We start from the raw sequence: 72,089 nt of genomic DNA, 5'->3' as shown, positions 1-72,089 counted from the left end.
CTCAAGAGTTCTTGCTGTGGCAATGAGAGGCCTGCAAATGATTTTGCAAGCCGATTTTGCATTTGTGCTCTTGTTTCTTTTTTTATTGAATAATTTATCTATGCACTTTCAGGTTGAGTTGACTGGAAGTCTTGATGGGCCACTTGTACCGTTGGCATTTAAGTTGGAGGAAGGGCGGTTTGGCCAGTTGACATATTTAAGGTAATATAACTTCAAACTCTTTTTCAACATATATATGGCAGTATCAAGTTAGAGAAGTTGGCTGTTATGAGAGTGAGAGCAATTCTTGGCTGCATCATCGTACATGAATGGTTGACGTACTTTAGAGCTCACATGATTACATAAAGAAGTCACATCTCGTATGACTGTATGTAACAACTGGTACCAATTGTAGGTAGAAAAGAGATCAAACAGTACAGAAACTGAAGGAAATGGGTAAAATCCAATGTGGCTTTACCCTTCCCCAGGTCATATGTGTTCTTTACTGAGAAAGGAAAAAACAATGTGTGACAAATGGCAGGCTTTTGAGAGACCTGACCCTCTCCTAGTCTGATTCTAATCCCAACAATCTGAATGCCCTCCTCAGCATTTTGTCACCTCCCAATATACTCCCCAACTCTCTTTTCTAACAAAATTATTTCACTACCCTTCCCCACCAGTCTTGCCGCCCAGAGTTACCAGTTCCTCGGGCCCATATTGCGCTCCCCTCCTCCCCGTCCTGAGCATTTTGTTTTCCCACAACCGAGATTTACTCATTTCATTCTCACCATTAACCATTTTATCACTTTCCCTGCGTGTGTTTGTCTGCATATATTTTGTTTTGAATGTGTTAACTTTGTAAATTACACAAAATTATTGGATTGTTTTCTCAATTTTCCTTCCCCCCGGCTTTGGGTGTTGAAGAATTTACGAGGGTGTGATCCACAAGGGCGAGTTTATTATTAATGTAAACACCGGCAAGAAGATCAAGGTAAAATCTAAGGCTTTTTGTGATTGTGTTATTCATGGGCATATGTGCAACTGAATCCTGGAATTTTTTTTGGCTAATGCTATGCTATAAATCATAGGTGTAACTCTCAAGATTTTTCCAAACACAACTTTGCAGTAGTGTTTTGTTGAAATCTTCAGCTTTTTATTATTTCCTTTAGATTTCATCTTGGGAAGAGTAATAAATTACATGACATAAGATTATAGCAATTATTCAATTTTAATCTACCCTGGGTTCATGAATTTCTTTAAAACTATGCACCAAAATTTTGTTGTTGTGCTACCAGTGATGTAATATTTTCACTAGTTAGATCATTAGGTCTGTGCTTTCATGTATTGCATTTCAAAATTAGAATGAATTTTTGGCTAAATGTTTTTCTTAATGGATGCAGGTTCCTCGCTTAGTTAGGATGCATTCTGATGAGATGGAGGTTAGGTTTTGGATTTACAGTATTACTGGCGGATTTTCATGTTGTTGGTATTTTTTTCTCATTATTTTTTTATGGTAAAGAGGAACTCTTATCCCCTTGTCCTACCCAGTTTGTTTAGTTTTCTCTTCATATTAAAAAAAGTCTTCTTTTATCAAGAAAAAACAAAAAAGAAAAGAAAAGAAAAGAAAAAGAAACTTTTGTTGGGTAGGTTATAGGCTATTGTTTTTGCTATAGAGTAACTTGGTAGGGGTACCTTTCCCTGCTTGATTTGTTACGAAGACTGTTTAATATATTTCAATAATTAAATATATTTAATATTCAATTAGGATTTTATCCAAATTGCAGGACATTCAAGAGGCTCATGCAGGGCAAATATTGATTTCTGGAATCCTATATTGTACCTTTATTTATTCAAGATTTAATTAAGGGTCTTGTTAACAAGTGTTAAGGCACTTACTAAGAATACTATAAGAACAAGTAAATGTTAATTTTTTTTTTTTATTTTTCTGTGCACTTAATGCAAACCAAAACTTTTCTATTTTCTCTCTTAACCAATGCCCATAGGAAACTCTCAAGTTAAATCTTTTAAATTAATTTGTAAGGCTCTAATTGTATAGTTTAATCAATTTTTTAGGCTTAATTACTGTCAATCCTTCTCAACAGCTGTTAAACATTCTGAATTTCTGATAATTGAGTCTTTTGTTGTTAGCAGTCTCTGCCTATTGATGTAGAGAATGAATTGCACTCAATTTTGAACTTAATCTTGTAGTAATATGTTGCCTAAGTTAGTTTATATTGGCCTTAATACATGATTACTTGTCTAGCTTTTTTCCATCCATTGGTTATTAGGAGATACTTTTACCGATGTATCAGTTAAATACACAATGACTTCCATGAATGTTCCTGAACCTGTAATGTCATTAGCTGTACAGCCAGTTTCAAAAGATTCTGGAGGGCAAGTAAGTAGTTTCTTTATGTAACACACTGACCACCCTGTCCCAGCTTATCATGTATTTGATTTTCTTGGTATATCACTTGCAGTTTTCAAAAGCTTTGAATCGCTTCTAGAAAGAGGATCCTACATTCCGTGTTGGTTTAGACCCAGAGAGTGGGCAGGTAATGTTCTATTCTATTTATCTAGATCATAAAAGTGGCAAATTTGTTGTACTTGCAATGACATAGTTTACCTTTGTTGTTAGACTATCATTTCTGGAATGGGAGAACTACATTTAGATATTTATGTTGAACGTATTTGGAGAGAGTATAAGGTACCTATTCCTTTCCCATGCATTAATGTTGTTAATCCTTGCTGATACTGGTTTTATATTTCCTGCTTCTGGAGTTTCATTATTATGTTCCTACTTGTTAAGGTTGATGCAACTGTTGGAAAGCCCCATGTAAACTTCAGAGAAACTGTTACACAACGTGCTGATTTTGATTATTTACACAAGAAGCAATCTGGAGGGCAAGGTCAATATGGACGGGTAATCGGGTATGTATCGGTAATTTTTATATTAGTTACCATAAGATTTTTTTTTATTAAAATCAGATAGACATGTGGATTGCCCGAGAGTGGCACTTTGCACTATGATCGTCATATGCTCTAATTATTATTATTATTTGTATCCCACTAATTTACATCTCACATTTACAATATCAATAATCAAGATTTGGATTTGTTTCTCATGAAAGTGTTAGATATAAAATCGTGTCGCTGACCAACAATTTAAGTTCATGGGAAAGATGGTTCATATCATGGTATATTACTGTACCAGAACCTATTCTATGGTTGTTTTGGGTCACCCCAAAATGTCTAGTCAACCAAATAGCAAGTCTTTGTCCAGTCTTGAGCATGAGAAGGTATATTATAGTTCCACATGTCCTAAGGATAAGGTGTGGTAGAAGCCTTTACAAGTCTAGGGCAACCCTCTCCCTTGAGCTATTTTTTAAAGTTTAATTAGAGTGACTGAGTTTCAATAATGGTGTAAGAGCTTCTATGACTAGACAGAGGGTTCAATCCTTGTTGTCTCAATTATTCTTAATAAAAGCTGCATCCCAAGATAGGATGGACCTGTGCATTGTCCATTCTTCAAACTCAAAAAGAATAAGCGACATTCGTGTGAAGGGGCATGTTCGATATTAAACCATTCTTTTGAGTTTTACCTTTATCCAATTACAATAATTACAACTTTAGGAGAGATACTTACTGACAAACTGTTAGCATCAAAGATATAACTCCAAATAAAGTTTAATTGCAATTACAATTACAATTTTCAATACCCTATGGTTGGAGCATAGAAATCATGTGAACCAACCTTGCAAGAAATATAATGACTGTGACTTAGTCGTGATTAACTTTCTCTCAAACAACCGCATGTCTAAATATGCATAGACCTTGCATGCAAGGCAAGATTAGGGAGTAGGCACTGTTTGAAGAACTGTTTGATCATTACAAGATTGATTAATTATTTTTCCCCAAGTTTTAACTTACTGAATATTACAAGATAAATATGTCGTTGTAGTGTGTAAATTATATATTTTTTATATTAGGCTCAATAAGTACTTTCTAAAGGATAAAAAAAAGTAACTTATATTAATCTTACAGCAAATTGTTTATTCAGAAATTACTTTTTGAGAAGTTCCTTTTAATATAAGCGCTTGACAAAAGAGGCATTTTTGTCCATGTTAGTTTTTAAACAAATTTGTCTCAATTTATATTCTTTTCTGTGTGGTTAGAAATAAAATTAAGTTGATGCGTTATTAAAAAAATTAAAGTTAGTCAAAAAAGTTTTATTAAATAAAAGGTGTTGTGAATTAATAAATGAAGAAAGTATACATCGTGATTTTCAAACAATGTCATCCAAACTAAATGCATGTCTCTTGGGAACAGAAAATTGCTGGTATTCAAGGGCAATCAAATTTTAGATAGGGATTTTCATTTACTTCCAGACTTCTCCATGTGTATAAATATCCTTTTTCTTTTCTCAATAAAAGTGTAATAATCCTTAGATTTAAAACAAATTGGATAAAGCCTTCTTCTCTTTGCTGTGGTTCTGGTTCTGGGCTAATGGCTTCCGTATAAAGTATATCTTACTTTATGATAGCAGCTGATTGTGAATTTGTGATGTTCCAACTCATCCCTAATCACCTTTTGTTTCTTGATGCTTAGTGAATTCACTATGTTCTATGTTTGCAGGTATATTGAACCACTTCGGGCAGGATCACCAACTAAATTCGAATTTGAAAACCTCCTTGTTGGGCAAGCTATTCCATCAGGTTTTATCCCTGCAATTGAAAAAGGTTTTAAGGAAGCCGCCAACTCGTGAGTGAAATTTTCATCATTGCTTATTTGTGATTTCTACTTTAAGTCTAATTGTTGTTCAACATATATTATCTTATTCCCCATGAATGTAATAAAGACCACCGAAAAATGTAATGATGGAATAAGTGAGCATTCAAAAGTAATTTATGGGGACTAAGAATGTAATATTGAGGAAGCCAAAGTTCATTCATAGGCATATTTACGAAACATCAATTTTATTATGCGATTCAGCCATGATAGTATTACAATACTCATTTTATGGTAACGTAATGTTGCTTTCATACAGGGGGGCTTTAATTGGACATCCTGTTGAAAATCTTAGAGTTGTCTTGACAGATGGTGCTACTCATGCCGTTGATTCTAGTGAACTTGCATTTAAGTTGGCTTCTATCTATGCTTTCAGACAGGTTCTTTACAATTCCGCATCCATATTCATAACATTGCACATATCATCCTGATAATATTGTCCATAGTTTTGTTCTCATAGTAATGACCATATTCTTTGATATTTGTATCAGTGCTATACAGCTTCCAGGCCATTTATATTAGAACTTGTTATGCTTGTTGAGCTGAAAGTACCAACAGAATTCCAAGGAGCTGTTGCTGGTGACATTAACAAGTGGGGTTCTTATTTTATTCTATCCTTGTTTCTCTTTTCAAATGGTTTATTTATGATATTGGTTTATTTATGATATTTTTATCTATGGTATTGGTTTATGATACTGGTTTATTTTATTCTATCTTTGATATTGGTTTATTTATGATATTTTTATCTATGGTATACGATGTCAGATTTTTTTTTTATTAAATTTTAATTTAGGTTAAGAGTTTTTAAGTCATCTTAATTAGTGGCTAGAAAAACTGACAGAATGCTTTTTGAAAAAACTGACAAAACCTATGCTTTGCCTCTGATACCACTTTTAGACGGTGATTATAATGTGAAAAAGGTTAATGAACTCCTCAATTTTTAGATTTATATACACTAATTAATTATTACTCATAATTATAATATATAATAAAGAAGAACATGATGAGTCTTAATTGATCTTAATTAATTCTAGTATATCCTACTCGATACATAAATACACTTTAATATAATATTAATCATAGTTATCAGAACCAAATGACCAGGTGACCCGATTACTGAATCAACTGGTGGGTTACTGGTTTATCCGGTTGATCTGGTCATAATTTAAAAAATATAAATTATATAAATAAAATTAAAATTACATACTAAAACTTAAAATGTAAGTCTTTACAAATATAATAATAATCAAATGTTAATTTTTAGACAACTAATGATGCAAAAAAAGATAATAAATTAATTTTTAATACAAAATATTTTTTCTATTTAAATAAACAAGAACAAGCAAAAGATAACATAATTGATAATCAAGTCCAAGTGATCTTAAAATCGAAATTTATATCTTCATAGGATAAATTTGGAGCTTGATCAACATTTTTCTCATTTTGATTTGCATCTATATCTTTCATAAGAAACACTGTATTATGATGCAGAACATCAGAATAAGAGAAAGAAGAGTTTGAAGAGAGAGATACAAGAAACTAGTTGCATTGTATGATAACTATGATAACTTTCAGGGAGCAACAAAAATATAAACTATGATAACTTTCAGGCAGCAACAAAAAAAAAAACAAGAAAATTGAAACAGAAAGAACAGGGGGAATTCATTAACAAATTCAAGGTTCATGATAATCAGTAACAAATTTCAGCAACACATTCGGTTTTCAGCAACAAAATTAAAACAGAAAGAACAGGGGGAACTCACCAAATCGGGTTGCACAAAGGAATCTGACGGCGAAGGAGAAGCTGATGGCAAGGGAGAAGCTAACGGCAAGGCTCGAAGCAAGAAGACGACAACGAAGACCAGTCCACCGGGACCTGTTGCCTCTATTACCGGGGACGAAGAGCGCAGGGAAGGGAGAGATCGAGACCAGGTGCGAGACAGAGACCGTGAGAAGCAAGAAGATGACCACCACCACTACCCGAGGGACCAGATGCGGTTCCGTCTGCTTCTGCCGCCAACGAAGCGAACACCGGGGCACGGGACCGCGACGACGACCAAGGTGAGTGGACGAGGTGAGAGACTGAGAGAGCGACGAGGTGAGGCCGTGAGAGACTGAGAGTGACGACTGTCGAGGTGAGGGGAGAGACGAGAAAGGGACTACTGAGTATTGAGTTCCGACTGCCGAGCTAGAGATGGAGAGATCACAGAGACTGGCTGGATTAGGGGGGTTTTACTTAGACTCTCAGAGTCAAGAGTCTCAGATTTGGCATTTAAGCATAGGGTTTCATCTAAAGGGAAAGGTTAGGAGGGGGGTTATGAAAGGACGCCGTTTCAAGTATTAGGAAGAAAAAAAAATAAGAACGACCCGAATCGGGTTAAATTAACCGGCCGGGTCATTGGATTTCACGAAAACCCGTTTGGTCGAACCGGGTTCGACCGGGTCTGTTGCACAACCAGTTCAACGAGTGGCTTGGCCCGACCAAGTAACGAAGTGACCGAATTTTCGGTCGAACCGGCCAGGTCAAGCCGGATTTGATAACTATGTCTACAATAGACCACAAATAGAGATACAAATATCCTACACAATATAATTTGCAACATCCATGTACAGGTCTCCAACATTCATTAAAAGTTTTCAACTATCGTCATTTTGATCTACATTATTACTTAATAGACCAAAAATTACAACAGGTGGATAGCTTTTTGTCATCTCCCAAAGCAATCACTCGATATTTCCTCACAACATCCTTCATTATTTTTCCTCCATCTTATGTTATATGTCCATTCCCTTTGTAGCATTTAGTAACATGATACATATATAGAGATATCTTTTAGTCATCACAATATGTTTTTAGATGCCCTTTATATCAATGCATATCTCAACTTTGCTTTCTTCCTTCTTTCTTTCTCTTTTTATTTCTTTCTCTCTTTTTGCTTAACTCATTTTCTTCCTTGACATCTTTTGATTGTAAATTATTAATTTTTTTTAATCCAAAATGGGACAAAGTGATCCCAGAGATTGTGTTTCTTGAACTTCTCAACTTTTTTAATGAATAATAACATTCTGTGTGATCTGATATATTTCAATTAACAAATTAACATAGACAATAATAAAAGACAGAAATATGGTTGGTCTAACAAGCAGTCATCAATTGCATAACCAAAAAAGAGTCGCATTCCGTGAATAAAGGATAAATTGAGAATCGCAAACAATCATATGCAAGACACTTATTAAATTGTATTTAATGAAGATCGATTAGTGAACCTAAATGGTAAGCAAAACAGAAGCAAACTAAGGCCTTCATTCTTCCATTTGTCTTTAATTAAATTCAAATGACAAGCAAATTAAGTCCCTAAAATGTTAACTAGTTCATTCTTTTATAAAGCAGCAAGGTTTAATCATACACAAGCAAATTAAGCCTCTATTTGGGAAGAACACATCACAAATATTAAAAAGCTCTAACTAAATTGAATAAAGTTTAATCACACTGTATTTTCATCTCATAAAGAGGCAACCCAGAACCAACCTAATAAAAAAGATAGATGAACAAAGAAATTTAAAAATTGAACTAATCCATATTCTTAACTAATCAAGTCATCAATATTCAATAATCAATTAATCAAAAATCAAGAGATGCACAGAAAAGTAGAAGAAAAAATACGTCATCAATGTCCATTTTATTAAGCAAATTCTAGTGCCAAAGCTCTATCATTCGAGAAAATGACACAAAACAATCATACAAAATACCATAGTTTAAAAATAAATAAATTCAATTCACAGAGCAAGAGGAAAAAATATTTAGATAAAATCAAACAAGAGACACAAATTTAGGTTCCAAATTGAGAAATGACAACAAATAGAAGATAAAGAAGGAGAACGCATACCTAATTTTCTGAAGGAAGGAGACGTTCGTTGCAGTGCTGGTAGCAGAGTTTGCAGGCGGCGGCGGAGCCTGCTAGTGGATAGAATAGCGGCGGTGTGCGTAGAGAAAGCAAAAGGTAAGGTTAGAGAGGGAGTACAGAGTAGAGAGCACAGCAGCAGCGAAGAGAGGAGAAGTGAGCAGATCGGCATCGAGCTCAAAGGTTGCAGCCTCAACAGCAATAGTAACAGTGTACAATGAAGAAATCAGAGGGATGCTGGAGAAAGAAGTGGCTGCCGTTCTGGTCTACGACAGGGTGGGAGACTGAGGGGCTATGGAAGAAGAATATTGGAGATTCGAAAGTAGTGGGTATTGTTGGGTAAGCAAAGAGAAAATGGAATGTCATAGTTGTTGGGGTATTTTTTGGAGTGTTTGTCACTCATGTATTAATTTGAAATCTTTAGATTTTTTATTTTTGTTAATAGTTTATTAGTTTAACGATATTTCTTTATATTTAAAGATCAAATTAAAATTATGATTAAAAATTAAATATTTCAAATTTAAACAATAAAATTTAAGAGGCTAAATTGGAATAAATTAAAATAGTTTGAATACCTTACGAATAAACTATGTCAAAATATGACAAATTAGAGGATTGGAAATTAAGTGTGACTAACTTACATCCTATATATGTATATATTATAAAAATATGTTATAGGTGTGTATTAAACCAAAGATCTCTCACTTAGTGCAAAACCCTAAAAAATACCCTAAAAAATCCTAGAAAACTCCTAAAAACTCCTAAAAAAAATTCTAAAGAATTCTGGAAAACCCTAGAAAACCCTAAAAAACCCTAGAAAACTCTAGATAACCCTAGAAAACTTTAGAAAAACCCTAAAAAATCCTAAAAAAATCTAAGTACCCTAACAAACCCTAGAAAATCCTAGAAAATCCAAGAAAAACCCCTAAAAAATCCTAGAAAATTTTAGAAAATCCTACAAACCCTAGAAAATCCTAAAAATTCTAAAAAAACACTTGAAAAATCCTAGAAAACCCTACAAAACCCTAGAAATTCCTAGATAACCCTAGAAAACTTTAGAAAAACCCTTGAAAACCCTAGAAAACAATAGAAAAATCCTAGAAAACCTTAGAAAAATCTAGAAAATCCTAGAAAAACCCTAAAAATCCTAAAAACCATAAAAAATATAAAAAAAAACACTAAAAATCCTAGAAAATTTTAGAAAACCCTTGAAAACAACCTAGAAAACTTTAGAAAACCCTAGAAAACCCTAGAAAAATCCTAGAAAACCCTAAATAACACTAGAAAATCTTTGAAAACCCTAGAAAACCCTAGATAACCCTAAAAATCATAAAAAATCCTAGAAAAAACCATAAAAAATCCTAGAAAAACCATAAAAATCCTAGAAAACCCTAAAACCATAAAAAAATCCAAGAAAATCCTACAAAAAAACTTAGAAAACCCTAGAAGATCCTAGAAAATCGTAGAAAAACCATAAAAACCCTAGAAAATCCTAGATAACCCTAAAAAAATCCTAGAAAACCCTAAAAAATTCTAGAAAAACCATAGAAAACCATAGAAAAACCTAGAAGATCATAGAAAACTATAGAAAAACCCTAGAAAACCCTAGAAGATCCTAAAAAATCCTAGAAAACCGTAGAAATCCCTAGAAATCTCTAGAAATCCCTAAATAACACTAGAAAATCTTTGATAACCCTAGAAAATCCTAAAAAAAATCTTAGAAAATAATAAAAACCCTAAAAATCCTAGAAAACCCTAGTAAATCTTAAAAAACACTAAAAAGTCCTAGAAAACCAAAGAAAACTCTAGAAAAACCTAGAAAATCCAAGAAAACAATAGAAAAATCTTAGAAAACTGTAGAAAAATCTATAAAACCCAAGAAAAATCCTGAAAAATTCTAAAAACCATAAAAACACCCTTGAAAGTCCTAAAAACTCTAGAAATCCTAGAAAAAACCTAAAAACACATGAAAACTCTAAAAACAAAAAAAAACATTAGAAGATTCTAAAAAATCCTAGATAACCTTAGAAAACCCTAGAAAAACATAAAAAACCCTAGAAAACCCTAGATAACCCAAGAAAAACCTTAGAAAACACTAAATAACCATAAAAAATCTTAGAAAATACAAAAAACCTAAAAACCCTTAAAAAAACCATAGAAAATCCTAAAAAAATCCCTAGGAAACCCTAGAAAATTCAAAAAAATCCTAGAAAATCATAGAAAATCCTAGATAACCCAAGAAAACCCTAGAAAAATCCTAGAAAACCTAAGAAAAAATCTAGAAAACTCTAGAAAACCCTAAAAAACCTTAAAAAATCCTAGAAAAAACAAAAAAAAAAATCCTAAAAAACCCTAAAAAAATCCTAGAAAACCCTAAAAATCCTAAAAACTCTAGATAAACCCAGACAAAACCTAGAAAATCCTTGAAACCCCTCAAAAACCTAAGAAAATCCTAAAAAACCTAGAAAACACTAGAAAAACCCTAAAAAACAATGAAAAAAAGTCTAGAAAATCCTAAAAACCTAGAAAAAACCTAGAAAACCCTAGATAACCATAAAAAAACCCTAGAAAATTCTAGTAAAACCCTAAAAAAATCCTAGATAATACTAGAGAACCCTAGAAAACCTTAGATAACCCTAGAAAATCCTAGAAAAATCCTAAAAAACCATAGAAAAATCTAGAAAACTCTAAAAAACCCTACATAATATCATTTGCAACATCCATGTACAGGTCTCCAACATTCATTAAAAGTTTTCACCTATCATATTTTAATCTACATTATTACTTAATAGACCAAAAATTACAGCAGGTGGATAGCTTTTTGTTATCTTCTGAAGCAATCACTCAATATTTCCTCACAACATCCTTCATTATTTTCCTTCCATCTTTTGTTATATGTCCATTCCCTTTGTAGCATTTAGCAACATGATACATATATAGAGATATCTTTTAATTTAGTCATCACAATGTGTTTCTAGATTCCCTTTATATAAATGAATATCTCAACTTTTCTTTCTTCCTTCTTTCTTTCTCTTTTTATTTCTTTCTCTTTTTTTGCTTAACTCATTTTCTTCCTTGACATCTTTTTATTGAAACTATTAATTTTGTTTTAATCCAAAAAGGGACAAAAGTGATCCTAGAGATAGTGTTTCTTCAAATTCTCAACTTTTTTCAATGAATAATAATATTCTGTGTGATCTGATATATTTCGATTAACAAATTAACATAGACAATAATAAAAGACAGGAATATAGTTGGTCTAACAAGAAGTCATCAATTGCATAGCTATAAAGGAGTCTCATTACGTTAATAAAAGATAAATTGATAATTGAAAACAATCACATGCAAGACACTTATTACATTGTATTTAATCAAGATGGATTAGTGAACCAAAATGGTAAGCAAAATCTAAGCAAACTATGGCCTTCATTCTTCCATTTGTCTTTAATTAAATTCAAATCACAAGCAAATTAAGCCCCAGAATGTTAGCTAGTTCATTCTTTTATAAAGCAGCAAGGTTTAATCATACACAAGCAAATTAAGCCTCTATTTGGAAAGAACACATCACACATATTAAAAAGCTCTCACTAAATTGAATAAAGTTTAATCACACTGTATTTTTATCTCATATAGAGGCAACCCAGAACTATCCTAATAAAAAAGATAGATAAACAACAAAATTTAAAAATTAAACTAATCCATATTCTTAACTGATCAAGTCATCAATATTCAATAATCAATTAATCAAAAATCAAGAGATGCACAGAAAAGTAGAAAAAAAATAGTCATCAATGTCCATTTCATTAAGCAAATTCTAGTGCCAAAGCTCTATCATTCGAGAAAATGACTGATGAGCGGATATTTTATACGCTTTTTGGGGTTAATTTCATGTAGTTTTTAGGAGGTTTTAGTTAGTTTTTATATTAATTCTAGTAGTTTTTAGGAAAAATTCATATTTCTGGACTCTACTATGAGTTGTGTGTTTTTCTGTGATTTTAGGTATTTTTCTGGCTGAAATTGAAGGAGTTGAGCAAAAATCTGATTCAGGCTGAAAAAGGACTGCTGATGCTGTTGGATTCTGACCTCCCTGCACTCAAAGTGGATTTTCTGGAGCTACAGAACTCGAAATGGCGCGCTTCTAGTGGTGTTGGAAAGTAGACATCCAGGGATTTCCAGCAATATATAATAGTCCATACTTTGCACGAGGATAGACGACGTAAACTGGCGTTCAACGCCAGTCCTCTACCCAATTCTGGCGTTCAGCGCCAGAAAAGGAGCGAAAGCTGGAGTTGAACGCCCAAAATGGCACAAAAACTGGCGTTCAACTCCACAAATGGCCTCTGCACGTGAATTGCTTAAATCTCAGCCCAGCACACACCAAGTGGGCCCCCAGAAGTGGATCTCTGCATCATCCATCATAGTTTACTCATTTTTTGTAAACCTAGGCCACTAGTTTAGTATTTAAACAACTTTTAGAGACTTATTTTGTATCTCATGACATTTTAGATCTAAACTTTGTATTCTCTAACGGCATGAGTCTCTAAACTCCATTGTTGGGGGTGAGGAGCTCTGCTGTGTCTCGATGAATTAATGCAAGTATTTCTGTTTTCCATTCAAACACGCTTGTTCCTATCTAAGATGTTCATTCGCACTTAACTGTGATGAAGGTGATGATCTGTGACACTCATCACCTTCCTCAAACCATGAACGTGTGCCTGACAACCACCTCCGTTCTATATCCGATTGAATGAGTATCTCTTAGATCTCTTAATCAGAATCTTCGTGGTATAAGCTAGAACTGATGGCGGCTTTCATGAGAATTCGGAAAGTCTAAACCTTGTCTGTGGTATTCCGAGTAGGATTCAATGATTGAATGACTGTGACGAACTTCAAACTCACGAGTGCTGGGCGTAGTGACAGACGCAAAAGGATAGCAGATCCTATTCCGGTATGACTGAGAACCTGCAGATGATTAGCCGTGCGGTGACAGCGCACTTGGAATCTTTTCACTGGAAGGATGGATGGTAGCCATTGACAACGGTGATCCACCTACACACAGCTTGCCATAGGAGGACGTGCGTGCGTGAATCAGAAGACAGAGGAAAGCAGAGATTCAGAAGACAAAGCATCTCCAAAACTCCAACATATTCTCCATTACTGCATAACAAGTAACCTTTAATCCATGCTCTCTTGTTCATTCGCAATTCAAATGATAAACATAATTGACTTCCTGACTAAGATTTACAAGATAACCATAGACTGCTTCAAACCAACAATCTCCGTGGGATTCGACCCTTACTCACGTGAGGTATTACTTGGACGACCCAGTGCACTTGCTGGTTAGTGGTACAAGTTGTGAAACGTGTAATTCACAATTTGTGCACCAAGCTTTTGGCGCCGTTGCCGGGGATTGTTCGTGTTTGGACAACTAAACGGTTTATTTTGTTGCTTAGATTAGGAAAATTTTTTTTCTTTTTGGTTTAGAGTCTCTTATTAGTGTCGTGTTAAAGCTTTAGAATCCTTATTTTCCTTTTAAAATCTTTTTCAAAAACAATTTTTCTATTAAATCCTGTGCCAAACTCTAAGTTTGGTGTTTTCGTGTTGATTTTTCTTAAAATTTTCGAAAATTTAGTTTGGTTTTCTAAAAATTTTAAGTTTGGTGTTCTTCCTTCGTGTTCTTGAGTTTTCCTTGTGTCTTGATCTTAAAATTTTTAAGTTTGGTGTTCCTTTGTGTTTTTCCTTCCAAAATTTTCGAAAATAAGGAACATTAGATCTAAAAATTTTAAATCTTGTGCTATCTTTTTGTTTTTCCCCTTTTCCTTAAACATCCAAAAATATCTTTTCTCTCTGTTTTAAAGCATCTTTTTCGAAAATCTATTTTTAAAATTCAGATTTTTATTTCAAAATTTAAAACCCTTTTCAAAAATCATCATATCTTTTTCAAAACTTCATAACCACTTTCTCTCTCCTCACTTTTTCGAAAATCTCTTACTCATTTTTATTTATTTTATTTTGATTTATTTTATTTTCGAAATAAATTAATAAATAAATAAATAAAAATAGTTTTTTTTTTTATTTTACACCATCTCCCTTTCTCCATTATGGACATAAGCGGAAATGAACAGTCCAGGAGGACTCTGGGGTCATATTCTAACCCCTCTACTGCTTCATATGGGAGCAGCATCTGCATATCCTCCATTGGAGTCAGTAGCTTTGAGTTGAATCCTCAGCTCATTATCATGGTGCAGCAAAGTTGCCAGTATTCCGGTCTTCCACAGGAAGAACCTACAGAGTTTCTGGCACAGTTTCTACAGATTGCTGACACAGTACATGATAAGGAAATAGATCAGGATGTCTACAGACTATTACTGTTTCCATTTGCTGTAAAAGATCAAGCTAAGAGGTGGTTAAATAACCAACCTAAAGCCAGCATAAGGACATGGAAACAGCTGACAGAAAAATTCCTGAATCAGTATTTCCCTCCAAAAAGGATGACACAGCTAAGGCTGGACATCCAAGGCTTCAAGCAAGGAGATAATGAATCTCTTTATGATGCCTGGGAGAGATACAGAGAGATGCTACGAAAATGCCCCTCTGAAATGTTTTCAGAGTGGGTTCAGTTAGACATCTTCTACTATGGGCTTGCAGAAGGAGCTCAGATGTCTCTGGATTACTCAGCTGGTGGATCTATCCACATGAGAAAGACAATTGAAGAAGCTCAAGAGCTCATTGATACAGTTGCCAAGAATCAGCATCTGTATCTAAGCAGTGACCCTTCCATGAAAGAAGAGGTTAAAACAGCAACTGCTGAACTCAGTCCTGTAAAGCAAGCTGCTGAATTCAATCAGCAATTGGACTTCCTAACAAAGCAGTTAGCCAAATTCAAAGACAGACTACAAGAGACAAGGATGGCTAATATACATATAGAGGAACAGTTCAAGCAAACAAAGCAGCAGCTATCAAGACAAATAACAGAAGAATGCCAAGCAGTTCAATTAAGAAGTGGGAAAACATTAAATATCTCACCTCAAGGCAGCAAAAAGTCAAGAAATGAGCAACCCACCAAAGATTCACCTGAGGACAGTAAGAGCCCAGGGAAAAATAACTCTGGCGCTAAAACGCCAGAGAATTGGTGGAAGGCTGGCGCTGAACGCCCAGACCACGCTCAGGACTGGCGTTCAACGCCAGAAACAAGGCAAAACTGGCGTTCAACGCCAGAAATGGGCAAGGACCTGGCGTTGAACGCCCAAAGGGGGCAAAATCCGGCGCTGAACGCCCAAAATGGGCACATTTCTGGCGTTCAGACGCCATAAACAGAAAAGGAGCTGGCGTCTAACGTCACTCCAGTTTCTACTTCTGGCACTCAATTGCCAGTGAGGGATCAGACACACACAAATGCTGATAACAACCCCTTTAAAAAGGCTTCTTCAACCACTTCTGTAGGCAATAAACCTGCAGCATCTAAGGTTGAGGAATATAAAGCCAAGATACCTTATCCTCAAAAACTCCGGAAAGAGGAGCAGGATAAGCAATTTGCTCGCTTTGCAGATTATCTCAGGACTCTTGAAATAAAGATTCCATTTGCAGAAGCACTAGAGCAAATACCTTCTTATGCCAAGTTCATGAAAGAGATCTTGAGTCATAAGAAGGATTGGAGAGAAACAGAAAGAGTTCTCCTCACTGAAGAATGCAGTGCAGTCATTCTAAAGAGCTTTCCTGAAAAGCTTAAAGACCCTGGGAGTTTTCTGATACCATGCATATTGGAAGATAATGGTACCAAGACAGCTTTATGCGATCTTGGGGCAAGCATCAACCTAATACCTGCATCCACTGTCAGAAAGCTTGGCTTAGCTGACGAAGTTAAACCAACCCGGATATGTCTCCAACTTGCTGATGGCTCAACTAAATACCCATTAGGCGTGATTGAAGACATGATAGTCAGAGTTGGGCCATTCGCCTTTCCCACTAACTTTGTTGTGCTGGAAATGAAGGTGCACAAGAGTGCTACTCTCATTCTAGGAAGACCCTTCCTCGCAACTGAACGATCCCTCATTGACGTCCAACAGGGGGAAATAACCCTGAGGGTCAATGACGATGAGTTCAAGTTGAACGCTGTCAAAGCCATGCAGCATCCAGACACATCAACAGACTGCATGAAAGTTGATCTTATTGACTCCTTGGTGGAAGAGATCAACATGGCTGAGAGTCTCGAATCAGAGTTGGAAAATATCTTTAAAGATATTCAGCCTGATTTGGAGGATTCAGAGGACATGAAAGAGCCTCTGAAATTTTTTCTGAAAGAGGAAAAACCTCCTAAACCCGAGCTCAAGCCACTGCCACCATCCTTGAAATATGCATTTCTGGGAGAAGGTGACACTTTTCAGTGATCATAAGCTCTGCTTTAAATTCAAAGGAAGAGGAAGCACTTATTCAAGTGCTAAGGACACACAAGACAGCTCTTGGGTGGTCCATAGGTGACCTTAAGGGCATAAGCCCAGCTAGATGTATGCACAAAATCCTATTGGAGGATAATGCCAAACCAGTGGTTCAACCACAGAGGCGGCTAAATCCAGCCATGAAGGAAGTGGTGCAGAAAGAGGTCACCTAATTTTCTGAAGGAAGGAGACGTTCGTTGCAGTGCTGGCAGCAGAGTTTGCAGGTGGCGGCGAAGCCTGCTAGTGGATAGAATAGCGGCGGTGTGCGTAGAGAAAGTAAAAGGTTGGAGAGGGAGTACAGAGTAGAGAGCACAACAGCAGCAAAGAGAAGAGAAGTGAGCAGATCGGCATCGAGCTCAAAGGTTGCAGCCTCAACAGCAATAGTAACGGTGTATAATAAAGAGATCAGAGGGATGCTGGAGAAAGAAGTGGCTGTCGTTCTGGTCTATGACAGGGTGGGAGACTGAGGGGCTGTGGAAGAAGAATATTGGAGATTTGAAAGTGGTGGGTATTGTTGGGTAAGCAAAGAGAAAATGGGATGTCATAGTCGTTGGGGTCTTTTTTGGGGGGTTTGTCACTCATGTATTAATTTGAAATCTTTAGATTTTTTATTTTTGTTAATAGTTTATTAGTTTACTAATATTTCTTTATATTTAAATATCAAATTAAAATTATGATTAAATCAAATATTTCAAATTTAAACAATAAAATTTAAGAGGCTAAATTGGAATAAATTAAAATAGTTTGAATACCTTACGAATAAACTATGTCAAAATATGACAAATTAGAGGATTGAAAATTGAGTGTGACTAACTTACATCCTATATATGTATATGTTATAAAAATATGTTATAGGTGGGTATTAAACCAAGGATCTCTCACTTAGTGCAAAACTCTAAAAAATCCCCTAAAAAATCCTAGAAAACTCCTAAAAAACCCTAAAGAATCCTGAAAAACCCTAAAAAACCATAGAAAACTCTAGATAACCCTAGAAAACTTTAGAAAAACCCTAGAAAATCCTAAAAAAAACCTAAGTACCCTAACAAACCCTAGAAAACCCTAGAAAATCCAAGAAAAACCCTAAAAAATCTTAGAAAACCCTAGAAAATCCTAAAGATCCTAAAAAATACTAGAAAAACCCTAGAAAACCCTAGAAAACCCTAGAAAATCCTAGATAACCCTAGAAAACTTTAGAAAAACCCTTGAAAACCCTAGAAAATAATAGAAAAATTCTAGAAAACCTTAGAAAAATCTAGAAAATCCTAGAAAAATCCTAAAAATCCTAAAAACCCTAAATAACCCTAGAAAATCTTCGAAAACTCTAGAAAACCCTAGATAACCCTAAAAACCATAAAAAACCCTAGATAAAACCATAAAAACCCTAGAAAACCCTAAAAAAACCCTAAAAAACCTATGTACCCTAACAAACCCTAGAAAATCCTAGAAAACCCTAGAAAATCCTAAAAATCCATAAAAACACTAGAAAACCCTTGAAAACCCTACAAAACCCTAGAAATTCCTAGATAATGATGCCATGGCATCTTATCCTAGTTTTACTAGTCTTTTTCTTTGTTTTCATTTGGTTTTATGCACTTTCCTGAGTTACAAGTAAGCCATTTGGGTAGAAATTCATGTGTACTTGGATTCAATCAACCATGAGTAAATTAATGTATTTTCATGAGGTTTTGTGCTATAATTGCTTATATGTCAAGGATAATAAGAAGTCTCATGATTTTAGCATAGCTTTGATGCAATTATTGGTTGATAACAGGTAAAGAAAGACATGGAGAAAGGTTGAAGAAAAGAGACTTAGAGAAGAGAAACAGAGCTCACGTTTGAGATGGCGTTGGGGGTCCAACGTTAATCCCATCGTAGTTAGAAAATGATCAAGTCTGGGCCGAAGGATTTTTGAAGTGCGCGCACGCGTACATGCCGCGTACGCGCAAAAGCAACAAATTTTGGCATCCGCGCGGAAGCATACAGCACGCGTACGCGCAGATGCATATTTTTGGCTCATGTGCGCGAAAGCGCACGGTGCACGTACGCGCCACAACCAAACGTTGGGGGTCCAACATTGTCTCAAACTCTACCTCCAACGTCTTCGATGCTCATCCCAGAATTGAGATTGGAAAAAGTGGAATCGGCGCGCACGCACCAATGTCACGTACGCGTACTTGGGAAAAAAGCAATGCACGCGTAAGCGTGAAGTACGCGCACACGTAAAAATGCCAACGTTGGAGGTCCAACGCTGAGACCAACGTCATCCCTCCCTGGATCAAACTGGAAATTGGAAAATATGCATCCACGCGCAAGCGCGCAGTGCGCGCACGCGTGGATGAGCAATTTTGGCAAGGTGTGCGGAAGCGCATGGTGCCCGTACGCGTGGATCGGCGGACGTTGGCCCTCCAACGTTGGGTCAAACGCCGATGACAGCAGACCTTTCTGGTTTTACTGATATGATGGAAAGTGGAGTTTGAGTCAACGTTGGCACTAAAACGTTGACTCAAACTTGAAGCACCAGCATCCAACTTTCACACAGATCTCTTCTCAAGATCAAGAGCAGTCAATGGGAGCCATCTTCGATCCAAATTCATCAAGGCCAAAAGCCCAATTCAAGGCTTGAAGATTAAAAATAGAAAGTGTATAAATAGAAGTTAGTTTGATTTAGAAAGGGGACGGTCATTTTTTTTTTGGCTGTAAGCTCAGTTTAGTTGAGATTGAATTCTCCCTCCTCTTTATTCTTACTCTGCATTCCTTCTTTCTGTTTTGAGAATTGTAGAGAGATTGAAGGAATTCTGTTTCAATCCCTGATCTACAATTTATCTTTGTTTTCGTCTGCATAATTTTAAGGAATTGTGAATTGAATTAAGCTTTCTGATTTCATTCTTATTGCTCCTGCTAATCTTGCTATTTTCCTTTGGATCTGGAATTGAGATTGGAACGAGTTCTATTGATTCAAATTCTGAGAATCATTTTTTATTCTTCATCTCAAGTGATCTAAGGACTGGATCTAAATTTCCTTTACTGCTTCCATTTTATATTTTTCTGTGAATTGCTTGCTGATCGGATCAAGGAAGGAATTGAGATCTAAACTTGTTTTCTAGTCTCTTGACCCCTGAGATCTGCATTTTCATTTCTGTTCATTTGCTGAGGCTTCTTCAAGCCAATTTACTTTTCTATTTAAAGATCCAGCTCAATCCAAGTTATCTTCTACTCTTTTACTTGTTGAAATTTACTTTCCTTTGCTTAAATTCTGCTATCCCAACTCCCTAAGCCCTTTAATATTCAAGCAATTTACATTTCCTGCACTCTAAGCTTCTGCAATTTACCTTTCTTGCACTTTAAGTTTTTGTCATTTACTTTACTTGTCCTTTAAGATTCAGCTCTTTTACTTCTTTAAGCTCTTTAATTTACTGCAATTCTTCCCTCTCCCTTTACAATTCATGCAATTTAGCTTCTGTCAATTACAAATCACTCAGATCAACTCTTGTTTGCTTGACTAAATCAACCACTAAACTAAAATTGCTCAATCCTTCAATCCCTGTGGGATCGACCTCACTCCCGTGAGTTATTATTACTTGATGCGACCCGGTACACTTGCCGGTGAGTTTTGTGTTGGATTGTTTTCCACACATGAAGTTTTTGGCGCTGTTGCCGGGGATTGAAATAGATTGACAATGATTAAGTGAGGTGGTGATCTAGATTAAGCATTTTTTTCTTTTGTTTTCAACTAACACATTAACTGTTTGACTTTTTGCCTAAGCTAACCAAAACTTCATTCTAGCAATAGATTGAAGTTTCACTGGTTTTCTGGCTTTTATGTTTCTTGTGTTCTGGTTTGTATGTCAGGTACAAGGAGAGTTACACCTATCTTTTGTGAACAAGACGAAAGGATTCTTAGAAGGATAAGAAGAGAAGCTAGAGGGAAGGCTGTTGTTGGAAAGGAAGATTCTGAGGAGGAATACCACGAAATGGAAGGAGATCCCTCTAATTCCAATCCTCCAGAAGGAGGGGTCAATAACAATCCACCACAGAGGAGAGTACTGGCCTCTTATACATTTTTAAACTCTAGACATTGTGGGAGTAGCATTCTTACCCCTAATGTCAATGCAAATAACTTTGAACTGAAGCCATAACTCATCACACTGGTCCAAAACAACTGCTCTTTTGGAGGAGGGCCACTTGAAGATCCAAACCAACACTTATCCACCTTCCTTAGGATATGTGATACTGTAAAATCTAATGGTGTGCATTCTGACATCTACAAGTTGCTGTTATTCCCATTCTCCCTCAGAGATAAAGCCACTCAATGGCTAGAAACATTCCCAAAGGAGAGCATCAACACTTGGGAAGATTTGGTGAGCAAGTTTCTTGCCAAATTTTACCCACCTCAGAGGATTATTAGATTGAAGACGGAAGTGCAGATATTCACACAATTGGATGCTGAAACTCTATATGAGGCATGTGAGAGATATAAGGCTCTGCTCAGGAAATGCCCACCGAAAATGTTCACTGAGTAGGACAAACTGCAAAACTTCTATGAAGGACTCACTCTAAAGGCTCAAGAGGCACTGGATCACTCAGCTGGAGGCTCATTGCAACTGATGAAGACTGCAGAGGAGGCTCAAAACCTCATTGACATGGTGGCAAACAACCAATATTTCTTTGCTTACCAAAGGCAACGCCAACCATCACAGAGGAAAGGACTGCTAGAGTTGGAAGGAGTAGACACAATCCTAGCCCAACACAAAGTGATGCAGCAGCAAATTCAGCAATAATTTGAGCAAATGGCCAAGAGAATTGATAGCCTACAAGTTGCATCAGTGAATGTCACAAGCCAACCATCAACTCCTTGGGGGCAGAATGAAGAGAATCAAGCCAAATCTAATATGTGCACAACCAAGGCTCTAGACAAAATGAAGCGTATGGTGACACCTATAACCCATCCTGGAAGAACCACCCAAACCTTAGGTGGGGAGATGGCCACAACCAGAATCAACAACCATGGCAAAGGAATTCAAATCAAAACACCCCAAGAAATAACTAGAACCACAACCAGCAGCACACTAACCAAAACTCCTACAGAAAACCCCAAAACAACTACCCCACTTCCAACCATTATCCACCCAGTAATCAAACCACCAACCAAAATACTTACCATCAACAATCAACACCCCAAAACCAACCGATCTCACAAGACTCTCAGAAGATCACCAATTTGGAGATGTTAATGGAGAAAATGATGAAGCACCAAGAAATGACAACAAAGAACCAGGAAGCTTCCATGAAGAATATGGAGAGGCAGATTGGACAGCTCTCCAAGAAAATTGCTATTGAGAGACCATCAAGCTCATTACCAAGTGACACCATTCCTAATCCAAAAGAAGAGTGCAAAGCTATACAGCTAAGGAGTGGGAAGATATTGGTGGACAATAAAGAGGCAACCAAGAAGCCTATGGAAAGTGACAAAGAATCAACAGAGAAAGAGGAAGCTAGCAACAAGGACACAACAAGCAAGAATGTCCCAGAAAAGTTCAAAGAGAAGGACAACCAGCCACACAATTCAAAGGAAGAATCAACCCAGGGATATAAACAAGTGGGGAAAACTTACACACCTTCACTGCCATATCCCCAAAGATTCAACAAAGAAGCAAAGGATCAACACTTTCATAAGTTCCTTGAGACTTTCAAGAAGTTAGAGATCAACATTCCTTTGGCTGAGGCATTAGAGCAGATGCCTCTGTATGCCAAGTTTCTGAAAGAGCTTATCAGTAAAAAGAGAAGTTGGCATGAGAAAGAGACTATACTGCTTACTGAGGAATGTAGGGCGTTGATTCAAAAAGGGCTTCCCCCTAAGCTTGAAGACCCCGGAAGTTTCTTTCTGCCTTGCACCATTGGGAGATTGACCATCAACAAGGCAATGTGTGACTTAGGGGCAAGTATCAACCTAATACCCTCTTCTTTGGTGAAAAAGCTTTGTATAGAGGAAGTGAAGCCAATACAAATGTCTCTGGAACTGGTGGATAAGTCGGTGATATGTTCCAGGGGTGTGATTGAAAACCTTCTAGTTAAGGTGGACAAATTCATATTCCCTGCGGATTTTGTGGTCTTAGACTCAGATGAGGATGAAGGTGATTCCATTATACTTGGGAGACCATTCTTGGCCACTGCTAGGGCCATTATAGATGTGGAGCAAGGAAAGCTAACCCTCAGAATGCATGATAAAAACATCACCTTGAATGTATTCCCAGAAACACAGCTCAGTGATGAAAAGAACAACTGCATGGACATTGACAAAGGAAGCTTGCAATGGAAGGAAGGAACTAGCAAGACAGTTGATAACCATCTTCCAAGGCAGGAAACAAACAACATAGCAGGGTAAGAGAAGAATGAGACTGGGCAAAGTGAAGAGGGAAACCGAGAAGGAATTGAAGTGCTTACTAAGAAGGAGAGGCCCAAAATAAAGGTTGCTGTCAAAGAAGAAGGAGTAACAAGAAGAAGAAAGAAAAGCAAGAAAAATACTCAGAAGGGATGGAAGAACAAGAAAATCCCAACTAAGGGGTTCTCCAGGGTGATGAAGTACAGTTGATCTATCAACAATTGGGAACAAGCCAACAAGCCAATGACTACTACACTGTTTGCAAAATACTCTCACTTGAGCATGCTGAAATTGAGCATCAAGGAACAAAAAGGAAGCTCACAGTGAGGGGGGATAAGTTGAGACATCACAGCCGTCAACCACCCTGAAGGGGGACCCAATGTCAAGCTAGTGACAATAAAAGAGCGCTCCATGGGAGGCAACCCATGATTTAAGATTCCTGTTTGTTTTAAATTCAATAAGCTATGATCACCCTAGCATGATTTTGAATCTTCATGAACAGACTTGATAGATGCATGCACTATTTCGAAGCATATGCCAGACTTCTAAGTTTGGTGTCCCTTCAAGAACACCAAATTAGTTTTTCAAGCATTCTTAGACCATATGCTCAGTCATTTCGCTGAAGTATATGACCAAACACTAAGTTTGGTGTCTGCATGTGTAGTGATTTTCAGAAGATCATTTCTTGTTCATAGAATCAAAGTCATACATAAATGGATCATGCATTATAACATTTTAGGACTTTATGATAGGAAAGAAATTATATTTTATGATGAAGATATCAATTGTGATGAATTGCTTGCATTCTACATTAATCCCTTAGCAAGAGACAAGTTTGGTGTTCACCGAACCTTGGTTCACTAATTAAGGGACACAATTGATTCTTTATGAAAAAAAAAGGGGGAGTCACGGTTAGACAATCATAAGGAATGATAGTCAATCTATAGTTTTAGATATGAAAGGATCTTGCTACCGTTTGATAATGCTTGTTCTTTTTGTCTTGTTGTGATAGTTAGGTAGTCAGAGAACTATTCAATGGAAGGGAAAAGACAAGGAAGGGCAAGCTAGCAAGAAGACAAAAGTGGATCACATGGCTTGAAAGGTGAATCTGCACATCCTTGGAAGGAGCACTTTGAAGACCAAGGAGATATACTTTACGAAGAGGCAAACTTTGTCTTCATTTAACTTTGCATACACACCCTTCATTAACCACTTGTCCAAATGAATCCTAACCCTCCATTCTTCATTAAAGTATACTATAAAAAGCCTCACTTGAACCATGCACATGAACCAAATTTTCACACATCTTGCACTCCAGATAATTCAAACCTTGTGTACCTTAAAACCAAGGCCTAGAAACCGTGTCCCCTCCTGACCAACTAAGCACCCTTGTTCACCTACACCCATCATACTACCCTCACTTCAAACACTCTTCTTCCAAAAGTACACCACACCACCCAACCTTCTTTGTAACTTAACTTCAACCCCTTCAACCAATCAAGGAAGCATGGCTTCTTCTTCAAGTGCAAAAAGACGGAAAGGAAAGGAACCCATGGTTGAAGAAAGTGGTAGTGAATATGATCGATGGAAGTTCAAATCATGGTACCATCAAATGCAACTGGGATGGATGAATGATAGAAAGATATATCCAGAAATTCCATTTCAGCTACCTGATGAAGGATGCCTAGAAATGAAAGCCAAGATCAGAAAGAGAAAATGGGAAGAGCTCACATCACCAATCACTAGAATTAATGCAAACATCATAAGAGAGTTTTATGCTAACACCCCAAGGCTTAATGCGAATGAAGCTCCAACTTACAAGAGCTATGTACGGGGAGTAGAAGTGGATTTTAGTTCGAAGACTATTGCGAAAGTCTTAGGACTAAGGACAGCTCACTTTGATGAATCAGGGTACCACCAAAGAGTAAATAGAAACCCAGATTATGATGAAATCTCTAGTGATATCTGTGTGGTGAACACAGATTGGGAAAGAGATGAACATGGAAGGCATAAATACTTGAAAAGGGGAGATCTAACCCCTGAGGCAAAAGGATGGTATGAGCTCATAAAGAGATCAATCCTAGGTACAGTGAACACTTCAGAAGTTAACAAGCAAAGAGTTGTCATGCTACACTGTATGGTGATGGGGGGAGAAGTGAAGGTTCAAGAAATCATCGCCGATGATATTCAAAGGATTGCAGAGAAGAGTTCGGCTGACGCTTGGCTGTACTACCCAAGTACCATTATGCGGTTATGCATGAAGGCTAAAGTACCACAAGAGGATGCAAACCCAAAATGGTTGAATCCAGGCATGCCTATAACCTTTGAAAGAATGATGATCGTCACAGAGGCGCAGCAAAGTTGAAGACCACAAAGAAGGAGAAGAAGAGAAGAACCAAAGGAGGAAGAAGAACCATTGGAAGAACAAGGAGAACAGCAACAAGTTCAACCACAAAACAATATGAACATGGTTCGGATGCAAGAAGCAATTCAAAGGCTATCAGAACAATACATGGGATTCAAGAGAAGCAGGAAGAATTTCATTCACAGTACATGAGAGCTCAACAAAGACAAGAAGAACTTCAGTTGAGGATGATGAGTCAACAAAGAGACTATGAGTCAAGATCTTTGGTCATGCAACAGGACCAAGCTTCACAAATTCAAGAGTCATTCAATCAGTTGGCCCAACTGTACTTTGAGAATATGAGAGCTCTCAAGGAATTCACAACCCTTCAGGATGCAAGGTATGGAGTTCAAGCTGATTATAACATAAATGGCCAATTCAAGTTAAGCTATATTGTGGATCATCTACACAACATGGAACCAGCATTTTCAACTTTTGATGAATACTTCAAAGTGAGAAGTGAAAGAGAAGTAGACAAAGCAATACTCCTGGAGAACAGGGTAGAAGAGACAATGAAAAAAGTTGGATTCTGGCAAAAGCTAAAAGGCAAGGGCAAGGGAGAAACTAGTAAGCAAGCAAGTGAGAAGAAAAACAAAGACAAAAAGGAAGACAAATAAAAGGTGGACCCGCTCCTTGCTTATCACATTCACTAAAGAAAAGAACATGCTTGTTTAGTTGGTAGTCATTCTAGTTTGATAGTTTTTGCATCTTGTCTGTTTAACTTTACAATAAGAAGGCTAGTTTAAGTGTGTGCTTGTGTGTGTTCACTTTCACTTGACTAAATGCTTGTCTTATGGCCTGAGTGTTTTCAATTCAATAAAAGAAATGTTTGAAACATGAAGCGAGATAGTTCTTTGTTAGCTGGAAGTAAAATAATAGTAAGTGGTGGTATGTGTGTTTGATTGTGTGGTAGCTCACTCACAATGAATAAAAGGAATAGCTTGTTCTCTTTTTAAGTGGAAATTAGCCTGCTGTCTATGAATCTCAAGCAAATAAAAATCCTTGGTTAAAAGAAAAACAAATAGAAAGAAAAAGAAAAGCCAAGAGTGGCAGAAAAAAAAAAGAAAGAATAAAGCTAGACACCAATAGCTTGAACACTAGGATATATGCCTGTGGTATCTTTGTACTAGGATCTGCTTGGACGATTAAGTTCTATGGAGTGCTTTAACACTTGGTAACTTGGGTTAACTAACCCGAGATTATCAACTGAAAGTTCAATATCAAGAACAACTTAGTTACAAGACATTTAGTGACCCAAAGAGGTGCTAGGCATCAATGTCCTAAGTAGAAATATGAGCCAAGTGTCTGCAGTGAATAATGTGTTGAGCACAAATAAGTTGAGAAATTGTTGTACACATGACACTGAGCTAAAGCTTACAGAAAAAGAAAATGAAGAAAAGTAATCACCAAGGACAAGTAAATAATGAGAGGTCATAGCAATGTGTTAATTGATGCTTGAAAGAGACTTTCTATGCCTAAAGGTCAATAAGAAGTGAGTTGTTGCATATCTTAACAAAACCCCATGAACTACCAATAATACTTTGCTAACGTGAACATTCCCTTCCATTTCATTCTTTCTTCTTAATAGTTCAGTACTTGCTTGGGGACAAGCAAGATTTAAGTTTGGTGTTGTGATGCCATGGCATCTTATCCTAGTTTTACTAGTCTTTTTCTTTGTTTTCATTTGGTTTTATGCACTTTCCTGAGTTACAAGTAAGCCATTTGGGTATAAATTCATGTGTACTTGGATTCAATCAACCAAGAGTAAATTAATGCATTTTCATGAGGTATTGTGCTATAATTGCTTATATGTCAAGGATAATAAGAAGTCTCATGATTTTAGCATAGCTTTGATGCATTTATTGGTTGATAACAGGTAAAGAAAGACATGGAGAAAGGTTGAAGAAAAGAGACTTGGAGAAGAGAAACAGAGCTCACGTTTGAGATGGCGTTGGGGGTCCAACGTTAACCCCAACGTAGTTAGAAAATGATCAAGTCTGGGCCGAAGGATTTTTGAGGTGCGCGCACGCGTACATGCCGCGTATGCACAAAAGCAACAAATTTTGGCATCCGCGCGGAAGCATACAGCACGCGTACGCGCAGACGCATATTTTTGGCTCATGTGCGCGGAAGCGCACGGTGCGCGTACGCACCACAACCAAACGTTGGGGGTCCAACGTTGCCTCAAACGCTACCTCCAACATCTTCGATGCTCATCCCAGAATTGAGATTGGAAAAAGTGGAATCGGCGCGCACGCACCAATGCCACGTACGCGTACTAGGGTAAAAAGCAATGCACGCGTAAGTGTGAAGTACGCGCACGCGTAAAAATACCAACGTTGGAGGGAACGTTGGAGGTCCAACGCTGAGACCAACGTCATCCCTCCCTGGATCAAACTGGAAATTGGAAAATATGCATCCACGCGCAAGCGCGCAGTGCGCGCACGCGTGGATGAGCAATTTTGGCAAGGTGCGCGTACGCGTGGATCGGCGGACGTTGGCCCTCCAACGTTGGGTCAAACGCCGATGACAGCAGACCTTTCTGGTTTTACTGATATGATGGAAAGTGGCGTTTGAGTTAACATTGGCACTAAAATGTTGACTCAAACTTGAAGCACCAGCATCCAACTTTCACACAGATCTCTTCTCAAGATCAAGAGCAGTCAATGGGAGCCATCTTTGATCCAAATTCATCAAGGCTAAAAGCCCAATTCAAGGCTTGAAGATTAAAAATAGAAAGTGTATAAATAGAAGTTAGTTTGATTTAGAAAGGGGACGGTAATTTTTTTTTGTTTTTTTGGCTGTAAGCTCAGTTTAGTTGAGATTGAATTCTCCCTCCTCTTTATTCTTACTCTGCATTCCTTCTTTCTGTTTTGAGAATTGTAGAGAGAGATTGAAGGAATTCTGTTTCAATCCCTGATCTACAATTTATCTTTGTGAAAGTCTGCATAATTTTAAGGAATTGTGAATTGAATTAAGCTTTCTGATTTCATTCTTATTGCTCCTACTAATCTTGCTATTTTCCTTTGGATCTGGAATTGAGATTGGAACGAGTTCTATTGATTCAAATTCTGAGAATCATTTTTTATTCTTCATCTCAAGTGATCTAAGGACTGGATCTAAATTTCCCTTACTACTTCCATTTTATATTTTTTTGCGAATTGCTTGCTGATCGGATCAAGGAAGAAATTGAGATCTAGACTTGTTTTCTAGTCTCTTGACCCCTGAGATCTGCATTTTCATTTTTGTTCATTTGCTAAGGCTTCTTCAAGCCAATTTACTTTTCTATTTAAAGATCCAGCTCAATCCAAGTTATCTTCTACTCTTTTACTTGTTGCAATTTACTTTCCTTTGCTTAAATTCTGCTATCACAACTCCCTAAGCCCTTTAATATTCAAGCAATTTACATTTCCTGCACTCTAAGCTTCTGCAATTTACCTTTCTTGCACTTTAAGTTTCTGTCATTTACTTTACTTGTCCTTTAAGATTCAGCTCTTTCACTTCTTTAAGCTCTTTAATTTACTGCAATTCTTCCCTCTCCCTTTACAATTCATGCAATTTAGCTTCTGTCAATTACAAATCACTCAGATCAACTCTTGTTTGCTTGACTAAATCATCCACTAAACTAAAATTGCTCAATCCTTCAATCCCTGTGGGATCAACCTCACTCCCGTGAGTTATTATTACTTGATGCGACCCGGTACACTTGCCGGTGAGTTTTGTGTTGGATCGTTTTCCACACATCAGATAACCCTAGAAAACTTTAGAAAAATCCTTGAAAACCCTAGAAAACAATAGAAAAATCCTAGAAAACCTTAGAAAAATCTAGAAAATCCTAGAAAAATCCTAAAAATCCTAAAAACCATAAAAAAAAAATCCAAAAAACCCTAAAAATCTTAGAAAATTTTAGAAAACCGTAGAAAAAACCTATAAAATCTTAGAAACCCTTGAAAACCCTAGAAAAATCTTAAAAAAACCCTAAATAACCCTAGAAAATTCTCGAAGACCCTAGAAAACCCTAGATAACTCTAAAAACCATAAATAACACTAGAAAAAACCATAAAAAACCCTAGAAAAATCATAAAAAACCCTAGAAAACCCTAAAAACCATAGAAAACCCTTGAAAACCTTTGAAAATCCTAGAAAAACCATAAAAATCCTAGAAAAGCCTAGATAACCCTAAAAAATCCTAGAAAATCCTAAAAAATTTTAGAAAAATCATAGAAAACCATAAAAAAAATCTAGAAGATCATAGAAAACTGTAGAAAAACCATAGAAAATCCTAGAAGATCCAAAAAAATCCTAGAAAACCGTAGAAATCCCTAGAAATACCTAAATAACACTAGAAAATCTTTGATAACCCTAGAAAACCCTAAAAAAATCTTAGAAAACAATAGAAACCCTAAAAACCCTAGAAAATCTTAATAAATCTTAAAAAATCCTAAAAAGTCCTAGAAAACCCAAGAAAACCCAAGAAAAACCTAGAAAATTCAAGAAAATAATAGATAAATCTTAGAAAACTGTAGAAAATCTATAAAACCCAAGAAAAATCCTGAAAAATTCTAAAAACCAAAAAACACCCTTGAAAGTCCTAAAAACTCTAGAAAATCCTAGAAAAAACCTAAAAAACACATGAAAACTCTAAAAGACCTAAAAAAACATTAGAAGATTCTAAAAAACCCTAGATAACCCTAGAAAATCTTAGAAAAACATAAAAAATCCTAGAAAACCCTAGATAACCCAAGAAAAATCTTAGAAAACACTAGATAACCCTAGAAAACCTTAGAAAATACAAAAAACCTGAAAAACCCCTAAAAAAACATAGAAAATCCTAAATAAATTCCTAGGAAACCCTAGAAAATACAAAAAAATCCTAGAAAATCCTAGAAAACCTTAGATAACCCAAGAAAATCCTAGAAAAACCCTAGAAAATCCTAAAAATGCTAAACACCCTAGAAAAACCCTAGAAAACCTAAGAAAAAATCTAGAAAACCCTAGAAAACTCTAAAAAACCTTAAAAAATCCTAGAACAAATAAAAAAAAACCCTAAAAAATTATTGAAAACTCTAAAAATCCTAAAAACCCTAGATAGACCTAGATAAAACCTAGAAAATCCTTGAAACCCCTCAAAAACTTAAGAAAATCCTAGAAAACCTAGAAAACACAAGAAAAACCCTAAAAAACATGAAAAAAAAGTCTAGAAAATCCTAAAAACCCTAGAAAACCCTAAAAAAACCTAGAAAATCCTAGACAACCATAAAAAACCCTAGAAAACTCTAGTAAAACCCTAAAAAAACCCTAGATAATACTAGAGAACCCTAGAAAACCTTAGATAACCCTAGAAAATCCTAGAAAAATCCTAAAAAACCATAGAAAAACCTAGAAAACTCTAAAAAACCCTACATAATATCATTTGCAACATCCATGTATAGGTCTCCAACATTCATTAAAAGTTTTCACCTATCGTATTTTAATCTACATTATTACTTAATAGACCAAAAATTACAGCAGGTAGATAGCTTTTTGTCATCTTCCGAAGCAATCACTCAATATTTCCTCACAACATCCTTCATTATTTTCCTTCCATCTTTTGTTATATGTCCATTCCCTTTGTAGCATTTAGCAACATGATACATATATAGAGATATCTTTTAATTTAGTCATCACAATGTATTTTTAGATTCCCTTTATATAAATGAATATCTCAACTTTTCTTTCTTCCTTCTTTCTTTCTCTTTTTATTTCTTTCTCTTTTTTTGCTTAACTCATTTTCTTCCTTGACATCTTTGGATTGAAATTATTAATTTTGTTTAAATCCAAAATGGGACGAAAGTGATCCTAGAGATAGTGTTTCTTCGACTTCTCAACTTTTTTCAATGGATAATAATATTCTGTGTGATCTTATATATTTCAATTAACAAATTAACATAGACAATAATAAAAGACAGGAATATAGTTGGTCTAACAAGCAGTCATCAATTGCATAGCTATAAAAGAGTCTCATTACGTGAATAAAAGATAAATTGAGAATTGAAAACAATCATATGCAAGACACTTATTACATTGTATTTAATGAAGATGGATTAGTGAACTAAAATGGTAAGCAAAATCGAAGCAAACTAAGGCCTTCATTCTTCCATTTGTCTTTAATTAAATTCAAATCACAAGCAAATTAAGGCCCCAGAATGTTAGCTAGTTCATTCTTTTATAAAGCAGCAAGGTTTAATCATACACAGAAAAATTAAGCCTCTATTTGGAAAGAACACATCACACATACTAAAAAGCTCTCATAAATTGCATAAAGTTTAATCACACTGTATCTTTATCTCATATAGAGGCAACCCAGAACTATCTTAATAAAAAAGATAGATAAACAAAGAAATTTAAAAATTGAACTAATCCATATTCTGAACTGATCAAGTCATCAATATTCAATAATCAATTAATCAAAAATCAAGAGATGCACAGAAAAGTAGAAGAAAAAATACGTCATCAATGTCCATTTTATTAAGCAAATTCTTGTGCCAAAACTCTATCATTCGAGAAAATGACACAAAAAAATCATACACAATACCATAGTTTAAAAATAAATAAATTCAATTCACAGAGGAAGAGGAAAAAATATTTAGATAAAATCAAACAAGAGACACAAATTTAGGTTCCAGATTGAGAAATGACAACAAATAGAAGATAAAGAAGGAGAACGCATACCTAATTTTCTGAAGGAAGGAGACGTTCGTTGCAGTGCTGGCAGCAGAGTTTGCAGGCGGCGGCGGAGGCTGCTAGTGGATAGAATAGCGGTGGTGTGCATAGAGAAAGCAAAAGGTTGGAGAGAGAGTACAGAGTAGAGAGCACAACAGCAGCGAAGAGAGGAGTAGAGAGCAGATCGGCATCGAGCTCAAAGGTTGCAGCCTCAACAGCAATAGTAATGGTGTACAATGAAGAGATCAGAGGGATGCTGGAGAACGAAGTGGCTGCCATTCTGGTCTATGACAGGGTGAGAGACTGAGGGGTTGTGGAAGAAGAATATTGCATATTTGAAAGTAGTGGGTATTGTTGGGTAAGCAAAGAGAAAATGGGATGTCATAGTCGTTGAGGTATTTTTTGGGGGGTTTGTCACTCATGTATTAATTTGAAGTCTTTAGATTTTTCATTTTTGTTAATAGTTTATTAGTTTAACAATATTTCTTTATATTTAAAGATCAAATTAAAATTATGATTAAAAATCAAATATTTCAAATTTAAACAATAAAATTTAAGAGGCTAAATTAGAATAAATTAAAATAGTTTGAATACCTTACGAATAAACTATGTAAAAATATGACAAATTAGAGGATTGGAAATTGAGTATGACTAACTTACATCCTATATATGTATATGTTATAAAAATATGTTATACGTGGGTATTAAACCAAGGATCTCTCACTTAGAGCAAAACCCTAAAAAATACCCTAGAAAATCCTAAAAAATCCTAGAAAACTCCTAGAAAACCCTAAAAAACCCTAAAAAATCCTGAAAAATCCTAGAAAACTTTAAAAAACTCTAGAAAATCCTAAAAAAACCTAAGTACCTAACAAACCCTAGAAAACCCTAGAAAATCCCTAAAAAATCCTAGAAAACCCTAGATAATCCTAGAAAATCCTAGAAAATCCTAAAAAACACTAGAAAACCCTAGAAAACAATAGAAAAATCCTAGAAAACCTTAGAAAAATCTAGAAAATCCTAGAAAAAATCTAAAAATCCCTCTAGTCGATGAAAAATGCAAGGAAGGAAGAGAAGCAAACATCTTGCTGGCACTAAACTCTGTTATCGAAGGAGGGGAGCTTCTAAAGCGTACACGAAAAGGTATCCTTAAAATATTTATAGCAATTGAAGTAAATTAAAATAAATGGCAAATGCACATAGAAGTTTATATTTATAACACAAAGTATCCCTTTCTTTCTGAATGTCAAATGCAGGAGATCTTCACTGGAAGCAAGTATTTTTCAATATGAATTCAAATTTACAGGTAATTGCTAGAAGACACTCAAAAATCCATCAAAAAATAATAGGCATAGGAGATAATCATAACCACTGATTTTGTTAATATCTCCAATTAAATAGTTACATGGAATGTTCTAACAAAATTACAACAGGTTATAGCAAAAATGAAGAGCAAGCACATGGCAGGAACATTCACCAAAAAGAAGAAATGTAAGCTCAAAGTTTCATTCATAACTATTCTTTCCCACAATCTAAAAACCAATGCTTTAAGGTATGGCCTATAAAATCGCAGGTATAGTCACCGGAGTCTGCAGTGATGTCCAAGCTTGGCCAGGAAGAGAGAAAGAAGACTTAATAGAAAAGAGGGCATATTTCGGAATTAAAACTGCAGAAAGGATAATAGAGTTTGAATGTGAGAGTAAAAGAGACAAACAGTTCTAGCTTGATGGGATTCAGTATATGTTGAATTGCCATGCCAAAGCGGCATAAATATAAACAGAAAATAAGAAAAAATAAAATGGCTGATATGGGGTTGCTTTTTCTACTTCTCTTTTACTTTTACTTTGTGAGATGCTTATAAAGATGTACATTTGATAGAATAACTGTAAGATTTCGCCAAGGACTATGACAGAGTACAATGATTTCAATGAAGAGGCATAGGATCTAGAACCGTTACATTGTCACTCTAATTCCTTCAGGAAATCAGCATTATCAACAAAAGCCTGCATAAGTAATACACAAGTCAAACTTTAAAATACAATAAGATGGTATCATTCTATGCCAAAGTCTCGGGTATAAATGAAAGGAGAACTCAGATGATAGGTATAGAGAAAAAGAAGTAGTGGTAAATAATATTTTGAGTTATGTTAGGTGTACATATCTTGCATCGCAAGTCATCCGACTCACCCCGTTCAACCGTGGATAGTGTGAGTCGGCATGGTGTTTAAAATAAAATATATTTGCCTAGTATTTCTCACGTTATTTCACATATGATTCATTCCTCTCTAATTACATATCAAACACAAACCACCCATGAATTCATCAACATAGTTGACCAGGTTGAAGTCTTAGAAGAAGCACATAATAAATCCCATACAATCAAATAGATGGAAAGGTTACGCATACCAATTTGCAACCATCAGGGTCCAAGGTCCAAGCAAACTGCTATCTTGGTGTTGATAACTGGCAGCGGCCCAGGTTCACGGATAATCTTGCCTCCACACAGTTTGATTGCTTCTACACTCTTATACACATCATTTGTGCCTATTGCAATATGTGCAAACACATAAATGAGTTGCATTCTAACAGTAAGATATAGAAAATAGACACGGAGAACACCACAAAAATCAATAAAATCACTTTCGAAAATGGAAAATAAATAGTATCTACCTGTCCATAGCCATTTCCTTTGTCATAATTAGTGATTCCGTAGATATATGTAAGTTCTAGAACAATGTTCTTATCTTCAGGACCATACCCCATTGTGGCAACTGTATTCTATAAACCAATCAGAATCAATGACAATTGATAGCTAAAAATCGATAAAATCATGTTTTTTGTTTTTACTTTTTTTCTTCACAAAATCTAATAAGCAAATGTTACTGAAAATGAAAACAGAAACCAAACAAGCCAACTTGCGCATGATATTAATAATTGCCACCAGCATAAGTTTACCTTGTGCTCAGGATTGTCTTTCCTATGCAGAGGTTGCATGCCAATAGCCTTTTGAAATCCATAAAAACAAAGAAAAAATATTAATACATGAAAGAAAGATGGAATTCACTTCATGAAAGAACCTTTCACATTTTCATCCTAACAGGAGTAGAAAACACTCACTTTCTGATAGAAGACTATGGCATGGTCAAGATCACCTACACGAAGTGACACTTAGCATAGGGGTTCGGAAGTAAGTCCTCTTTCCAAGAGCTCAAATTCATAACCATCAGGATCTTGGATGAAAGAAGTTACTGTGCTGCCACCTTTGACAGGCCCTGGTTCCTTGATAACCTTTCCACCTTTTACTTTTATCAGATAAACTGCCTTGGCAGCCTAGAAATTGGAGTAAGGACAATAATCATCATAATTTAAGTCAGAAATTTGACAGAGACATGCAACATACATGAAAATTGAGCATCAATAAAAGGAAATGAACCAAAAACCACTCTTAAAAAGACCATTTAGTTTTTAACTTCCTGTGAGAATTTCATAGTTTGAAGATAACAACACACATTGATTAATTGGCTGGTGATGTTAGATAAGCTGGTAACTAATGTTCATGAAAAATATAAATTGGTTCTTAATGCACCAATGTGTTCAATTGGAGACTCTATTTGAATTTTAAGTTGCTGTTGCTTAGTTCTACAATATCAACAATCATGCTTTGTTTTCTAATTGTTCTATAATAGGAGCTTACATCTTCAACTACAACACCCAAATGACCAAACCCATTTCCAATGTCATACTTGTCCACTCCATAATCTACAATGATCAAGAAATACAAACAAGAAACATGAGAAGCACAAACTATTTTATGCTAAACAAAAGTTTGTATCTTGCACATCTAAACTCACTATAGGTAAGCTCAACTGTAAAATTGGAATCTTCAGGGCCATATCCAAGAAAAGGATTTGTGTATCTTTCTTCAGGTATATCACGTTTTCTCAACAGCTTCATGCCAAGGCACTTAGTGTAAAACCTAAATATATATACACATTCCAAAAATGTAATCAAGATTCAAGAATATAGTATAATAATTGCATTAATTTAGGGCAATTGAAGCATCATAGGTAGCATACTTTATAGTCTTATCCAAGTCCCCAACACGGTACACAACATGTAAGAATCTTCTATTGTCATTTTTGACCTATTCAAACAAGTTTTGCTTTGGTTGAATTAGATTCTTTGCTGTATTAGCCTCTGCTACTCTAAACAATTCTGAACCTTTTACACCAAATAACAGAGATTGGGACTATGGAATAGCTGAACAAATTGACATAACAATTCTGTTAATATAAACAGAGTGATAATATAATTAATTAACTCTAAGTATCAAATGGATAATAATAAAGCTTATGTGAATGGAGGTTAATTACCAAAAGGACCAGAAAGAAGGTGAAAGAGAGCTAGTCTTCTAGAAGGGTTAGGGTTGTAAGAGGAAATGCATATAGTGATAGAAGGGAAACTGAAAGAACAAGTTGTTGATAACATTAAGGATGAGGTCATGGCCATTGCCATTGCCATTTGGCAATGCTGCAAATTGCTAATGATGCTGGTTGCCTTGTTCTCTTCTTCCCGACTACCTAAACCAAACAGCTCTATCCACCATGCATCATGCATGGACAGTAATTATTGTTAACGGGCTTTTATTAGATTGGGCTTTAGCCCATTGTAACTACAGCGTTTCATAGAGTTTGGGCTTTTATTTACATCATTGAGTCTGCTCGTTTTAATTTTCTTTCATCAATTCATTCGGCAAAACCTTTATATAAAAATTCAGTCTTAAATTTCCAAATTGCGCATATTTATTATTTACCATCGTGATTTTGTTAGTATACAATACGTGTTGAATCTCAAAAAGAAAGAAAAACATATTGACAAATTGAACCACTAGTTTTGTTAGTATTCGATGATTATTTTAACTTTTAGAAAAAAAAGGGTATCGTTGGCATGAATTTTGAGTTGTAAAATGCATGTTCCTACAATCTATGTACAAAACAAAACCACATGGTAAAATACAATGATGTGGTTCTTTTTAGAATAACAAAAGAAGTTTATGCAAGAATTGGCCTAGTTTATTACCATTGCAACTTGGGGGTAGATGGGGGAAGAAGGTTGAAGATACAGACTAAAAACAAGGATTGAAGATGTATAATTTTTAAGGTAAAGTATATTTTTTGTTCTTGAAATTTGTTAAAAATTTTAAAAATATTCTTAAGTTTTAATTTGTTTCAATTTTATATTTAATTTTTTCGATTTGCATCAATTTTATCCTTATTCCAAATTTTTTTATCAAACTATGGTCAACACTATTTTTTTTTCAATTTTACCCTTCAAAATCTATTCACTTTCATCATTTCCAAAATATTATTTTCTCTCTCTTCCAAATACCCCATCACCAAACCCCTTACCACTACCGCCACTATTATCATCATATCTTCCCCTTAATCTTATTTCTAAACAGAATAAAGAAAAGAAATCGAAAAATCTCAATAAACTGATTCAAAAAAATAAAAATGGCAGAAGATTATAACCTTCATAATCAAGAACAAGAACAACAACAATAACCCACCAAGTTGCTCCAATTCAGAGACTCACTTCAACCCGAGTTAATGCAGTTCTTTGTACTTTGCAGCTCGAAAATTCCCGTGAGAAAATTAAAGACAAGTTTAACAATTTGAATGGACAAAGAATCGCACAACAACGAAGTGGGGACCGAACCTAAAAAGTTATTTGTTGAAAGGGACAGAAACTGAAGTCTCAGCATCTTCCCTATTTGTTGAAGGGAATAACCCTCCGATGGAATTCTTCTCGGCGTTGACGTGAACGTGGTTGATGGTGACCGGAATCCAAGGGTTTTCTAGGGTTATCTAGGATTTTCTAGGGTTTTTAGGGTTTTCCTAGGGTTATCTAGGGTTTGCTAGGTTTTTTCTAGGGTTTTCTAGGATTTTTTAAGGATTTTTTGAGTTTCTAGGGTTTTTTATAGTTTTCACAATTTTTAGGGTTTTTCTAGGATTTTCTAGATTTTTCTAGGGTTTCTCTATTATTTTCTAGCGTTTTTTAGGATTTTTCTAGTATTTTCTAGGATTTTCTAGGATTTTTCTAAAGTTTTCTAAGGTTATCTAGGGTTTTCTAGGGTTTTTTAGGGTTTTCTAGGGTTTTTTAGGATTTTTTAGAATTTTTTAGGATTTTTTAGGGTTTTCTAGGGTTATCTAAGATTTTCTAAGGTCTTTTAGAGTTTTCTAGGATTTTCTATGTTTTTCTAAATATTTTTTTCTCTTACTCTGTGAATTGAATTTATTTATTTTTAAACTATTGTATTTTGTATGATTGTTTTGTGTCATTTTCTGGAATGATAGAACTTTGGCACTAGAATTTGCTGAATGGAATGGACATTGATGGCGTGTTTCTTCTTCTACTTTTCTGTGCATCTCTTGATTTTTGATTAATTGATTATTGAATATTGATGATTTGATCAGTTAAGAATATGGATTAGTTCAATTTTTAAATTTCTTTGTTCATCTACCTTTTTTATTAGACTAGTTCTGGGTTGCCTCGTTATGAGATGAAAATACAGTGCGATTAAACTTTATTCAATTCAGTGAGAGTTTTTTAATATTTGTGATGTGTTCTTCCCAAATAGAGGCTTAATTTGCTTGTGTATGATTAAACCTTGCTGCTTTATAAAAGAATGAACTAGTTAACATTCTAGGGCCTTAATTTGCTTGTCATTTGAATTTAATTAAAGACAAATGGAAGAATGAAGGCCTTAGTTTGCTTCGGTTTTGCTTACCATTTAGGTTCACTAATCCATCTTCATTAAATACAATGTAATAAGTGTCTTGCATATGATTGTTTACAATTCTCAATTTGTCTTTTATTCATGTAATGAGACTCTTTTATGGCTATGCAATTGATGACTGCTTGTTAAACCAACAATATTCTTGTCTTTTATTATTGTCTATGTTAATTTGTTAATAGAAATATATCAGATCACACAGAATATTATTATTCATTGAAAAAGTTGAGAAGTTGAAGAAACACAGTCTCTGGGATCACTTTCATCCCATTTTGGATTAAAAAAAATGAATAGTTTACAATAAAAAGATTTCAATGAAGAAAATAAGTTAAGCAAAAAAAGAGAAAGAAATAAAAAGAGAAAGAAAGAAGGAAGAAAGAAAGTTGATATATACATTGATATAAAGGACATCTAAAAATATATTGTGATGACTAAAAGATATCTCTATATATGTATCATGTTACTAAATGCTACAAAGGGAATGGACATATAACAAAAGATGGAGAAAAAATAATAAAGAATGTTGTGAGAAAATATTGAGTGATTACTTTGGGAGATGACAAAAAGCTATCCATCTACTGTAATTTTTTGTCTATTAAATAATAATGTAGATTAAAATGACGATAGGTGAAATCTTTTAATGAATGTTGGAGACCTGTATCTGAATGTTGCAAATTATATTATGTAGGATATTTGTGTCTTTATTTATAGTCTATTGTAGACATAGTTATCAAACCCGGCTCAACTCGGCCGATTCGACCGAAAACCCGATCACCCGGTCACCTGACTAGATCGAGCCACTCATTGAACCGATTGTGCAACAGACCTGGTTCGACCCGACGGGTTTTCGTGAAACCCGATGACCCAGCTGATTAATTTAACCCGGTCCAGGTCGTTTTTTTTTTCTTCTTAATACCTGAAACGGCGTCGTTTCATAACCCTCTCCTCCCCTTCCCCTTTCGATGAAACTCTATGCCCAAATGCCAAATCTAAGACTCTTGAATCTTTGTGCTCTCTCCGTCTCTAGCTCGGCAGTCAGAACTCAGTACTCAATAGTCCCTCTCTCATCTCTCCCCTCACCTCGACAGTCGTCACTCTCAGTCTCTCACGGCCTCACCTCATCGCTCTCTCAGTCCCCCACCTCATCCACTCACCTTGGTCGTCGTCACGGTCCCATGCCCCTGTGCTCGCTTCGCTGGCGGCAGAAGCAAATGGAACCGCATCTGGTCCCTCGGGTGGTGGTGGTGGTAATCTTCTTGCTTCTCACAGTCTCTATCTCACACCTGGTCTCGATCTCTCCCTTCCCTACGCTATTCATCGCTGGTAACAGAGCCAACAGATCCTAGTGGGCTGGTCTTCGTTGTCGTCTTCTTGCTTTGAGCCTTGCCGTCAGCTTCTTCCTCGCCATCAGCTTCTCCTTCGCTGTCAGATTCCTTCGTGCAACCCGATTTGGTGAGTTCCCCCTGTTCTTTCTGTTTCAATTTTTTTGCTGCATCACTGCACTTTGATTTTGTTGCCAAAATAATTTGTTGCTGAAAGTTGAATGTGTTGATGAAATTTGTTATATCATAGTTTATGTTTTTGTTGCTGCCTGAAAGTTATCATAGTTATCATAGCTGAATTTGTTGCTAGAACTCTAGAAGTAGAATTTGTTGTTAAGTTGAATTTGATGCTGAACCTATCATAAATGTGGTTGTTGCTAGAAATAGAATTTGTTACTGGATAACTGACTTGAGTTGAATTTGTTACTGAACCTTCTTGTTGTGTTGCTTAAAAAATGCTAAATCTTTTGTTGCTGTATGTTAAGGGATAAGAGATAAGAGAGTTAGTCAATAACAAAATCAGTTTGGTACAGTTAGTTAGGGTTTGTTATTCTGATGTCTGATCTTTTTCTCTTTTTCAATTCTGTTATAAATAAAGCTCTTGCATCTCTCTAAGAGGTGTGTAGAATTGATTCATTGATGGAGGAATAAGATGAAGTTAATTCAGTTCACTAGTTTCTTGTACCTCTCTCTTCAAACTCTTCTTTCTCTATTTCAGATGTTCTGCATAACATCATAATGCAGTGTTTCTTATGGAAGATATAGATGCAAATCAAAGTGAGGAAAATGTTGATCAAGCTCCAAATTTGTCCTATGAAGATATAGATGTCGATTTTAAGATCACTTGGACTTGATTATCGATTATGTTATCTTTTGCTTACTCTTGTTTATTTAAATAAAGAAAGTATTTTGTACTAGAAACTAGTTTATTATCTCTTTTTCATCATTAGTTGTCTAAAAATTAACATTTGATTATTATTATTATTATTATTATTATTATTATTATTATTATTATTATTATTATTATTATTATTATTATTATTATTATTATTATTACTATTATTATTATTATTATTGTAAAGACTTGCATTTTAAGTTTTAATATGTAATTTTAATTTCATTTATATAATTTTATATTTTTTAAATTATGACCGGGTCAACCGAGTGAATCAGTGACCCATCGGTTGAACCAGACCGGGTGGATTGCCGATTCAGTTCTGATAACTATAATTGTAGATTTGTAGCCCTTTTTTCTTACTATATTAGTTTTAGTATATTAAAGGCAAAATTTCCAAGGCGTAGAGTGAAGAAAATGGTCAAACAATCAACTCAATTGAAGGAACTTAAAACCCAAACGCAGCAACCTCAATTCAAAGAGCTTGAAATCGAAGGTACAGCAAAATCAAATAACAAATTTCTTGATCAGCATAAAGTTTTCACTATTTATTTATTTTTATTAAAACTCTACCTGTGTGTTTGTGGCAGTGGAGCGTCAAATCAGTGCAATTAAGGTGGTTCGTGATGTTGAGATTGAGCGATTGTTGATGGAACTTCGTTTGGTTCCGTCGTGTTTCAGTGAGGAACAGCTCCGGAAGCCAATGCTGCAGGTCTTCGAAGAAACCTTACCGAATCCCTCAATTGTGAAAGATGAAGGGAATGGAAAATTTGATGTGAAGTAGAAAGAGAGAGGGAGCAGAATGTCCACGACTTGTGGTGGTGTAGGAAGAGATTTGCACGCTTCTCTGTTCTAGAGGCTTTCGATTGCTTTTCCTTCGGAATGTCCTTTTTCGGTTCCTTAGTTTGGTGGTTTTGAATACTCTAGCAATACTGGTAGTGTTTAGTTTTCTCTTTCGATTTAACTCATTTCATATCTGAATTAAAGTTTCCTAAATTGAATTAAAAAAAATGGAAATGTATGTTACGAAACATACTATTGTTTTGTGCCCCTTAAAATGTTTGAGTTCCTTCAATTTTGAACGATTTTACTATAGATATTATAGTTCTTATACATTTTGGCATAGATTGTAGTTGATACCTGTTAGTTTACTTCTTTGTTGGTAGGGAGAACCGGATTTCTTGGTGATGAAAATCTTCATTTTAAGGACTTTGTATGTTCTCTATCTTCTCTGTGCACTTTGATTAATTGTATTTTGTAACATCCTTAGCTGGCTTGTTTGGGTCACTTACATAGGACTTGATGCGACATAAAATTGGGGGTAGCTGTGTAGGAGCAGCATTAATATAGCACTTCCATTCTCATTTCCATCATGTGCTGAAGCATCCATGAATTGATTTGAATGAGAAATGTTGCTATTCATTTAGGATCCTTTCATGTGCAGATGGAAGAGAACTTGCCTCTATTACTAGTTTCATTGCATACGCTGCTAAATCTATTATGACTAACTTAAACAGCTTGCAAATAAAAACTAATTAGTGATTGCAATGTATTGTGATAATATGAATTGATTGAATATCTGTTACATAGGTTTTTGAGGAGCCATGTGAAGCTCAGACTCTCACAAGTCAAGAAGGTCTTCAGACTCCCAATGTCCGAATTTTCTCCCTTTATTTTTTACCTTCTGTTTTTTATGGATGACTTTATGAACTCTAGTATTCATTGCTGAGGCTATTTTTTAAACAGTTGTGATTGATTTGGCTTTGTTGCCTTTTGCAGGTGAGTAGTCAGCGCTTGTCTGTTGGGATGACACCTAAAACCCTTAGGCTGCCGAAACCTAGCGAGATGCTTCTCTCTGTCCATGGATCACCTTTTGGTGTTTACAAGGAAAATAACATGGAAGCTATATATGGTATGAAGCAAATGTTCTATTTGAAACTATTGCTATATCTTGTTCATTTAGTTTCCTTGTTGCATGAAGAGATACTTTTCTAAAAATAAACTACCAAGAATGGTACTCGAAAGTTTATGCCGCTAATAAAAATAACCTAGAAAGATAACAAATAAGCTCCAAAAGATTTAAAAAGTGAGAAAACTAACCGGATATTAGTTATATTTTTTTCATAAAATACTTTAGATATTAGATTTCGATGCGATTTTTTGTAAGTATTATTAGAAAAATGAGACTTTGTCATAGTTAAAATTTGGTGATTTGTCAAGGAATTTTTTCAATGTTTTTTGTGAATGATTGAATTTAAAATAAAATGCACAAGTTGTTTACTAAATACAAAATTCCTTTATCATTTATGTAAAAAAAATATGATATTTTTGTTAATTTTGTCACGTTTTTAAATCTTTTGAGACTTCTTTGTCATTCATAGAAATCTTATTTGGTTATTTTTCATAGCGATATGAGTTTTTTGGTGCAATTTCGATAGTTTACCTTGTTCCTAATAGCATGTGAACTATTTTTAGCTCAATTTGTTAGTTACTTTATAAGCTAAGCTCTTAAGCCAGTGAGCTACTGAGCTTGAGCTAAAAATTTGAGCTCATTTATTAAATGAGTCAAACTTAACTTTGCTATGTTCCATGAGCAGGGTTTGGTAGAGTTGATGGAAGGTATACCGGTTCGGAATTCCACAAAATACTTCCGTTGTTAGTATAGCCCAACCGATAATCAATCCTCAATCCCAAATTAAGAAAGGGTGGTTGTCACAAGTGCTAACCGCAAATAAGAATGTAACCGGAGTATTTAGACTCTGGGTCGTCTCACGAAGAATGGGCAAGCATGTGCTTTAGCATTGATAAAAAATACGGGGTTGAGAATCATGGTAATGAAAATTAACTACCAAGCTTGTCATGCAAGAAATCTTAAAATGCAAGAAACTCTAAATTTAAGCAATTAACTAAATCAAGAACTAGCAACTAAGAATTTTGGTTTTTCAAATATGAATCAAAGGTACTCTTGACTAAGCATGGGAATTGGGGTCTCTATCCTTGTCTTCAACTATAATTAGCCAATTGTGACGAACCAAACTCACTAAGTCTACCTCAAAGAACCTTAAGTACGTAATATTTACTCCTAGGGTTGAGGTATGTCAAGTGGTTTGACCAATTTCAACACATAAGTCCCAACCAATCTACTAATTAGTAGTGGGTTGGTGTTAATGGGTGTCAATTTGGTCACTAAGGGTTCTCCAATCAACAATCCAATGAGACCCAATGACTCAAGGTCACCCAATTCTCATAACTTAGACCAAGAGTAAAAGAAACTACTCCATAATTAAAGCAAACATTTCATCAAACACATAGAATGCACTAACTAGAGACATGTTCAAATTACAATTAAATTGAGAATTATGAGGACCCACTAACAATCATTTATAGAAACTACACAATTAACACTAGCAATCACAAGAAGAATCAACATATTCATAGAAATCAACACCCACAATGTTCATGAATTGGGGTAGAAAATTGAAAAGCAACAAGACAACACAATCAAGATAAGATCTAAACAAAATAACACTAGAGGATTCAAATTGAGTAAACAAGAGTATCAAACAACAAGATCCAATCCAGTAATTTCACAATGGGAGATCAAAATCAAGCTAGATCTAGGGAGGAAGAAGGGTTCCCTCTCTAGATGAACAAAAACTACCCAAAAACTCAAAATGTGTCTAAGTGTCTAATGTGTGATCCCCCCTTGCTCCTACAATCCCTGGGTCATTTCCATGCAGAGCTAGCCTTCAATTGGGCCCCTCCCGGCCTCAGAAATCGCCAGCCACAATTTCATTAATGAGGTCACGTGCTGGTCACGACGCGTGCGCGCCAGGTGTGCGCGCGCACCGATGAGCTCCTGAATCCACGCGTACGCGCACGGTGCGTGTGCGCGCCGATGACGATTCTTCCAATGAGCGCGAGAGCGTTAGCTATATGCGAGTGGCCACAATAGTACGCATCCACGCGTGCGCGCCAGGTGCGCGTGCGCGTCGATGACTGAACTCCAAGGCTCCAAAGTTCCATGTTTCTTCACTTGTGCATGCTTCCTTCTCCTCTTCTAGACCAATCCTGCCCTGGAAACTCTAAAATCACTGAATAAACACGTCACGGCATCGAGTGGTAATAGAAGAGATCAAAATATAGCAATTCCAGCTCAAATAAGCATGTTTTCAATCACAAGGTCAAACACGGATGGAGATACAAAACCATGCAATTCAAGTGGATAAGTGCGGAAATATTGACAAAATCTTCTCAAATCAGCACAAGATAAACCACAAAATTAGGGTTTATCAAATCTCCCCACACTTAAACCATGCATGTCCTCATGCTAAAGATAAGAAGACCAAAGGATATAGGGAAAAGAGAGTTGTGGAATGGAACTAATGCAAATGCATCTACCTACTTGGTCAAGGGTGAATCTATCCTCCAAGAATATATGGGAATACATAGGGTTAAGGTGACATGATAGTCCAAGAATCCTACCAATTCAAAGCATCACAATGCGGTGAACATAACTTGCAAGATGTACGCTTGTGAAAGTCGGGAACAAGAAGTTGAGCATCGAACCCTCACCGGAAGTGTATCCGCTCTATTCGCTCAAGTGTATAGGGTTCGCCACTCAATTCCCTTCCAATCATGCTCTCCAAGATTTGTCCTTCATCTAACAATCAACAATTATTTTAATGCATGCATACAGTTATCATGAGGTCTTATTTTCAGTTGTAATGGGGCTAGGGTGAGGGTAAGGATGCATGTATGGCCAAGTGAGCTTAAGATTTGTATCTTTGATTAGCTTAGATCCTCACCTAAAACATACAATAACCTATGCAATTCTAATACATAACCTAGCTACCCAATTATCCACTTTTCCTCATGCTCATGTATTTCTCTTTAGTTCTTCATCTGCATGCATTGGTGATCATTGGCTTTGCCTTGGGGTAATTTGTCCCATTTTCATTGTTTCTTTATCTATGTTTTTGTCTCTTTTGTTTTTCTCTTTTTTTTTCTATTCTTTTTTTTTTTACATTCTTCCTTTTCTTTCTTTTTGTTTCTCTTTGCTTGTCCCCTTCTTTTTGGGGATTTTATGTACAAGAGTGCCAATGCATGCGGTCCAATCATTCAATACATAAGTATGTTCTTACCTCCCAAATTTTTTTTCATTATAATTACAAAAACCTACCTTTACATCTACCCAAGTTCCCAGGTATTCCCTCCCAATTGAATAACACACACCCTCACTCACCTAAGCTAATCAAGGATCCAATTCCAGGGACATTCATTGTTTTCTGCTTAGGGGTGTTGACGTGCTAAAATTAAGAACAAAAGGGATTATTATGGGCTCAAAATTGGTTAGCAATGGTAGATAAAGGTTAAGGCTATTTTGGGGAAGTGAAGTGACTATTGAAATGATAGCCTCAATCATGTAAATGCATTCATACACCAAATAAAGGACATATAGAGTCAGACAAAGCAATGATTACACTCATGGAAAGAGAATGTTCGCACACAAGAAGAAAAATAAGTAGTCATAAGATGTGACCACGTCATTAGGCTCAAGTCCCACAAGCTTGTGTTCTTAACTCAACAATCATGTTCCAAAGTACATTCTTCTAGCAAGTTTGTCACACAAAAATTTTTTTTTTCAATTAATTGGTAGGGTGCCCTAAAAATACATTTTCTCAGAAAAGGAAGTTATTACTTTGACCAAGTGTAAACTAACTATCATGCAAGGAGTATTCACAAGCAAAAGTTAACTAACATGCAATCTACTGACTAATCAAGAACATCCATGGGTGAGGAAGAGATGGTTACCCATGGAGATCGGTCGAACGACCTCCCCACACTTAGAATATAGCACGGTCCTCCGTGCTACTAGCAATGCGCAAAGGACGGTCGGGACTGGAACTAGCACTATCCTCTTCATCAGAGCTCCTGTCAGTTGGGTTCGAAGTGGATGTGAATATTTCGCGTTCCTTCAGTTTAGGGGTAACACAACGCAGAAGCTTCTTGATGTAAGTATAGCGGCGTTGGTTGCGCCACTCATATCTATCAATCTTTCGGTGGAGATCTTCAATTTGTTGATGGGTGGATCTTTGTGGTGGTAGTGATGATGATGTGGAAGGAAAAATAGGCTGCGGGGTAATGTCAAGGCTTGGGGTAGTCAAGGGAAGCTGTAAGTATCTCCCACTCGGGACTACATCGCCCTTGGCCGGAATTATAGCCTTCGTGTTCGTGGTCTCCCAAGGAACACCCGCTGCAGCGACTAAAGTAGATACCAATGCTGGTAATGGCAAATTACCCCGAGCATGGATTTGACTCATTGCTTGTTGGACAAGAAGTGGAATGTTCACCGGTCTCTCTGTGAGAACACACCAAACAAGCAAGGCAAGATCCGCCATGAAGGACGACTTGTGGGTGCTAGGTAGCACATAGTGGGAGAGGATCTGGGCCCAAGCTCTAGCTTCCACAGTAAGGTAACGAGCATCGATGCACTTGGGCTGCATCCGGAGTCGTCCTTGGGTCCAAAATGTCTCTGGCTCAGTGATGACTCGAAGAATCGAGTCCCAATCAAACCCAAACGCACTTCGCTGACGTAAGACCTCTTGGTATCCATCCATTTCCCTTGGTACCGGTAGGACATTAAGCACATGCTGAATAGCCTCTTCTGAAACCAGGACTTGCTTTCGGCGCACATATACTGGCTGAAGAGATGGGAGGTGGTAGTTGGTATAAAAATCTACCACCCAAGAGATTGACCTCTTGTGGTTTTCTCAGAAGAAAATCCCATCCTCGCCGCTCGATGCGGGGTAGGATATAATGGGCAATCTTGTCCGGAGGGGTGAGTAGATGCTCAGCATGATAGTTCCGATCAACCATGGCGGGGAACACAAGTTCACAGAAGCGGTTGGGGAACCTTGAAGAGTCCCTTTCCGGATTGCTCTTCTCTTTTTCATCAATAGGAGTGGATGCCTTCGCTTTCTTAGAAAGAGGTATGGCTTCTAGTGTAGGATGCGCCTTGGAGGATGACTTTTGGGGTGCCCTTTTTGTGGCCGGTTTTCTTGGTTCCTTCCCCTTTCCTTTTTTGGTGGCCATCTTGAAAAAGGAAAGAGAATGAAAAATATTAAACCCAAATAATCATCTCATGGAAAACATCATGCAAGTGAGAAGTAGTGCCCAGAGTAAATTGTGGATCTTGAAGATGCGACAGTTGCACATGTGATCAAGAACAACTAAAGAAGCATGGGTCACAACACTTAGCATGGGATGCAAGAGTGAATAATGCATGCAATGTGGCATGAGAAGAGTGCACTCAAGTATCCAAAAGAAAGAACCAGTCATGTGAAGTGAGCATTCAATTGGTGAGCATAAAGTAGAATGGCTCAATATGCTTGAAAGATGGCAAGTGAATGAGGAAGAAGCACTAAATTGCGGGTACAAGACCAAAACAAACCAAAATGGCATGTGTGCATTTCTTCGAACACTTGGCGTGCAACTAACAAGTAATGAGCAAATATAAGAAACTCACTCAATTAAAGCCTCAAAATGAAACATCAATCATCAACACAAGATCACTTACTTACAAAGTCATCAAATGACAACAACAAGATTTACTCAAGCAAATTAAAGTTTTAGTTCATCATCCATGGAGAAATAAGAAAGGAAAAATCAAATGGACAAGCAACAAGCAAATAAAAGTAAGAGAGAAATAAGAAGGTACTAAAAGAAGCATGCAACTAAAAGAAGAAAATGTGAAAAGAAAGTAAGAGATGAGAGTAGAAGAAGCAAAACCTTGAGAGGGAGAGAGAGGCAAGATGGGGTTCTTGCAAAAGGAGAAGAGGGGAAGAGAAATGTAGGGCCACCGGAGGTGGTGGTGGTTGCCAGTGGGTGACCAGAGACAATGTAAGTGAAGTATGGAAGAAGAGGAAAGAGTAAGTAGTGGAAGAAGAGAGAATTAGAAAAGAGATGAGAGGAGGGACGAAGCAGGGGCGCGCAGTTTAAAGCTGGGCTGCGTGGCCGGCGCGCGCGCGCATAGCGCGCTAGCGCACCGATAAGGGTTGGGCAAGGGACGCGTGCGCGTCCCTTGCACGTACGCGCTAAGATTGGCACGGGGTAGGCCCAGAGTAGGCCTAACTCTCTGGTTGTTGTACCAGAGTTGGCGTGCGGCATAAGCGACGCGGACACGCACAGTGCGCGTTCGCGCGTATGAAGAGGGTGGCGACCGACGCTGACGCGCCAGGTGCACTTGCGCGTCAGGTCGTGGGCACAGAGCAGGCACGACTTTGGCACAACTCTCTGATTTTTGTACCAGAGAGCTCAGAATACACACACGACGCACACGCACTGTGCGCTTGCGCGTCGATAACGAGACAGCAGGGTTGCGCGCAGGCGCCACGTACGCTTGCGCGTGGGCCGCCTGACATGAAGTGGGCACAAAAGAGGCACAACTCTCTGGTTTTTTATACCAGAGTATAAATGCACCACCGGCACGCACGCGCACGGCACGCTGGCGCGCGGATGCCCAATTTCCCCTTCTTTTTTTTTGTTTTTTTTGTTTTTTTTTAACAACACAGGAAAAAGAAAATGTAATTTAACATACTCTTGGCATACAATCAACTAGATAGGTTGAGAAAACACTCACAAAATCATACAACACTCAAGATGAAGTATTTCAACAACACAACCAACACAACAAAGATTGCCAAGGTTGACAAAATCCTAATGAGTATCACAACATTCAAACAAATTCAACTATACCTATCATATCAACATATATCAAAACAAGCTCAACAATCATAAAAAATCATGGAATTCACAAGTATCTAAGCTAGAAACAAGAAAGTATATACAAGAACGAACATACCACGGTGGGGTGTTGGTGCACGAATTGTGAATCACACTTTTCACAACTCGTACCACTAACCAACAAGTGCACTGGGTCGTCCAAGGTATACCTTACGTGAGTAAGGGTCGAATCCCACAGAGATTGTTGGTTTGAAGCAATCTATGGTTATTTTATAAATCTTAGTCAGGAAGTCAATTATATTTATCAGTTGAATTGCGAATAACCAAAAGAGCATAAATTAAAGGTTACTTGTTATGCAGTAATGGAGAATATGTTGGAGTTTTGGAGATGCTTTGTCTTCTGAATCTCTGCTTTCCTCTGTCTTCTGATTCACGCACGCATGTCCCCCTATTGCAAGCTGTGTGTAGGTGGATCACCGTTGTCAATGGCTACCATCCATCCTTCCAGTGAAAAGATTCCAAGTGCGCTGTCACCGCACGGCTGATCATCTGCAGGTTCTCAGTCATACCGGAATAGGATCTGCTATCCTTTTGCGTCTGTCACTACGCCCAGCACTCGTGAGTTTGAAGTTCGTCACAGCCATCCAATCCCAGAATCCTACTCGAAATACCACAGACAAGGTTTAGACTTTCCGGATTCTCATGAATGCCGCCATCAATCTAGCTTATACCACGGAGATTCTGGTTAAGGAATCTAAGAGATACTCATTCAATCAGATATAGAACGGAGGTGGTTGTCAGGCACACGTTCATGGTTTGAGGAAGGTGATGAGTGTCACAGATCATCACCTCTATCACAGTTAGGCGCGAATGAACATCTTAGATAGGAACAAGCGTGTTTGAATGGAAAACAGAAATACTTGCATTAATTCATCGAGACACAGCAGAGCTCCTCACCCCCAACAATGGAGTTTAGAGACTCATGCCGTCAAAGAGTACAAAGTTCAGATCTAAAATGTTATGAGATACAAAATAAATCTCTAAAAGTTGTTTAAATACTAAACTAGTAGCCTAGGTTTACAGAAAATGAGTAAACTGTAACAGATGGTGCAGAGATCCACTTCTGGGGCCCACTTGGTGTGTGCTGGGGCTGAGACTTAAGCAATTCACGTGCATAAGGCTGTTTTGGGCGTTCAACGCCAGGTTTGGATCCATTTCTGGCGTTGAACTCCAACTTTTGATCCTTTTCTGGCGCTGGACGCCAGAATTGGGCAGAGGACTGGCGTTGAATGCCAGTTTACGTCATCTATCCTTGTGCAAAGTATGGACTATTATATATTGCTGGAAATCCCTGGATGTCTACTTTCCAACGCAATTGGAAGCGCGCCATTTCAAGTTCTGTAGCTCCAGAAAATCCACTTTGAGTGCAGGGAGGTCAGAATCCAACAGCATCAGTAGTCCTTTTTCAGCCTGAATAAGATTTTTGCTCAGCTCCTTCAATTTCAGCCAGAAAAATACCTGAAATTACAGAAAAACATACAACTCATAGTAAAGTCCAGAAATATGAATTTTTTCCTAAAAACTAATAGAATTAAACTAAAAACTAACTAAAACATCCTAAAAACTATATGAAATTAACCCCAAAAAGCGTATAAAATATCCGCTCATCACAACACCAAACTTAAACTGTTGCTTGTCCTCAAGCAACTAGACAAATAAAATAGAAGACTAATAGGTTGAGAAGCAATAATATCTCAAAGTTTTTGAATGAAGCTCAGATTCTAATTAGATGAGCGAGGCTAGTAGCTTTTTGCTTCTGAACAGTTTTGGCATCTCACTTTATCCATTGAAGCTCAGAGTGATTGGCATCTATAGGAACTCTGAATTCAGATAGTGTTATTGATTCTCTTATTTCAGCGTGATGATTCTTGAACACAGCTATTTTATGAGTCTTGGCCGTGGCCCTAAGCACTTTGTTTTCCAGTATTACCACCGGATACATAAATGCCACAGACACATAACTGGGTGAACCTTTTCAGATTGTGACTCAGCTTTGCTAAAGTCCCCAATTAGAGGTGTCCAGAGTTCTTAAGCACACTCTTCTTTTTGCTTTGGACCTTGACTTTAACCGCTCAGTCTCAAGTTTTCACTTGACACCTTCACGCCACAAGCACATGGTTAGGGACAGCTTGGTTTAGCCGCTTAGGCCAGGATTTTATTCCTTCTTGGCCCTCCTATCCACTGATGCTCAAAGCCTTGGGATCCTTTTTATTACCCTTGCCTTTTAGTTTTAAGGGCTATTGGCTCTTTGCTCTTGCCTCTTGGTTTTAAGAGCTTTGGCTTTTTCTGCTTGCTTTTTCTTTTTCTTTCTATTTTTTTCGCTACTTTTTCTTGCTTCAAGAATCATTTTTATGATTTTTCAGATGATCAATAACATGTCTCATGTTCATCATTCTTTCAAGAGCCAACATATTTAACAGTCTTAAGCAACAAATTCAAAAGACATATGCACTGTTCAAGCATTCATTCAGAAGACAGAAATCATTGCCACCACATTTAACTAATTAGAATTTCTCTTATTAAAACTCGAAATTTTATTGCCTCTTATTCAAAAGATCTACTACTTTATTCATGTTTGCTAATGATGAGAAAAATAAACTATAGCTTAATTGGAGATAAAATCAAAATAGATACTAATTACTACTATATGACTCCTAAGGTAAACTTCTATAAGGACACTATCACAGAGTTAAGGCAGAAATTGGAAATTAACAACCTTTATTCTGGGGGAACGGGGGTTCCTCTGATCCTTGGGGTGCTTGGTCCTGCAAGAGATACTTTCTGGCGCTTCAAGTCCCTTAAGTCACGCCCTTGCTCCTCTTGTTCTTTAAACATATAGGTGAGAATTTGACCGTGTTCCTTTTGTTCTTTTATGATTTGTTCCATAGCTTCCCGTATCTTGGTAACAGACGTCTCAAGATACTCCCAGTATTCAGACTGAAGGATCTCTGGGAGAAATTCCTGTGTTTTCTTCTTGATGGGATCATCCTGTGCTTGTTGTTTTTCCATTGATGCTTTGGTGATTGGCTTCTCAACTGAGATATACTCAGTTATTCCCATCCTTACTCCAGCATCCTTGCAGAGCAGAGAGATCACGCTTGGATAAGCCAACCTGGCCTCTTTAGAATTTTTGTTAGCAATTTTGTAGAGTTCAGCTGAGATCAGCTAATGGACTTCCACTTCTTTTCCCATCATGATGCAATGGATCATCACTGCTCTTTTAACAGTGACCTCAGAACGGTTGCTGGTGGGCAGCAGAGAATGCCCAATGAAGTCCAGCCATCCTCTGGCGACTGGTTTGAGATCTTCTCTCTTGAGTTGATTTGGGACACCCTTTGTGTTGGTGGTCCACCTGGCTCCAGGGATACATATGTCCTCTAGAATCTTGTCCAGGCCCTTGTCTGTTCTCATCATTCTCCTATTGAATGAGTCTGGATCATCTTTCAGCTGAGGTAGCTTTAAGATCTCCCTGATCTTGTCAGGGTGAGTATGAACAATCTTTCCTCTGACCACGGTCCGATAGTCATAGAGAGCAGTCCCAGATAGTTTCTGCTTGTCAGTTTGCCACATATTAGCATAGAACTCCTGGACCATGTTCCTCCCCACTTTCGTTTCAGGATTAGCTAGGAGTTCCCAGTTCCTGATTCGAATTTGCTCCTGGATCTCCGGATATTCATCTTCTTTCAGATTGAATCTAACTTCCGGGATCACTAATCTCAGACCCATTATTTTGTAATAATGGTCTGAATGTTCTTTAGATAAGAACTTCCCTTGATTCCAAAGTGGTTTTGGAACGCTCTCTTTCTTGCCTCTTGGAGTGGGTTGTTTTCCTTTAGGAGCCATGATCTTAGTGATCTCGGATAAACACACCAAACTTAGAGGTTTGCTTGTCCTCAAGCAAAAGAAAAGAAAGGAGAGGGATGGAAGGAGAGCTAGGTGCAATTGTTGATTGAGGAGGAGGGAGGCCGAACCCATATTTAAAGGGATGGGGGGGTTTTCGAAAAATTGGAAAAGATAAGATAAAAAGATTGATTTGAAAAAGATAAGATAGAAGATATAGTTTAAAATTGAGAAGATATGATAGATTTTTGAAAAAGATGAATCTAGATTTTGAAAAAGATAATATGGAGATTTGAAAAAGATATTGAAAATATTTTAGAGTGAAAAAGATAGATTTGTTTTTAGAAAATATTTGAAAGGAGTTGGATTGAATTTGCAAAGAGGGTTGTGCTTATGGATTAAGATATATTTGATATTTTGAAAGAGGAATTTTTAGAAATTAAAGTTTTTAGAAATCAGGGTTCTTGACATGTTTATGCAAGAAATCATGTATTGAAACATAAAATTTTGAAATTAGAATGGAAATATGTGTGGAAAAAAATGAATTTGGCTCTTCCCTGCCATCCTGGCGTTTGAACGCCCAAACACTGCCTGTTTTGGGCGTTCAGCGCCCAAATGCTGCACTCCTGGGCGTTCAACGCCCAGTTGTTGCCCTTTTCTGGCGTTGAACGCCAGATTGCTATCCTTCCTGGCGTTCAGCGCCCACTGGATGCCCATTTTGGGCGCTGAACGCCCAAAATGGCCTTCACTGGCGTTTTCTTGCCAGTGAGCTCCCTATCTCTGTTTTGTGTGTAGATTCCTTCTGTAACCCTGTGGATTTATGAAAATAATGATTTACCTTAGTCTCAATGAATTTTATATAAACAAATAAAAATAAAAATCGGGCAAAATGCTTAGAGGATTGATGCCCCATGGCTGGGTTGCCTCCCAGCAAGCGCTTCTTTATTGTCTTTAGCTGGACTTTGCTGAGCTTTTAATCTAGCTTCAGCCTTGAGCATTCTTGCTCAACGTTGCCTTCAAGATAATGCTTGATTCTCTGTCCATTGACAGTGAACCTCTTGTCAGAATCAATATCTTGAAGCTCCACATAACCATATGGTGATACACTTGTAATCACGTATGGTCCCCTCCACCGGGATTTCAATTTCCCGGGGAATAGCCTGAGTCTAGAGTTAAACAGCAGAACCTTCTGTCCTGGTTCAAAGATTCTAGATGACAGCTTTCTGTCATGCCATTTTTTTTATTTCTCTTTATAAAGCTTGACATTTTCGAAAGCTGTGAATCTGAATTCCTCTAGCTCATTTAGCTGGAGCAATCTTTTTTCTCCTGCTAACTTGGCATCAAAGTTTAGGAATCTGGTTGCCCAGTAGGCTTTATGTTCCAGTTCCACGGGCAGGTGACATGCCTTACCATACACAAGTTGGTATGGAGAAGTCCCTATAGGGGTCTTGAATGTTGTTCTGTAAGCCCACAGAGCATCATCCAAGCTCCGTGCCCAATCCTTTCTACGGGTACTTACTGTCCGTTCTAGGATTCTCTTTAATTCTCTGTTAGAGACTTCAGCTTGCCCATTAGTTTGTGGATGATATGGAGTGGCCACTTTATGGCGAATTCCATACCGAACCATGGCAGAGTAAAGCTGTTTATTGCAGAAGTGAGTGCCCCCATCACTAATTAGTACTCTAGGGACACCAAACCTGCTAAAGATATGTTTCTGGAGGAACTTCAGCACTGTTTTAGTATCATTGTTGGGTGTGGCAATGGCCTCAACCCATTTTGATACATAGTCAACTACCACCAGAATATAAGTGTTTGAGTATGATGGTGGGAAAGGTCCCATGAAATCAATTCCCCATACGTCAAACAACTCAATCTCCAAGATCCCTTGTTGAGGCATGGCGTAACCATGAGGCAGATTGCCAGCTCTTTGGCAACTGTCACAGTTACGTACAAACTCTCGGGAATCTTTATAGAGTATGGGCCAATAGAAGCCACATTGGAGGACCTTGGTGGCTGTTCGCTCACCTCCGAAATGGCCTCCATATTGTGATCCATGGCAATGCCATAGGATCCTCTGTGCTTCTTCTTTAGGCACACACCTACGGATTATTCCGTCTGCACATCTCTTAAAGAGATAGGGTTCATCCCACAAGTAGTACTTTGCATCAGTGATTAATTTTTTCTTTTGTATACTGTTGTACTCTTTGGGTATGAACCTTGCAGCTTTATAGTTTGCAATATCGGCAAACCATGGTGCTTCCTGAATGGCAAATAGATGCTCATCCGGAAAAGTCTCAGAGATCTCAAGAGAGGGGAGGGGCGTCCCTTCTATTGGCTCTATCCGGGACAGATGATCAGCCACTTGGTTCTCTGTCCCTTTTCTGTCTCTTATTTCTATATCAAACTCTTGCAGAAGCAACACCCATCTGATGAGCCTGGGTTTTGAATCCTGCTTTGTGAGTAGATATTTAAGAGCAGCATGGTCAATATACACAATCACTTTTGATCCTACTAAGTATGATCTGAACTTGTCAATGGCATAAACCACTGCAAGTAATTCTTTTTCTGTGGTTGTGTAATTTTTCTGGGCATCATTTAAAACGCGACTAGCATAATAAATGATGTGCAGAAGCTTGTCATGCCTCTGTCCTAACACTGCACCAATGGCGTGATCACTGGCATCACACATTAGCTCAAATGGTAATGTCCAGTCTGGTGCAGAGATAACTGGTGCTGTGACCAGCTTAGCTTTCAGCGTTTCAAACGCCTGCAGGCACTCTGTGTCAAACACAAATGGCGTGTCAGCAGCTAGCAGGTTGCTTAGAGGTTTTGCGATTTTTGAAAAATCCTTTATAAACCTCCTATAGAATCCTGCAAGCCCCAGAAAGCTTCTGATTGCCTTAACATTGGCAGGTGGTGGTAATTTTTCAATTACCTCTATCTTTGCTTGATCCACCTGTATTCCCTTGTTTGAGATTTTATGCCCAAGAACAATCCCTTCAGTCACCATGAAGTGACATTTTTCCCAGTTTAAAACTAGGTTGGTCTCTTGGCATCTTTTCAGAACAAGTTTCAGGTGATCAAGACAGGAGCTGAATGAGTCTCCATATACTGAGAAGTCATCCATGAAGACTTCCAGAAATTTTTCCACCATATCAGAGAAAATAGAGAGCATGCATCTCTGGAAGGTTGCAGGCGCATTACACAGCCCGAATGGCATCCTTCTATAAGCAAACACTCCAGATGGACATGTGAATGTTGTTTTCTCTTGATCCTGGGGATCTACTGCAATCTGGTTATAGCCTGAGTAGCCATCCAAAAAGCAGTAATACTCATGACCTGCCAGTCTTTCTAGCATCTAGTCTATGAATGGTAAAGGAAAATGATCCTTTCTGGTGGCTGTATTGAGCCTTCTGTAGTCAATACACATGCGCCATCCTGTAACTGTTCTTGTAGGAACCAGTTCATTTTTTTCATTATGAATCACTGTCATGCCTCCCTTTTTTGGGACGACTTGGACAGGGCTCACCCAGGGGCTATCAGAAATAGGATAAATAATCCCAACCTCTAGTAATTTGGTGACCTCTTTCTGCACCACTTCCTTCATGGCTGGATTTAGCCGCCTCTGTGGTTGAACCACTGGTTTAGCATTATCCTCCAATAGGATTTTGTGCATGCATCTAGCTGGGCTTATGCCCTTAAGGTCACCTATGGACCACCCAAGAGCTGTCTTGTGTGTCCTTAGCACCTGAATAAGTGCTTCCTCTTCCTGTGAATTTAAAGCAGAGCTTATGATCACTGGAAAAGTGTCACCTTCTCCTAGAAATACATATTTCAAGGATGGTGGTAATGGCTTGAGCTCGGGTTTAGGAGGTTTTTCCTCTTCCAGAAGAAATTTCAGAGGCTCTTTCATGTCCTCTGAATCCAGTTGCTAGGAAGGGTCTTCCTAGAATGAGAGTAGCACTCTTGTGCTCCTCCATTTCCAGCACAACAAAGTCAGTGGGAAAGGCGAATGGCCCAACTCTGACTATCATGTCTTCAATCACGCCTGATGGGTATTTAGTGGAGCCATCAGCAAGTTGGAGACATATCCGGGTTGGTTTAACTTCGTCAGCTAAGCCAAGCTTTCTGACAGTGGATGCAGGTATTAGGTTGATGCTTGCCCCAAGATCACATAAAGATGTCTTGGTACAATTATCTTCCAATATGCATGGTATCAGAAAACTCCCAGGGTCTTTAAGCTTTCCAGGAAAGCTCTTCAGAATGACTGCACTGCATTCTTCAGTAAGGAGAACTCTTTCTGTTTCTCTCCAATCCTTCTTATGACTCAAGATCTCTTTCATGAACTTGGCATAAGAAGGTATTTGCTCAAGTGCTTCTGCAAATGGAATCTTTATTTCAAGAGTCCTGAGATAATCTGCAAAGCGAGCAAATTGCTTATCCTGCTCCTCTTTCCGGAGTTTTTGAGGATAAGGTATCTTGGCTTTATATTCTTCAACCTTAGTTGCTGCAGGTTTATTGCCTACAGAAGTGGTTGAAGAAGCCTTTTTAGAGGGGTTGTTATCAGCATTTGTGTGTGTCTGATCCCTCACTGGCAATTGAGTGCCAGAAGTAGAAGCTGGAGTGATGTTGGGCGCCAACTCCTTGTCTGTTCCTGGCGTTTGAACGCCAGAATTGTGCCCATTTTGGGCGTTCAGCGCCGATCCTGCCCATTTTGGGCGTTCAACGCCAGATCCTTGTCCATTTCTGGCGTTGAACGCCAATCCTGCCTTGTTTCTGGCGTTGAACGCCAGTTTTGGGCATGGTCTGGGCGTTCAGCGCCAGCCTTCCACCAATTTTCTGGCGTTTTAACGCCAGAATTATTTCTCCCTGGGCTCTTATAGTCCTCAGGTGAATCTTAGGTGGTTTGCTCATTTCTTAGCTTTTTGCTGCCTTGAGGTGGGGCATTTAATGTTTTCCCACTTCTTAATTGAACTGCTTGGCATTCTTCTGTTATTTATCTTGACAGCTGCTGCTTTGTTTGCCTAAACTGTTCTTCCATATGTATATTAGCCATCCTTGTCTCTTGTAGTCTATCCTTGAATTCGGTTAACTGCTTTGTTAGGAAGTCCAATTGCTGATTGAATTCAGCAGCTTGTTTTACAGGACTGAGTTCAGCAGTTGCTGTTTTAACCTCTTCTTTCATGGAAGGGTCACTGCTTAGATACAGATGCTGATTCCTGGCAACTGTATCAATGAGCTCTTGAGCCTCTTCAATTGTCTTTCTCATGTGGATAGATCCACCAGCTGAGTAATCCAGAGACATCTGAGCTCCTTCTGCAAGCCCATAGTAGAAGATGTCTAACTGAACCCACTCTGAAAACATTTCAGAGGGGCATTTTCGTAGCATCTCTCTGTATCTCTCCCAGGCATCATAAAGAGATTCATTATCTCCTTGCTTGAAGCCTTGGATGTCCAGCCTTAGCTGTGTCATCCTTTTTGGAGGGAAATACTGATTCAGGAATTTTTCTGTTAGCTGTTTCCATGTCCTTATGTTGGCTTTAGGTTGGTTATTTAACCACCTCTTAGCTTGATCTTTTACAACAAATGAAAACAGTAATAGTCTGTAGACATCCTGATCTATTTCTTTATCATGTACTGTGTCAGCAATCTGTAGAAACTGTGCCAGAAATTCTGTAGGTTCTTCCTGTGGAAGACCGGAATACTGGAAACTCTGCTGCACCATGATAATGAGCTGAGGATTCAACTCAAAGCTACTGACTCCAATGGAGGGTATGCAAATGCTACTCCCATATGAAGCAGTAGAGGGGTTAGAATATGACCCCAGAGTCCTCCTGGACTGTTCATTTCCGCTTAGGTCCATGATGGAGAAAGGGAGATGATGTAAAATAGAAAAAAAATATTTTTATTTATTTATTTATTAATTTATTTCGAAAATAAAATAATAATAAATAAAAATGGGTGAAATTTTCGAAAAATTGAGGAGAGAGAAAATGGTTAGGAAGTTTTGAAAAAGATATGATGATTTTTTTGAAAAAGGTTTTAAATTTTGAAATAAAAATCTGAATTTTTGAAATAGAATTCGAAAATTTGCTTTTAAAACAGAGAGAAAATATATTTTTGAATTTAAAGAGGAGAGAGAAAAACAATAAGATAGCACAAGATTTAAAATTTTTAGATCTAATGCTCCTTGTTTTCGAAAATTTTGGAGGGGAAAACACCAAGGAACACCAAACTTAAAAATTTTAAGATCAAGACACAAGGAAAACTCAAGAATACTTTGAAGATTCACAAGAACACAGTAACACGAAGGAAGAACACCAAACTTAAAATTTTTAGAAAACCAAACTAAAATTTTCGAAAAACACAGAGAAATCAACAAGAAAACACCAAACTTAAAGTTTTGGGCAGAGGACTGGCGTTGAACGCCAGTTTACGTCGTCTATCCTTGTGAAAAGTATGGACTATTATATATTGCTGGAAATCCCTGGATGTCTACTTTCCAACGCAATTAGAAGCACGCCATTTCGAGTTCTGTAGCTCCAGAAAATCCACTTTGAGTGCAGGGAGGTCAGAATCCAACAGCATCAGCAGTCCTTTTTCAGCCTGAATCAGATTTTTGCTCAGCTCCTTCAATTTCAACCAGAAAAATACCTGAAATTACAGAAAAACACACAACTCATAGTAAAGTCCAGAAATATGAATTTTTTCCTAAAAACTAATAGAATTAAACAAAAAACTAACTAAAACATCCTAAAAACTATATGAAATTAACCCCAAAAAGCGTATAAAATATCCGCTCATCAGGTGTCTCCCACCCAGCACTTTTCTTTTACATCCTTAAGTTGGACGATCTTGTGCTCAAGCTTCCTCTTCTTTTGGTGCATCCTCCAGGAGGAGCACTTCCACTTCCTTGGGTGATTTGTAGCCATGGTACTTCTTTACTCTATGGCCATTCACCTTGAAGGTTGTCTTACTTTGAGGATCAAACAGCTCCACTATACCATAGGGTTTAACTTCCTTCACCTTAAAGGGACCTTCCCATCTTAAACAGAGCTTTCCAGGCATGAATCTGAGCCTCGAGTTGTAGAGGAGAACTTCGTCACCTTCTTGAAAATCTTTCTTCCGAATGTGGTGGTCATGGAATGTCTTAGTCTTTTCCTTGTAGATCCGGGCATTTTCATATGCCTCTATTCTAAGATATTCAAGCTCCTCTAACTGCAATTTTCGGGCTACACCCACCTTGGTGATGTCCATATTACACTGCTTCACTGCCCAATAGGCTTTGTGTTCAACTTCCACCGGGAGGTGGCATGCCTTACCATAGACGACCCGAAAGGGGCTCATCCCTAACGCTGTCTTGTAGGCCGTCCTGTATGCCCACAATGCATCTCCTAACCGAGTGCTCCAGTCCTTCCTTGTGGGTTTACCACTTTCTCCAGGATTCGCTTAATCTCTCGGTTGGACACTTCTGCTTGCCCATTTGTTTGGGGTGATATGCAGTTGAAACCTTATGTGCTATCCCATAGCGCTTGAGTAGTGCTTCTACTTTTCTGTTACAAAAATGGGAACCTTGGTCGCTCACGATTGCTCGTGGCAACCCATAACGGCACACAATATTATTTCTAATGAAAGAAATCACAGCATTGGCGTCATCAAGGCAAGTAGGTATCGCTTCTACCCACTTTGAGACGTAGTCAATTTCTAACAGGATATACAAGTACCCACTTGAGTTGGAAAATGGTCCCATAAAGTCTATGCCCCATACATCAAAGATTTCGCAAAATAGCATGGGTTGTTGAGGCATTTCATCCCTTTGAGATGCATTCCCCGACTTTTGACATTGGTGACACGACACACAAAATTGGTTAGCATCCTTGAACAGCGTGGGCCACCAGAATCCACAATCCAAAACTTTTTTCGCCGTCTGTTGTGGGCAAAAGTGGCCACCAAACTCGGACGAGTGACAAGATTCAAGAATTGATTGGATTTCAGATTCTGGAACACATCTGCGAATTACTTGGTCTACTCCTCTCCTCCATAAGTGGGGGTCATCCCAAATATAATATTTGGAATCACTCCTCAACTTATCTCTTTGGTGTTTGGAAAAGTTGGCAGGGTAAATCTTAGCAACCAAGTAGTTCGCCATGGGGGCAAACTAAGGAAAACTATCCGAAACAGCATGCAAACCTTCTAAAGGGAATGAGTCATTGATCGGAAATGGATCATACTTAATATTTTCCAAGCGGCTTAAATGATCCGCAACTAAATTTTGTGATCCACTCCGGTCCCTAATCTCAATGTTGAATTCTTGCAAAAGCAAGATCCAACGTATGAGCCTGGGTTTTGACTCAGTCTTTGTCAATAAATATTTCAAGGCAGCATGATCCGTGTATACCACTATCTTAGAGCCTAGCAAGTAAGATCGAAACTTATCCAAAGCATAAACAACGGCTAAAAGCTCTTTCTCGGTAGTGGTATAGTTGGATTGTGCCGCATCCAACGTCTTTGAGGAGTAAGCGATGATATAGGGGAGCTTACCATCGCGCTGTGCTAGCGCGGCACCTACGGCATGATTTGACGCATCGCACATGATCTCGAATGGCTACGTCCAGTCAGGGCCCCTCACAATCAGTGCTGTGGTAAGTGCTCTCTTTAACTCCTCAAATGCGTCCACACAAGCACTATCAAACTCAAAGTCCACGTCCTTTTGGAGTAGGCGCGACAATGGCAATGCAATTTTGCTAAAATTCTTGATGAAGCGCCTATAGAATCCTGCATGCCCCAAAAAAGAACGGACCTCCCTCACAGATGAGGGGTGAGATAAACCGGTAATGACATTCACCTTGGCCGGGTCTACAGAAATTCCTTTGTCGGAAACTACGTGTCCTAATACTATACCTTGTCTAACCATGAAGTGACAGTTTTCAAAATTCAAGACAAGGTTAGTATCAACACACCTAGCTAGGACCTTGGCCAAGTTCTCCAAACAACTATCAAATGAAGTTCCGTGCACACTGAAGTTGTCCATAAAGACTTCCATACAACTCTCCATAAGATCGGAAAAGACACTCATCATACACCGCTGAAATGTGGTGGGTGCATTGCATAGCCCGAATGGCATCCTTTTGTAGGCAAAGGTGCCAAAGGGACAAGTAAATGTGGTCTTTTCCTGATCCTCAGGAGCGATGTGAATCTGGAAATATCCAGTATAGCCATCAAGAAAGCAATAATGGGATTTACCCACAAGTCGGTCTAGTATCTGGTCGATGAACGACAAAGGATAGTGGTCCTTCCTAGTTGTAGCGTTCAACCTCCTATAATCGATGCACACTCGCCATGCATTTTGTACTCTTGTGGTGACCACTTCACCATCTTTATTCTTTACAGCGGTGATGCCAGATTTCTTTGGAACGACCTGGACCAGACTTACCCATTCACTATCAAAAATCAGGTATATGATACTTGCATCAAGTAGGCTCGTGACTTCCTTCTTTACCACGTCAAGGATAGTTGGGTTAAGTCGTCTTTGCGGTTGTCTAACCAGCCGAGCTCCTTCTTATAGAAAAATGCGATGCATGCACATTTGTGGATCAATTCCCACAATATCGGCTAAGCTCCAACCGATTGCTCTCTTGTGTTTCCTCAGGACTTCTAGGAGCTTCTCCTCTTCGTGACTAGAGAGCTCACTAGCAATAATGACCGGAAACTCTTAATTGTTCCCAAGGAACGCATACTTCAAATGAGACGGAAGAGGTTTCAGTTCACTTTTTGCTTCCAATTGAGGTTCTTTTTCACTGAGCTCATAGGATTCATCTTCAACCATTTCCCTTTGTTCATCATGATTATCCTTCTCTTTAATAGTAGCGTAACATAGCTCGTCATGATCTTCGCTTTGCACTTCCGCTACCACCTCATCAATTACATCACATCGGAGAACGGAATGCTCTTCTGGTGGGTGTTTCATGGCTTTCTCCAAGTTGAACTTAATCATCGTATCCCCAACCTCAAAAGAATATCTGCCGGTGTAGGCATCTAACTTGAATTTGGAAGTTTTAAGGAAGGGTCTACCAAGTAGAACAGAGGAAGAGCTTCTACCCTCTGTTAGTGGCATTTCAAGAATGTAAAAATCGACCGGAAACACCAAATCCTTGATTGCTACGAGTACATCTTAGGCTATACCCATCACAGTAATTATACTCTTGTCGGCTAAGGCAAATCGAGCGGCCAACCTTTTCAATGGAGCCAAGTTCAACCTTGCAAAAACTGAGAGCGGCATAATACTCACACAAGCTCCTAGATCACACATACAATCAGGAAAAATAACTCTACCAATACAACAAGAAACCAGACAAGGCCCGGGGTCATCAAACTTTTCAAGAATAGGCTTCATCAATGCAGAAATAGAATTGCCCAAAGACAACATTTCTAGTTCACCAATCCTATCTTTATGTGTACACAAGTCCTTCAAAAATTTTGCATACTTCAGAATTTGTTGTATAGCATCAAGAAGTGGGATGGTTACCTCAACCTTCTTGAACACTTGGAGCATGTTCAAATCGAATTCCGGAGCTTTCTTTGCTTTCTTTATCATTGAAGGGAATGGGATAGGAATGGGATCATCTGTGGTAGCTTTCCTCTTAGGTTCCTTGAGGCTCATTTCTTCTTCTTCTTGCCTTGTGCTCACCTCCTCCTCTTCATGTGGAGCTTCAACAGCCACTTCCTTCTCCTGAATGTCTTCCAAGACCCTAGGAGGTATCTTCTCCAATGTAGTCCCCGACCGTAGTGTGATGGCGTTGAGTATGCCCTTTGGGTTTGGAAGGGGTTGGGATGGAAGGTTTGAAGAGCTTGAGGGTTGGTGGATGTTGTTGGAAGAGGGTAAAACCAATCTTGAGACCATCTCGGTGAGGTTAGCTAATTGGGCATTCACAGTATTAAATTGAGCTTTGCTATTTTCTTCATTCTTTTCCACAATAGCTCTAAGCTTATCAACTTGGTTGGTAGAAGCAGAAGAAGCTTGGTTGGATTGTTGTCTTTGATGTGGTGCTTGGTATTTTTGGTAGTTGTTTTGGTTTTGGTTGGCTTGGTAGTTGTTGTTGTTATGGTGGTGTTGGGATGAAGATTGGTAATTGTTGTTGTGGTGCGAAGAAGAGTTGTTCCATCTTTGACCTTGATGGTTCCCTTGTGCATTATCCCTCCACCCTTGATTGGAGTTATTGCCATGAGAGTAGTTGTTGTGGCCTTGGTTTTGGTAGGGTGGGTGATTGTTGTAATTCACATTAGCGACGGCTAAGGTGTAGTCCTCTTGAATTCGGTGGCATTGATCCGTGTAATGTACGGTGCTAGAACACAAGCCACAAATCCTTAGAGGACCTTCAATTTGGGGAACTTGGGGTGAAGCTTGAACGGCTTGAATGGAATAGAACTCCTTTTGCTGTTTGTGCATCTCGATGAGAATGGTAGTCATGTCACCAAGCACCTTAGTCAAACTTGATTCAGAAGGAGAGGGTTCCACTATACCCTTGAGGGGGTTGCTTCTCACCCTTACGTGTTGAGTAGCCTCGGTGACATCATTTATCAAGCTCTATGCTTCCGCCTCTGTCTTGTTCTTGGAAAGGGACCACCGCTAGATGCGGTAAGTAGCCTTCTATCTTCCACACAAAGACCTCCGGTGAAGTAACTTATGAGTAGATGAGTGCTCAACCCATGGTGGGGGCAAGTCTCCAATAATCTCTTGAATCGGCTCCAATACTCATACAAAGTCTCTTGATACTTTTGCATTATGCCCGAGATCTCTTTCCGGATATAGTCGATCTTTTCCGGCGGGAAGAACTTGTCTAGAAACTCTCTTCTCAAGAAGTCCCAATTGGTCACTATCTCATCCGGTTGGGAGTAGTACCATTCCTTCGCTTGCCCTTCAAGAGAAAAGGGGAAGGAGTAAACCATGATGGCAATTTCGTTGGCCCCATGCCTCCGGGCCGTAGCACAAGCCGCTTGAAAATCTCTCAGATGTCGAATGGGGTCTTGACCGGGAAGCCCATGGTACTTAGGAAACAAGTTGATCAGACTACTCTTCAACTCAAAGTTTCGGTCAAGGTTGGGAAATCTTGTTTGTAGTGGTGGCAGAATGAGGTCCGGCGCTCCTTGTTCATGCAAAGTGATCCTACGTGGCTCCGCCATGCGAGGTTCACCTGTTGATTGCGAAGATGTATCAGTAGTGCCAACAGAAGAATAAGAAGTAATGGACTCTAAGTCGCTCGGAACCGTCTAGTGGTTCGGTATGTTCCTCAAGTGAGGCCGAAACACTGGGCGCGTAGTCCAACCGACGCCTAGCTTGCCGAGTATGCAATAAAGTCCTTTCAATTTCTAAGTCAAGCTCGGCTAAGCTAGCGTTTGGTTGGGACCGAGTCATCAAACTTGAGAGTCATAGCTCATGTACACAAGAAATCTATACTAAGAGAAAAATAGAGAAAACAAGTAAACTATCCACACTATCTACATATTCATATAACCAATGCTAAGGCATACGTTGCACTCATTCCCCAGCAACGGCGCCATTAATTTGGTAGAGTTGACGGAAGGTATACCGGTTCGGAATTCCACAAAATACATCCGTTGTTAGTATAGCCCAACTGATAATTAATCCTCAATCCCAAATTAAGAAAGGGTGGTTGTTGATGAGCGGATAATTTATACGCTTTTTGGCATTGTTTTTAGGTAGTTTTTAGTAGGATCTAACTATTTTTAGGGATGTTTTTATTAGTTTTTATGAAAAATTCACATTTCTGGACTTTACTATGAGTTTTTGTGTTTTTCTGTGATTTCAGGTATTTTCTGGCTGAAATTGAGGGATCTGAGCAAAAATCTGATTCATGCTGAAAAAAGACTGCTGATGCTGTTGGATTCTGACCTCCCTATACTCGAAATGGATTTTCTGGAGCTACAGAACTCCAAATGGCGTGCTCTCAATTGCGTTGGAAATTAGACATCCAGGGCTTTCCAGCCATATATAATAGTCCATACTTTATTCAAGTTTAGACAATGCAAACACGTCACAAACCAGAGTTAAACGCCAAAAACACGTTACAACTTGGCGTTTAACTCCAGAAGAAGCCTAACACGTGTAAAGCTCAAGTCTCAGCCCCAGCACACACCAAAGTGGGCCCTGGAAGTGGATTTCTGCACTTAGACTTATTTCTATAAACCCTAGTAACTAGTTTAGTATAAATAGAACTTTTTACTATTGTGTATGGAGTTCCTTTTTGGAAAATCCCCTTTTGGGAGGATCCTTGGACGTTCAGTTCTTAGACATTGGGGGCTGGCCATTCGGCCATGCCTGGACCACCATCACTTATATATTTTCAACGGTGGAGTTTCTACACACCATAGATTAAGGTGTGGAGCTCTGCTGTACCTCGAGTATTAATGCAAAGTACTATTGTTCTTCTATTCAATTCATGCTTATTCTTATTCTAAGATATCCATTCGCACCCAAGAACATGATGAATGTGATGATTATGTGACGCTCATCACCATTCTCACTTATGAACGTGTGCCTGACAACCACCTTCGTTCTACATGCAAACAAGCCTGAATGAATATCTCTTGGATTCCTTAATCAGAATCTTCGTGGTATAAGCTAGAATCCATTGGCAGCATTCTTGAGAATCCGGAAAGTCTAAAGAGTAGGATTCAGGGATTGAATGACTGTGACGAGCTTCAAACTCGTGACTGTAGGGCGTAGTGACAGACGCAAAAGGATAGTAAATCCTATTCCTACATGATCGAGAACCGACAGATGATTAGCCGTGCGGTGACAGCGCATCTGGACCATTTTCACTGAGAGGACAGACAGTAGCCATTGACAACGGTGATCCCCCAACATACAGCTTGCCATGGAAAGGAGTAAGAACGATTGGATCAAGACAGAAGGAAAGCAGAGATTCAAAAGGAACAAGCATCTCCATACGCTTATCTGAAACTCCCACCAATGATTTACATAAGTATCTCTATCCTATTTTATTTATCTTTTAATATATTATAATCTCTCAACCAATTTGAATCAGCCTGACTAAGATCTACAAGATGACCATAGCTTGCTTCATACCAACAATCTCCGTGGGATCGACCCTTACTCACGTAAGGTTTATTACTTGGACGACCCAGTGCACTTGCTGGTTAGTTGTCTGAAGTTGTGAAGAATGTGTGTGAACCATGGTATTGTGCACCAAGTTTTTGGAGCCGTTGCCAGGGAGGGAACGAACAACAATTGCCATTGAGATCACAAATTCGCCTATCAGTTGTCACAAGTGCTAACCCCAAATAAGAATGTAACCGGAGTATTTAGACTCCGGGTCATCTCACGAAGAATGGAAAAGCATGTGCTTTAGCATTGATCAGAAATACGGGGTTGAGAATCATGGTGATGAAAATTAACTACCAAGCTTGTCATGCAAGAAATCTTAAAATGCAAGAAACTCTAAATTTAAGCAATTAACTAAATCAAGAACTAGCAACTAAGAATTTTGGTTTTTCAAATATGAATCAAAGGTACTCTTGACTAAGCATGGGAATTGGGGTCTCTATCCTTGTCTTCAACTATAATTAGCCAATTGTGACGAACCAAACTCACTAAGTCTACCTCAAAGAACCTTAAGTACGTAACATTTACTCCTAGGGTTGAGGTACGTCAAGTGGTTTGACCAATTTCAACCCATAAGTCCCAACCAATCTACTAATTAGTAGTGGGTTGGTGTTAATGGGTGTCAATTTGGTCACTAAGGGTTCTCCAATCAACAATCCAATGAGACCCAATGACTCAAGGTCACCCAATTCTCATAACTTAGACCAAGAGTAAAAGAAACTACTCCATAATTAAAGCAAACATTTCATCAAACACATAGAATGCACTAACTAGAGACATGTTCAAATTACAATTAAATTGAGAATTATGAGGACCCACTAACAATCATCTATAGAAACTACATAATTAACACTAGCAATCACAAGAAGCATCAACATATTCATAGAAATCAACACCCACAATGTTCATGAATTGGGGTAGAAAATTGAAAAGCAATAAGACAACACAATCAAGATAAGATCTAAACAAAATAACACTAGAGGATTCAAATTGAGTAAACAAGAGTATCAAACAACAAGATCCAATCCAGTAATTTCACAATGGGAGATCAAAATCAAGCTAGATTTAGGGAGGAAGAAGGGTTCCTCTCTAGATGAACAAAAACTACCCAAAAACTCAAAATGTGTCTAAGTGTCTAATGTGTGATCCCCCATTGCTCCTACAATCCATGGGTCATTTCCATGCAGAGCTAGCCTTCAATTGGGTCCCTCCAGGCCTCAGAAATCGCTAGCCACGATTTCATTAATGAGGTCACGTGCTGGTCGCGACGCGTGCGCGCCAGGTGCGTGCGTGCGCCGATGAGCTCCTGAATCCACGCGTATGCGCACAGTACGCGTGTGTGCTGATGACGATTCTTCCAATGTGCATGGGAGCGTCAGCTATATGCGAGTGGCCACAATAGTACGCATCCACGCGTACGCGCCAGGTGCGCGTGCGCGTTGATGACTGAACTCCAAGGCTCCAAACCTCCATGTTTCTTCACTTGTGCATGCTTCCTTCTCCTCTTCTAGACCAATCCTGCCCTGGAAACTATAAAATCACTAAACAAATACGTCACGGCATCGAGTGGTAATAGAAGAGATCAAAATATAGCAATTCCGGCTCAAATAAGCATGTTTTCAATCACAAGATCAAACACGGATGGAGATACAAAACCATGCAATTCAAGTGGATAAGTGTGGAAAATATTGACAAAATCCCCTCAAATCAGCACAAGATAAACCACAAAATTAGGGTTTATCAAACCTCCCCACACTTAAACCATGCATGTCCTCATGCTAAAGATAAGAAGACCAAAGGATATAATGAAAAGAGAGTTGTGGAATGCAACTAATGCAAATGCATCTACCTACTTGGTCAAGGGTGAATCTATCCTCCAATAATATATGGGAATATATAGGGTTAAGGTGACATGATAGTCCAAGAATGCTACCAATTCAAAGCATCACAATACGGTGAACATAACTTGCAAGATGTACGCTTGTAAAGGAGAATAACATGGAAGCTATATATGGTATGAAGCAAATGTTCTATTTGAAACTAATGCTATATCTTGTTCATTTAGTTTCCTTGTTGCATTAAGAGAAGGCGACAACTCCTTTTGTTTAACATCTGCATACTTTCCCAAAAATAAACTTCCAAGATGGTACTCGAAAGTTTATGCCACTAATAAAAATAACCTGGAAAGATAACAAATAAGCTCCAAAAGATTTAAAAAGTGAGAAAACTAACCGGATATTAGTTATATTTTTTCATAAAATACTTTAGATATTAGATTTCGATGCGATTTTTTGTAAGTATTATTAGAAAAAAGAGACTTTGTCATAGTTAAAATTTGGTGATTTGTCAAGGAATTTTTTCAATATTTTTTGTGAATGATTGAATTTAAAATAAAATGCACAAGTTGTTTGCTAAATACAAAATTCCTTTATCATTTATGTAAAAAAAATGATATTTTTGTTAATTTTGTCACGTTTTTAAATCTTTTGAGACTTCTTGTCATTCATAGAAATCTTATTTGGTTATTTTTCATAGCGATATGAGTTTTTTGGTGCAATTTCAGTAGTTTACCTTGTTCCTAATAGCATGTGAGCTATTTTTAGCTCAATTTGTTAGTTACTTTATAAGCTAAGCTCTTGAGCCGGTGAGCTACTGAGCTTGAGCTAAAAATTTGAGCTCATTTATTAAATGAGTCAAACTTAACTTTGCTATGATCCATGAGCAAGGTTGTATATTCATTTATCGGTTCACATAGATATGTAGATGCCTGAGACCTTGGCATAATATCACCTATATCATTATATATTATCAATAATAATATATAATATCTCAATTATTTGCATAATGTGTCTTGTAGATTAAATATGTTGAAAATAAGTATGTACTTATAGCCAAAAGCTTAATTAATATCTAAGGGTTAATGTTTAAAATGGTCTTTGAAATTTTACTCGTGCATCAAGATTCCATAATAAGATTAAGCTCAATAATAAATCAGTCAAACCATGAGTTGAGCTAAATATTATCAAGCTGAGTTTGAGCATTGTCAATTTTGGGGTTGACTTTGCGTAATTTCAACCCTTGATTTTGTTTTTGTTCTTTCACACTGAATGAAAATCTTGGAATCTTCCAGAATACTCTAGTTATGATGTCTATTATTATCTGTAGAGTCAGAAGAAGGTTAAATGCCTGCTAAAGCTATTATGCGCACTAACAGTACCATCCTCTTCATCTCCTTAGAGGATGGCCATGTAAATTTGGTGGCGCCTAGTTCATCATTTTTCATTTAATGTTCTACAGTTTTAGATGAATGCCATTGACTAATTAGATCGAAGAAATGCAAGTATTGGTTTTCAGTTGCTAGACCATTCTACAAAGTTGCTTATACCATATAGTTTCAAATTCAGTGTTGGTTTATACTTGGGGAAGCATAATTGTTAGATTATTACATAGTTACATTGAGGTTCAGTTATTTAGTCAGTAATGAGAATTATTCTCCTAAATATGTATGTTAGGATTGGTTTCATTCTGTTAAGAGTAGTACAAACTACTTAAAATGAGTATGTAAGTGATAGCTATGATTGATTGTATCGGTCAACCTCATTTTAAATTTATGCTTAGATTTTTCTCCCAGCCTACTCAATTTGTCTGAGCCTCCGTGCATTCCATTGGATATTGACATTTGTTAACCCTTCGTGTTAT

General features: G+C 37.7%; 1 long non-coding RNA gene and 2 pseudogenes across 1 annotated transcript; 2 read left to right on the top strand and 1 right to left on the bottom strand.

Moving 5' to 3' along the window:
- LOC112726200 (elongation factor G-2, mitochondrial-like) overlaps nucleotides 1–5,497 on the top strand; it is a 10,437-nt pseudogene extending 4,940 nt beyond the window's left edge.
- A 29,053-nt stretch (nucleotides 5,498–34,550) lies between these two features.
- On the bottom strand, nucleotides 34,551–40,608 carry LOC140177167 (probable lactoylglutathione lyase, chloroplastic; annotated as a pseudogene).
- Nucleotides 40,609–43,417: 2,809 nt separating this feature from the next.
- Nucleotides 43,418–71,871, top strand: LOC140177250 (uncharacterized). The gene is made up of 2 exons (XR_011869076.1): nucleotides 43,418–43,514; nucleotides 71,556–71,871. It is a non-coding gene; the product is annotated as an uncharacterized lncRNA (long non-coding RNA).
- Nucleotides 71,872–72,089: the final 218 nt, after the last annotated feature.

Source organism: Arachis hypogaea, chromosome 12 (genome assembly GCF_003086295.3).
Source record: "Arachis hypogaea cultivar Tifrunner chromosome 12, arahy.Tifrunner.gnm2.J5K5, whole genome shotgun sequence".
Taxonomy (NCBI): Eukaryota; Viridiplantae; Streptophyta; class Magnoliopsida; order Fabales; family Fabaceae; genus Arachis; species Arachis hypogaea.
The sequence above is the reverse complement of the archived record's forward strand: the minus strand, read 5'-3'. Positions and strand labels throughout refer to the sequence as shown.